This window comes from Ambystoma mexicanum, chromosome 5p (genome assembly GCF_040938575.1).
Source record: "Ambystoma mexicanum isolate Mex_15411 chromosome 5p, UKY_AmexF1_1, whole genome shotgun sequence".
NCBI classification, from domain to species: domain Eukaryota; kingdom Metazoa; phylum Chordata; class Amphibia; order Caudata; family Ambystomatidae; genus Ambystoma; species Ambystoma mexicanum.
Window position 1 is genome coordinate 557,710,165 of NC_090930.1, and position 72,089 is coordinate 557,782,253.

The window sequence follows — 72,089 nt, forward strand, 5'->3', positions numbered from 1 at the left end:
CATGATATCACACTGGAAAAGTGGTCTTTAAACTGTGGGGCAGAGACCTCTAGGGGGGACTGAAGGATGGCCAGGGAGCGACAGGCTCTTCAAAGAGAGAGTTCAGTGACTGCTTTCAATTGAAAATATAAGCAGATAAGCATCTGAGGGGTGCAACACTATTTATACTCAAGGGGGGGCTCGACAACAATCTTTTTACTCAAGGGGGTGGGGGGCTCAGTATACAAAGGATGAATACCAATGCATTTGATGATAGTGTGTCACAAATACACTATTACATTTGTGATTCTGTGTCAACATGAGCCCAGGATTCTATTCGATGATACTTCATCTTACAGATACATTCTGCTTCTAATTTTCCCACAAATGCATTCACTTTTAAATTGTACCTCTCTATTGAGAAATGCATTGAATTTTAAGGGATAGATATCTCACATTATATTTAATGTAAATGGGAGACATAGGGCACCATATCTCATTGCACCTTGGTCTTTGTCATATTAGGGTTCCACTTTAGATCCCAGCCTCTTTGATTCCATGTATTATACCATGGATAATATAGGGACAATTTGGAGTTACATAGTGGTTTTATTTATCTTTTTAAATGTGGCTTTCCATTTGGGGAAAACCAGCTTGGGCTCTTTCTCTGGAGCTGTTGCACACAGCAGAGTCCTTGCTCTGCTGGTTGCCTGTAACCCAGGCCAGCTCATCTCTCCAGCCTACCTTATAATCACCCTCCAGGTCTAAATTCTCAGAGCCATCTCTCCCCAGTTGTATCCAGAAAATGTTATTTGTTCATCTAAACATATTAAGTACTCCCTCTATACCAGTATCATAACTGCAAAGGGAGGGGTGAAACACATCCCTTATGCAAAATGACAATTTTGTTCTCATCACATAACTTTGGATGTGCATGTGTGAGATTAATAATATCTATATCACCATATTCTGCAGATCAGTGCACACAATCACATGCATGGCTGTCCCTGTGTGATGTGTATTTTCAGGGATAAGAGATTTTTCCATTTATCTCCAAAACATTTCATGGCACCCCTTGAGGATTGTATATGGGGTACAAAAATGTGTTTATCTATGATTTGCGACTGCTCCCACATTGATAGGGGCTTGATTTCAAAAGATATGATTTTCTTTTAATAATTACATTTTTGATTTCAAGGGTATACCAATAACCTTTCCTTCTATTTGCAAGTGAATAGATGCTGACCTTGTCCTGCAAGTGGCACTGGCATACATCCCTTTTACATTCTCCTTGCTAATATGAAAATATGTCAAGGTAAACTCTATCTTGATTGGGGATAATGGGCTTTAGAAGGGGCCTGTGCTTGATATATGTGACAGGTTTCTTCGAAGCTCATATGCCTGACCATATAGCAGTGTTTTTATTTGTATAATCTTCTGAGCCCCGTCATGAAAACTACTCCCGAGGAGCCAGGACTGGCCCAGCGCCCCCGGAAGCAGACCCTTCTTCCACATCTCTGGACCCAGCAGACCCCTACAGGGGCCCTTTGGACCGTGTCCTGGCGCCTTTGGCGCCAGGCTCATAAATGACTTCAGTCCCGGCGCCATAGGCGCCAGGCTCATATTGATAAACTGTGTGATAATGCTTGGGTGGACTTACCTGAGGCAGACCATGCTGCATACTTACCCAGAACAATCCAGTCTGGCTGAAGTCCCCAGCCATCAGGGCTGGGAGGAACTATTTCCTCTATTCAGGAACTCTTTTCTTACCTGGGTGGGGCCGGTGGAAGAACACACACCTGAAGCACTTCTCTGCTATTTAAACCACGCCCGATGGAATACACGTGCTTCGCGTTATTCTGCATCAGCAGCAGGACGCTCACCGAGTCGGCTCCTGCATCCTGGCTCCTGACATGCCCGCCAGCACCCGGAACACCTGCAAACAGACAAGAAAAGAGAAGGCGAGCATTAGAAATTACTTACCGGAATCCGGCCTCAGTAATCCTACCTCCGACGATCCTGCAAAGGAAAGGTACAAGATTAGCAGCGCTCTCAAACGCTCGCAGCCGCGCCGCCTTGCCTTACCCATCCGTGGCCTCGCTGAACTCCACCGCGGCCACGACGCCGGCAGCATCTCGGCACCTGAAAAACAGAAAAAGACAGTCATTAGAGGTGCCCGCTCTAAAGCGGCCACATTTCTTCCACTTACTTACGTGCCTCATCACGCGCGACAGCGGCTGTGTCGCCGGCAGCATCTCGGCACCTGTAAGCAGAAAAAGACAATCATTAGAAGTAAGCAGTCGCTTTTCTTTCACTTACCTTCCTCCACTGCGGCTACGACGCCAGCTACATCCCAGCACCTGCATAAGAGGAATACATGGTGAGCACTAATTAAGCACGGAGAACAAATACTCACCAAGAGACTTACCAGCTTTAGGTTTCTGGGCCCCGGCTCCTGTGGAGAAAAGACACTCATACTTACAGCTACCGTAGGAGAAACAAAGTCCGCAACTATTTCCCATCCAGTGACGTCATCTTTACAATACCTAAGGTGAGAGCTCGCAGAAACCAAGTTGGGGGTCAAGAAGAGTGAGAAACGGGAGATTGGTGGGAACACATATCCACCCCAGCTGGTAATCAATCCCTTTTCTTCCACCTGCAGAAAACTTACTCTACAAGCCAGGCAATCCAAATTCGGAGGCCCCGTCCAGAGCATCTTCCGGGCCCTGCGCCTCACGATAGAAGAAACGGTAGCAGTCCAGTTCGGGTCAGCGTCTCTGTGGGAATCAGGTGAGCGTTACAGAACGCAAAGCCTACCAATAATCTCCTACCCAGGCGCTATGGAAACTTCTGATACAGATCAACTGGCCCAGCTACTGGGGGAATTAAGGGCTGAAGTTCATGCTGCTCGCCAGGAGACGAACGCCCTCAAGAGAGAGTTAATAGTGTCAAAGGAACGAACTGATGACCTTGCCAGACAGTTATTACAGAGCCAAGCGGGGCAAACCCCTCTGCCCAATCCAGGGGGGAATTTTACCCCAGTTACTTCAACCAATCCCGTTCAAATCAACCTACCTGGAAATGTGCCACTGGCACCACCTGAACGTTTTGCTGGAGACCCTAAAAGATTTGCAGTGTTCATAAATCAATGCCGATTGCACTTTCTCTGCAGGCCCGCGGCCTTCCCGAATGACCAGACCAAGGTAGCATTTGTACTTTCGCATCTTAGCGGCAGTGCCGCCGATTGGTCAATTCCACTGGTTACACAAGATGATCCAATCCTTTGGAATTTCCAAGCCTTCCAGACGAGTATGGAAAGACTTTTTGCAAGGCATTCCCAGGGGCAGGCCCTGGACAATGAACTCCTTTCCCTACGACAGGGCAACCAGGATCTCTTAGCCTACATTGCATCTTCAATAGGTTAGTTGTGGAAACTGGATGGCCCGGGGAGAAAAGAATCTCGCTATTTCACCGAGGTCTACGCGGCGAACTCAAAGACGTCCTGGGCCAGGTTGTAAATCCACCTCAGGACTGTTCGGATTATATTGATTTGGTGGTCCAATTAGATCACAGGCTTCAAAACAGGAAGGCGGATCGATCCAGGTTTGAAACCCGAATCTTCACTAAGACTCAGAGCAACTCCAAAAGTGTCGATGGCACCGAACCTATGCAGGTTGGGGTTGTAAAGGGCCCCTTAACCAAGAAAGAGCGTGACAGAAGACGGCAAATGCAACTGTGTCTCTATTGTGGGAACTCGGGACATTTCCTTCGAGACTGCCCTGTAAAACCACCTAAGAAGACCGTAGGAGCTTCCGACAAGAATTCCGAAAAGTCTGAGCTGGGAAACGACCTTGCCCGACAAGCGTAGAGGTCTGCTTGCCGAGCTTAAAAACCAGTTCTTTGACCTCGCACTTCATTATGCCAATGGACCTCGTTAATCCGAAGCAGCCAGAAATATTGCATGCAATTAAGGCATACATGGACAGTGGAGCTATAGGAAATTACGTGGACCGCGAGTTGGCTTCCAGGATGAACCTACCTCTTTGCCCAAAAGCTGTTAAAGATGTCATCACCACTGTGGATGGGACTGAGATCGCCTCCGGGCCGGTAACCCATACCACTACTGAAGTGACATTACTAGGCCAAGACGGGCATCGGGAGGTAATAGTGTTCGACGTGATCAAGGCTCCGCAATTTCAAATAATTCTTGGAATCCCTTGGTTGGAAAAACACAATCCTCAGATTGATTGGCGAGCAAAGACGATAACGTTCCCAGAGTGTGCACAAACCTGCTACCTACGATCAGACATTGGCCTAGCGTCAGTAACGGCCGACAGTTTGCAATTACCGCTGGAGTATCGAGAGTTTCAAGATGTTTTCCAAAAGGAACAGGCTAACACCTTACCGCCCCACAGGTCATACGATTGCCAGATAGATCTACTACCCGGTGCAACTCCTCCTTGCAGCTGGATCTACGCCCTTACCGAGCCCGAGAACCTTCACCTGCGACAGTACCTGGACCAGTACTTGGCCAATGGTTTGATTCGTCCATCGAAGTCCACTGCATCCTCGGCTCTGTTCTTCGTGCCAAAAAAAGAAGGTGACCTCAGAACCTGTATAGACTACCGTGCTCTGAATCAGATAACGGTAAAAAACAGATACCCTTTACCTCTGATCCCGGAACTCCTTGACCAGGTGAAGGATGCTTGCATATATACAAAACTAGACCTACGGGGGGCTTATCACTTGGTACGGATAAAGGAAGGCGATGAATGGAAGACGGCGTTTCGCACTAAATATGGGTTATTTGAGTACCAAGTGATGCCTTTCGGACTATGTAATGCACCGGCCGCCTTCCAATATTTTATGAATGATGTCCTCAGGGAGCTCATTGATGTCTGTGTTGTCGTCTACATAGATGACATTCTTGTTTACTCCTCTTCGGAAGCAGATCACCGGAATCATGTTAGAACAGTACTTGAAAAACTTCGCCAACACAAGCTATTTGCCAAACTTGAAAAATGTGTTTTCCATGCCACTGAAGTCGAATTTCTGGGTTTTATCCTGACACCCAAAGGCGTCCACATGGACTCGCGAAAGGTGGACGCTATTCTCAAATGGCCATCACCTACTTCTGTAAAAGGCGTTCAGAGCATGTTAGGCTTTGCCAATTTTTATCGCAGATTCATTCCGGAGTTTTCACGAGTGGTACAAACCATCACAGCTCTCTTAAGAAAGAATAAACGTTTTCAGTGGTCTGAAGAAGCTGAACAAGCCTTCCAAGAGCTAGAAGCCAAGTTTACTTCTGCGCCAATACTGAAGCACCCACGCCCAGATCTCCCTTATATCGTCGAAACCGACGCATCCAGCTTAGCAATGGGAGCGGTCCTCTCACAAAGAGACCCAGAGACTAACCAATTACATCCCGTGGCGTTCTGGTCTCGAAAATTCGCGGCGCCTGAGATTAACTACGCCATCACAGGCAAGGAACTGTTAGCTATTAAATCTGCCTTTAAGGCCTGGCGTCATTATCTCCTTGGGGCCAGACACACCATCACAGTGATCACCGATCATCGGAATTTACAGTATCTGAAAACCGCCAAGGCTCAATCCTCTCGACAGCTCCGCTGGGCCCTGTTCTTTGCCGAATTTGACTTTGTGATCACTTACCGCCCCGGCAGCAAAAATGGCAAAGCAGATGCTCTTTCCCGGATTGGAATGGGATACACCATTGTCAACCCAGAGCCTGTACCAATAATTCCTGAACAAAGGATCTTGGGCCTGATTTCTTCACAATCCATCGAGGACATTGAGGCAAAAGTTAAACAATTTCTGAACCCAACAGACTTGCAGAACTGGCTACAAAAAGGAATGGATTTCACTTTTAACAATGACTTGCCTTATTTCCGAGGACGATTATTCCTACCACACGCCGATTTGCAAAGGCAAGTAATCTCCTGCTATCACGATTCATTGATAGAGGGCCACCCTGGCATTGCCAAAACAGAAGAGAAAGTGAGAAGACAATTCTGATGGCCTTCGTGGAGAAAAGACATAAAAGAATTTGTGATGTCCTGTGGTGTGTGCGCTCAAAACAAGGGTCAAAAGAAAAGACCGGCTGGTCTTCTCCAACCATTAGACATTCCACCGTCTCCCTGGCACACCCTTTCTATGGATTTTATCACAGACTTACCCTCCTGCTCCGGGTACAACACTATTCTCGTTATTGTGGATTTGTTTTCCAAGATGGCCCACTTCATTCCGTTAAAAGGCTTACCCTCAGCTTCGGTACTAGCCAGAGAATTCCTTGAAAACATTGTCCGGTTACACGGATTCCCATCGGTACTAATCTCAGATAGAGGAAGCCAGTTTATTTCCCATTTTTGGCGTAGTTGCTGTCAATTGGCTCAAATCGATGTAAGACTCTCAACCAGCCATCAACCCCAGACCGATGGTCAAACTGAAAGAACTAACCAGACTCTCGAACAATATTTACGATGCATGCTACAACAGTCAGAGAGCAACTGGAAGGACATCCTTTGGATAGCTGAGTATGCATACAATAATTCCGTTCACTCTGGAACCGGGCAAAGCCCCTTCTACACTTTGTATGGAATTCATCCTCGAACTTCCAACCTCGATCCACCTCAAGATCTTGGAACACCTGCCGTGGATCAGTTAAGCACTGCTATTACCAAAGCCTTCAAAGAAGCTGCTGCACATTTACAACAAGCTAAAGAAAGGTACAAGAGAGGAGCAGATCAACACCGAAGCGAGGCCCCTCAATACCAGATTGGGGACCAGGTCTGGTTGTCCACCAAACACTTATCACTCAAAGGACCTCGCACTTTTAATCCCAAATATCTGGGGCCATATCCAGTTACGGCCATAATAAACCCAGTGCCGTTAAACTAGGATTGTCAGCTCATATGCGAATACATCCTGTTTTTCACGTATCGCTTTTGAAACCCATGCAATCTGGAACCAGACTAACCAAACCTCCAGAACCAATTCAAGTGAGTGGGGAACCTGAATTTGAGATTAAAAACATTTTGGACTCTAAGATCATCAGATCAAAGCTGTTCTACCTGATTGACTGGAAGGGTTACGGGCCTCAAGAGAGGTCATGGGAACCCTATGACCACGTCCATGCTCCTCGTCTAATCAAGAAATTTCACCGAACCTTTCCGGATAAACCAAAACCCCCGGGGAAGACAATTTTGGGAGGGGCCTTGAAGGGGGGTGCTGTCATGAGCACTACTCCCGAGGAGCCAGGACTGGCCCAGCGCCCCCGGAAGCAGACCCTTATCCACATCTCCGGACCCAGCAGACCCCTACAGGGGCCCTTTGGACCGTGTCCTGGCGCCTTTGGCGCCAGGCTCATAAAGGACTTCAGTCCCGGCGCCATAGGCGCCAGGCTCATATTGATAAACTGTGTAATAATGCTTGGGTGGACTTACCTGAGGCAGACCATGCTGCATACTTACCCAGAACAATCCAGTCTGGCTGAAGTCCCCAGCCATCAGGGCTGGGAGGAACTATTTCCTCTATTCAGGAACTCTTTTCTTACCTGGGTGGAGCCGGTGGAAGAACACACACCTGAAGCACTTCTCTGCTATTTAAACCACGCCCGATGGAATACACGTGCATCGCGTTATTCTGCATCAGCAGCAGGACGCTCACCGAGTCGGCTCCTGCATCCTGGCTCCTGACACGCCCGCCAGCACCCATAAGACCTGCAAACAGACAAGAAAAGAGAAGGCGAGCATTAGAAATTACTTACCGGAATCCGGCCTCAGCAATCCTACCTCCGACGATCCTGCAAAGGAAAGGTACAAGATTAGCAGCGCTCTCAAACGCTCGCAGCCGCGCCGCCTTGCCTTACCCATCCGTGGCCTCGCCGAACTCCACCGCGGCCACGACGCCGGCAGCATCTCGGCACCTGAAAAACAGAAAAAGACAGTCATTAGACGTGCCTGTTCTAAAGCGGCCACATTTCTTCCACTTACTTACGTGCCTCATCACGCGCGACAGCATCTGTGTCGCCGGCAGCATCTCGGCACCTGTAAGCAGAAAAAGACAATCATTAGAAGTAAGCAGTCGCTTTTCTTTCACTTACCTTCCTTCACCGCGGCTACGACGCCAGCTACATCCCAGCACCTGCATAAGAGGAATACATGGTGAGCACTATGTAAGCACGGAGAACAAATACTCACCAAGAGACTTACCAGCTTTAGGTTTCTGGGCCCCGGCTCCTGTGGAGAAAAGACACTCATACTTACGGCTACCGTAGGAGAAACGAAGGACACAGTGTCCGCAACTATTTCCCATCCAGTGACGTAACTGGATTCTACGCACCCCTGCACCTGAAGCAGGATGGAGAGCTCATCTTTAAAATACCTAAGGTGAGAGCTCGCAGAAACCAAGTTGGGGGTCAAGAAGAGTGAGAAACGGGAGATTGGTGGGAACACATATCCACCCCAGCTGGTAATCAATCCCTTTTCTTCCACCTGCAGAAAACTTACTCTACAACCCAGGCAATCCAAATTCGGAGGCCCCGTCCAGAGCATCTTCCGGGCCCTGCGCCTCACGATAGAAGAAACGGTAGCAGTCCAATTCGGGTCAGCATCTCTGTGGGAATCAGGTGAGCGTTACAGAGCCAGTTTGAACTCAGTGAATGTATTAGTGCTATATGGCCTCTGCCTTGAGATGTACATTTCTGAAATGGGGCTTGGTTTGTGAAAGATTAATTTTCACTCAGTTTCAAGTTTCCCCAAGCTACATAAGCAATAAGTTCAAGCATGTTCATTTCGAGATTTAAATAAATCACAACATTATTTGAAGTTAATTGACAACAATGCAAAACAAAAATGGAATTTTAAATGTTGCTTTTTCTATAGTACATTTGACATTATTTTGATTAATCAACATAGATAACAAGTACTGTCATTGACATTGAATACAGTTTTCTATAATACACAGCCTGCTGAGTTGTTTTGCTGGCAAAAATTGGACTTGTCTTCAGCACTGATAAGTTGTTCTCTAAATTCAATGAAAAGGACCTTAGGCATTGGGGAAGTTGATAAGGTTCACTTTTACTTTGATGAAAAAATGTCTTGGGCACGTGCAGTGATTTCCATTTTGCATTTTACATGGGCATGCCATTCATCAATGCAGCGAGCAAAATGTGCAGTCCATTAGGAAATATAGTTCTGTGAATGGCGTCTCTCTCGCTCTGTCAGAGATGCTCGCTGTTCTCAATTTACTTTCAGAAAACTATGTGTCCTGCATTTTCTCTGAAAACCACTAGCCAGTATTTGTTTGCAAATGCCCATTCCTGTTTAGCTGGGCAAAGTAGAATGTCCTTTCAGCCACTGCATCCACCTCTTCTCACCTTCTTTCTCTCTGTCCATATTCACAATGCTGCTGTTCACCTCATGCTCACTTGTTGGTGATGGCCAGATGAAACACAACCTCACTCTTAGTCTCATTGCATGCCACAACCCTTGTGAGGAATTGCCATCTAGCAAAAGGTGTAAAACTCTGACTTTTTTTATTTTGTATTAACAAATACAGTGATGAGGGCAATTCCATCACCAGATTCCCCCTTTCTGTCAACTTCATGCCAAAGGCATAGTGCACTAGTACCCTGTCACATCAGTAGTCTGACCGCTCTCCCTGCTGTACCCGTGGCACACAGCAGGTTCACAGGTCACACGATACCCACTTGACATCCACAGAGACAGCCAGGTGCCTGCAGCGCAGACACAGCATTTAAGGACTGCCCCCTGTACCCAAAACTATGATGACCATAAGTAACCCATGCTGGTGAGAGGGTAAAACTCTAAAGAAACACTATGCCTGAGTTTAGGTATAGTTCATGCTATTACCTATGATTATGACTGCCAAATTCCTATTGATATGGCACATGTGCAAGCTCCTGTGAGTCAGCTCTGCTGTGGAAGGTGACACTCACAACACAGAATGGGGATTCGGACAAGCACTCCGCCATTCAGCACTCCACACTGCATTAATACCAGTTTCGGGCAAGGCTGTCTCAGTCATTGTGTCAAACACCAGATACTAGAAACCCATAACGGGGAAATGCACCCAGGTCCCAACCCCCTGGCATACCCACAACATACAGTCATTGGGAAGGCTCCAGCAAGTCTGGCCTGGATTTCCCCACACTACCATATATGGAACTTCCACCCAACAGCCAGTCATGGGAAAGGGACAGAGTTAGGGCTTCCCAGGACTTCAGGAATACAAGATAGCACGCAATAGAAAGCAAGAGGCCAGAGGGGACATTTTGTTTCCTATCAGGAATCAACTGATTCCAATGGCAGGGCCTGGGCATCCCAAAATGGAGGATACTCAGAGCAGCTGTCAAATTCAGCATGGAGCTGCCACCAGCCCATACCCTGCCCTGTGGGCCACACCCAGGTGCCCAAAAACATACACTAGGTGTACAGGGTTGTACCCCCACCCATGGGTGCCATAAGGGCATCCCAAGTGTCTGTTCGCCACAACCAAAAAGAGGAAGAGCTGCGCCGCCAGGAGTCCCACATGAACTCCTGCGTGGAAAACAAGACAGAACATACATGATAAGGCAATAAAGGACAAGGATACGGAGGCCATGTCCCTCCAATGCATTTCCAGCATTATACTCCTGCTCATCCTTGTACTCCTGCGGAGAGAAATTCAATTCGTCACACTGGTAGCATAGGCAGGATTTGAAACAGACTGTGACTACAGCTTGTACAGTCAAAATAATAGTGTGCAGTTAACGTTAGTTTTCACTCTCAGGGTACTTTTACAACCATGGAACTCAACATGAGCATGGTGCAGACCTTGACAGCAAGTGTCGTATGCAACCTCTGTTTAGAGAGGGATACCCTCATGGCAGTAAGGTTAAGAAAGCCAAACTGTTAAAAAGCCTCCAAGTTTTCGAGAAATCTAGGCAAATAGAGGGCTATATGGATACTAACACCAAGCTGGATTCCCTAGCTCTATGTGGCATGGAAACTGCTGAGGAGAGTGACAGGAGAGTGCTTCTCAGTACTCCTCTCATTGGGCGGACACAGCGGTTTCCCAAAGGTCACAAGCCTCTCACAAGTCACACTCATCCATAGGTTCAAGTGCTACGGCCAGGTCTTGAAGGACTCTCACTGGACTCTACTCTGATGTGCTCTACCTCCTGGAAGAAAGGAAAGTAGCCATAGCAGAGTGAAAACAGCTATCCACCGAGGCCCTGATGAAAAAAAGCAAAGGGACTATATGATGCTGCTGAAATGGAAATCAGGGCACAGAAAGAGGCCAGTAAAATTTCCAGTGGGGAAGGAAGTATCTCCACCAGTGGATTTCAATGAAAACCTAGGTGCCACCTCCCCAAGCACTCAGGATAGTCGTATGAGAAGGGTAAGGACGTTTTGGACTGGTTTGAAAAGCTGGACTTAGCTTTTCGCCTCCAGGAGGCGGAAGTGGAGTTATGGGGTGCAGCCCTTATGAGCCGTCTACCGATGGTTGGAATTGATGTGATTATTCGGTTGACTCCTGAAGAGAGGCCTATCTATTCCAAAATGAAGGCCGCCATCCTCAGGAAGTTCTGCCAACCCAGACAAATACCTCAAGTGCTATAGAGAGATTTGATGGAAAAGGGGAGTAAAACCTTTGAGGCGTTTATGTAGAAAACCCTGAAATATCAGAGTGGTTGGGTCACATCACAGATAACAAAGTTGATACATTCACTGCCATGTTTAATCTGATAGCAAGTGAGAGCATGCTTAATCTATGTGAGATGGAGTTACACCAGCATCTAGAGGACACAAACAGCATAGACCATCAGGGGTTTGCAAAGGCAGCCGGCCAGTTTGCATCCAAAGCAGATGACAAAAGGGTTGGGAAAAGTACATTTAAAGAGGCTAAGGACAAATGTCTACACCATCTTGCTAGGAAAGGGCTCCAAAAACGAGAGGGGAAATTCCAGGCACCTACATTGTGTGCTCCTTCAGAAAGGAGAAGTGGGGGCAGGATAGCTCAGCGGTAACATGCTCGCCTCGGAAGCAAGATGACACAAAGCAACACAGGTTCGATCCCCGGGTCCGCGCTTAGAAACCCTTGGGTATTAAGCACATTATGAATAACCTATCATATGATATCATATCACTAGCACTAGGACATCCACATTCACAGCCCCTCAGGGCTGCCTTGTCTGCCGCAATCAGAGGCAAAGAAAGGGAGATCTCACCTGCAAGGGTAGACCCAAGCCAGCCATGGGTAGCGCTATGATCATGGAGGAGAAGGAATAAGAGTACATAGTCAATGTGGGCATCTTAGACAATGAATTCCCACTCAGTGTGGGATTGGCTGACTATCCCCTAGTATATCTGAGTGGGTAAAGGTACTTGGTCTCACAATGAGACCCTGGTTCCTATGAATACAGAGATCTTTTAGGACCATGTCTTCATTAACAGGAGCAAAGTCCCATCACTTTGTGATACTGCAGCATCACTGCTATTTGTATTTGAATTTGTATTTATTAGTCTTATATAGCGCTTTATACCAAAGCGCTGTACAGTTGCAACAACAGGGTACATTTAACATAACAAAAACTGTAACAACAGAAGCAAATTACAATCATGAATCAGTCACCAAAAACAGTATGTAGAGCAATTATTCAGAGGGGGAAGGGGAGAGGAGGGGGAGGGCTAAGAGGAAGAAGGAGGGAAGGTAGGAGGTGGAGGGAAAGGAGGGGGTGGATAGAGGATGGGGAGGGGGAAAGTGGGGGGAGAGGTTAAGGGGGGAAGAGGGGAAAGGGGTAGGAGTGGGGAGTGAGAGGAGGGGGGTGTCATGGCGGGGAATGGAGAAGAAGAGATTTGAGGGACGTGCGGAAAGAGGAGAAAATAGGAGTAGAGCGGATAGAAAGAGGCAAGGAGTTCCAGTGGAGGGGGGCCAGGAGTTGGAAGGAGCGGAAACGGGAGGAGGCACAGAGGGACGGAGGAACAGTGAGGAGGAAGTGGTCAGCAGAACGAAGGGGACGAGAGGGAGTGTAGAAAGAGAGAAGGGAAGAGAGATCAGGGGGAGCAAGATCGTGGAGAGATATGAAGACCAGGCAGAGGAAGTGAAATTTAAGTTGAGAATGAAAGGGGAGCCAGCCAATGGAGGATAGGGAAGCAGAGATGGAGACACAGGGGGAGAGGAGACAGAGGGTATGGATGGCAGAGTGATAAATTGAATTGAGGGGGGCAAGATGCAAGTGGGAAGACCAAAAAGCAAGGAGAAGGAGTAGAAGAGGCGAGAGAAGATAAGGAAGGAGATTAAGAGTTTAGTAGCATGAAAAGTAAGTGAGGGGCGAACTTTGCAAATATTGTAGAGGTGGTAGCGACAGACACGAGAGGTGAGTGAGATATGGTGGGAAAAAGTGAGAGAAGAGTCAAAGTGAAAGCCTAGGTTACGAGCATGGGGGGGAGAAAGTAAGATTAGAGGGAGGAAAATTAATGAGAGGGGAGGGAGGGGGAAGGGAGTTGGAAGAGACAAAAACTACTTCAGTTTTGTCAGAGTTAAGGGAAAGAAAGCGAGAAGCCATCCAGTTTTTAATAGCAGTGCTGTCAAATGACAGTGGGTGAGAGATGACCAGATCATCCTTCTTGACTAGTTTGGGGATTTTATGGTCACATCCCATGTCTATTGGCCATTGTGGAGTTCAGTTAGAGGGGGGAGCTCTCAGTTATGTGTTACTATTAAAGATTGCCTTCCAGTTGACTCTGCTGGGAAACGATAAAACCAACGCTGAAATAATTGCTGTGGTCACACGACCTAGGGAAAATGAGGCAGCTCGGCAAGCAACCCTGAAAGCAATGGATCGAGGGGTTCTTCTAGCTGATGACAGCAAAATACCAGCTCTGCCAGTAGTATTTAGTCTGTAGAGCATCCACAGAGACACCTGCACCTGCCACAGAGGATCTAGCAATGAACTGACCTGAATGCTACAGCAAGGAGACGAGACACAGCAGAAAGCACAGCATTGATTCTCTTCCATATAGGATCACAGACAAACACACAGAGGAAGAGGATTGATGGTTGCAGCAAGCTACTTGAGGGAAAAGCGAGCTTGATAAAGATCAAGAGAAGCAATTTGGGGTGAATGCATTTCACTGAGAAGTGGCAACAGGCGCAGACAAACATCACCAGCAGGCGTGTTCTGCTGAATAATTTGAATATCTGAACACTGAGGCCAGACAATGTATGCCCAAAAGAGAAACAAGGAGATGTCAAACGTTATGCAAGGGTCAGGTGTTTACAATATTATTAGGCAGAATCATATGCAGTACCCTTTGGGAACACCACACACAATTAAGACTACAAGTGTAAGTACAATTTCACCTTTGGTACAATCCTGTACTACACAGTAAAGTGGTAGCGATGGCTGAGCAGCCAGACTTATCTCAAGAGTAAAGTGAGCAGTACAAGAGTTTACACAAAGGACAACAATTACTATGATTCAAACAAACACTGATTCAAGGTTTCTAAGTAAAATAATATATATTTATTTACACCGTCAGTTATAAAACAGTTCACTATCACAAAGCAGCAGAAAATCACAGTCTGAATATACTACAACAACCTCCAATCAATTCTGGACAAGTTAGGCTCAAACTGAAGTGTGAGCAAAATGGCACTCCAGCAATTTAAAAGGGAGGGAAGACACGGTTATTCAAAATCAACAGCACCAACAAGTTATAGGCAGGGCAATCTAGAAAAGTCTACTACAACTAGTATTCAAGTCAATAGGTCTGGGCCAATGTTAATGGTTCAGAGTCTTTGGAGAGGATCACATAGTTCAAAGTAGTTTGTGGTTAAGTCGTTGCCAAGAGTTCAAAACGAAGTTGGTTGGAGGAAAAATTATTTAAAGGAGAAGGGAGGGACAAGCCTTCAGAGAGGCGAAAGATTTCAAGCACTTTCACCACGGTCAGATGGAAAGAACGACCAAGTTTGCACAGTACCTTAAAAGAAGAAGAATGCTGTAGCTGAGACAGTTGTTCCTGGCATTTCCTGCAGGCTCGTGGTTCCTGAAGCATCAATCATGGTGACAAGAAGGAGGACGGTTGGAGGTTCCTGCACTGCCCAGGCAAGAATCCAGCAGCGGAGCAAAACAACAAATAAAAGGTGTGCTCCTTAAAACCCAAACTGGTTCTCTTCCCACTGGCTATCTGATCTACTGCAGCGATGCACAGCAAATTCGACCAGAATGAAGACTGGTGTCTGGTGTTTGGGGAGCTGGTTGTTCCCACCAAGCTCAAGGGGAGAAGATTCTTTGCAGATCTCCTCTGTCATCGAAGTTTCAGGCAATTCGGACCTGGAGCAGGACTTCACCGGGTGTCCAGTAGTTGCAGCAGTCGTCTTCCTTCAGCATCTCATTGGTTCTCTCGTTCCAGTGGCGACTCTGCCTTCCAGTCCCAGATACTGGCTTTTAATGCACCAAATCCCCCATTCACACAGCCTGGCTGTCAATCACACAGCAGGGAGGCCTGGTCAATCAAACAAGAGTGTGACTTGGGTCTCCAAGGAGACAGTGTGCAGGGTGCCTCAAACCCCTCCCTCACATCCTGGCCACCCAGATACTCAGGCACCTACGGAAGACTTCTGTGCAGAAGCCTGCCAAAGGACGGCAAAAAAAGGAATCAAACCTGGTTTGGCGCGTAGAGTAAAACACTAGATAGACCTTTACAAAAAGATATGGTGAAACAACTCAACCAGAACCAAGTAACATTAAAAGTGGATTACCCGGTTTCAGTTTGAGGCTACCACCATAGCCTCTAACGGTACTGAGGCTATTTTCATAGTCTGCGGTAGAATAAAAATGGTAGATACCACTGCCACCAGCCAAATCTTAGAGAAAGGGGAACATACTAATGTTCCATGAGAATCAGACAAAAGGGGATAACTATTAACCCCTCCAGTACTCTATTGGAAGATACGGTGTACTGGGTCTGTAAATTTAAAAACACTAGTAAAGTCAATGCAACCTTACATGTTCGGGGAGACAGTAGTCAGTCCCAGAAAATGGAGTTTAAAGTGGGAAGTCTAAAAAGACAACCCTGTGTCACTGCACTAAAGGTGCTGGGTGACACACAGTAAAAATATGATGCCTATGGGGTGGGTGAGACTCCATAGCCCATGAGCAAAAAATGTACCACACACAGCAAATGAAAAGTTCAAAGCCCAAAAATATAGCAAAAGAGCTGGAGGGCTCTAAGGTAGAGGGAATTTAGCATTTATGTGAGAAATATCCCTAACAAAAATGAGTTCCTGAAGAAGGCGGTTGACTTGCTACCCCACCGAAATGTCAGGCTAGTGCAGGCGGGTCAGTTGGAAGTCAGGCAGACTTTTGACAGGTACAGAGCGACTGCCCAATTTGGCAGATTTGCATGAACAGGCAGAGAAGCAGGCCCAGGGTGATGCCCCTAGGTATTTATTTATTTATTTATTTATTGGTCATTTATATAGCGCCTATACACCTAAACAAACATTTCAAAGTGCTCCAACTCAGAGAGGGAAACAGAAAAAAAAATGAAAAGAATCATTCATAGTAAGCACTGGGACATTCAGAATGGGCAAGAGCTATGTGTTAGGAGATACAACATATAACAAAAAGTAAGACAAATAATAAACAATATAAATCAGAATTGTTTGTGCCTGATGAGGTAAGAGGAAAACAAACTGTGAACAACAAAAAACATAACTATTGTTCGTGCCTGATGGTTGATTCAATATGCAAGAGCTAAACATAGAGAGAAGGGAGAGGGGCGGGGTGGAGAGGGAGAAGACAAACTATCGAAAATGATCATACTTGGCCTTGCGACATTTCAGAAAGTGAAGTGCTAAACAATCAAACGTTGAAAGGGAGGGACGAGGGAGAGTAGTGGAAGAGGGATAGTTAGAAGACAAGGATAGTGCAGAATAAGCATGAGTGTAGGGTCCTGGGCAAACAGATGCATGGAGGGGTGCAGGATGTTACAACAATCCACATTTCAGAGTCCAGGACACACAGATGCATGGAGGGGTGCAGGATGTTACAACAACCCATATTTGAGAGTCCAGGGCACACAGATGCATGGAGGTGGTGCAGGATGTTACACCAACCCAAATTTGAGAGGCCAGGGCACACAAATATATGGAGGGGGTGCTGGATGTTACAACAACCAGCATGTAAGAGTACAGGGCACACAGATGCTTGGATTGGTGCAGGATGTTACAACAACCCAAATCTGAGAGTCCAGGGCGCAGAGATGCATAGAGGGGTGCAGAATGTAACAACAACCTAAATTTGAGATGTTCAGTGTACAGGGTCTCCTGTACAGTGAGCCTAAGAATTCTGATGTGGGGGCCAGGTGGTGTTTGGTGGTTCTCTAGTGCCACATGACGATTCCCTCTGGACTTGGCTCAAGATATTCCATTGGCAGGTCATCTCGAAATGTCAAAGACAGTTGACAGCCTGGCTGCCTATTTCTATTGCCCACAGATTTGGTGAAAGATAAAATAATGTGACTGGTCCTGCCACAATTGCCAAGCATATGGTAAGGCTGGCAGTGCCACCAAGGCCCTCAGAATTCCACTAGCACTCTCAATTCCCGAAGCGCTCACTTGTGCACTCCATCCTTAAAAAGCCTGCTGCTGATCCTAACTGTTCGACAAACTATCGCCCAATCTCTATCCTTCCTTTCCTGGGAAAACTCCTGGAAAAGCTGGCCGTCTCCCAGGTTACTCACCACACTGAATCCGTAATATGTCTCCAGAGGCATGGAAACTGCTCTCCTAAACACCCGTGAAGATCTACTCACTAATATTGATTCAAGTCTTCCTTCTGTCCTCTTCCTCCTTGAGCTTTCCTTTGCTTTTGACATGGTCAATCATGGCATCCTGATCAATCAAATCCGTGAGAAACTGGGCATCATGGATCAGGCCCTGGGTTGGTTGACCTCCTACCTCCTGGACCGACCCTCTAAGGTCCAACTTGGGTCCTTTCTCACTACCACCTCTCTCTCCACATATGGTTTCCCTAGGGCCTAACCTCTCACTGTGGCTGTTCAATGTCTAATTGGCTTCTTTTCCTCTACCTTCTCCTCTAACTTTCAGTGTTATGCGGACGACACCCAGCTCTCTTTCAGACTCCCCTCAGCCTCCTCTCCTCTCTCACTCATTCCTCACTGTCTAGCCCCAATTCAGGATTGGTGCACACCAACAATCTCTGACTTAATGCCATTAATACTTAGATCCTTATCATCAGGACCCCTGCTCCCTTTTTCCCTCTCTCACTTTGGCCGCTCTCCATGGGCACTCTTCCATCACCTTCCTGTGAGGCAAAAAAACTTGGAGTCATCTTCAACTCCACTCTCTCTTTCTCTCCTCACATCAGAGACCTTGCCAAGAAGGCCCACTACCAGCTGCACCTTCTCAGAGGTATTCATCCTTTTCTCACGTTCCCCCAGATGCACACTGTCTCTAGAGCCCTGGTTCTCTCTAGGCTGGACTTTTGCAACAGGCTCTTTCTTAATCTGCCTTCCTCTATTCTTCTCCAACTGCAACTAATCCAGAACAGTTCTGCAAGACTTGTCCTTGGCCTTAAGCCCAGGGAACATATCTCTCCAGCCCTGAAATCTTTCCACTGGCTCCAGATTTCTGCAAGAATCAAGTTCAAGACCCTCTGCATCATCCACAAAGCTTTCTGGGGGTATCAGGAAATATTGTCCCCTTATATATTGTCACCATACATATAGTTGAAGGGAACCAGCATAGGCAACATTATATAAGGGGACAAAATATGGGGTAAATGGGAGCAGCCGTGTCCCTGCTCCCTTTTTTTAAAAAGTGGTGTTGTAAGGGTGTCCCCCGCAGGTTCCATATGATAATATCACCACAAACAAACTGTGCCATTCTTGCATGGAGACATTTTTGGGGGTACATTATCACATGGAACCTTTCTGGGGCCAGGGCCCACACTATATCCACTCTGTCTTCCAATAAACCTGCTTTCTCGAGCCCTTCATTTATTTCTTTATTGTTTTGCATTTGTTTCAGCACACAAAGCCCTCAGGCATCTAGGCACTGGTTATAGAAATTGCTTATGAAAGTTAGTTACAGGTAAATTGCATTAGCAACTCAAGGTTGCACAGGTCATAGAACGTTGTTACAGGTAAATTGCATGAGCACCACAAGGCTGCACTGGTCATAGAGGGTAGTTTCAGGTAGATTGCAAAGGCAACATAAGGCCGCACAAGTCAAGATAAGGATACGTAGCACAAAGCTGCACGAGTCAAAATAGTCAGTTACATGTACGTTGCGTGAAAATGCATAAAGTTGCAGACAGAGTTAGTGTGTGTAAACAACTTGGCAAAGCCACGACTCATGTTAAGGGGGGGGGGGGCTGCGCGAAGTATATAAACAGCTGATCATAGAAACAGTAATGGATAGATAAATAGTGCTAGATTTGGTTTTTAGTCAATACAGTTCAGATGGACAACTCAGCAAATCACAGCTCATGTTAAGGGTGGGGGGCTACATCAAGTATATGCACAGGTGAGCATAGAAACAGTAATGGAAAGATCAATGCAACTAGATTCAGTTTTCAGGCAATTCAGTTCAGATGCACAACTTGGTAAAGCCTTGCCTCGTGTTACAGACTGCTAGGTCAAGTATGATCATAGTCATCGTTGTAGTTTCAGGTGAGAGTGGGCAGAGCTGGAAAGGGGAGGTAGTAAGTTCAGCAGCATTGCAGGTAAGCAGGGGAAGAGTCGACACATGTGCCTCTAGATGGCACAGTGATGATGAGATGTGTGGTGGAAGGTTTTCAGATACTTCAACCAGGTCATTACAGTCTGATTGGCGAGAGCGAATAGAGATTAGGTAATGCCCCACATCCTAGGCCTGGTTCCAGGGAAAAAAGAGTCACGGCAGGAAATTGAGCGGGACACAGCAAGGAAAAAGAGGGAGCAAATGAGATTGGCACATGCTGAGCAAAGCCACATCTAACAGTTGTGCATCAGCCTCGCACACGCTGATAGCAGCAAAGTACCATAGCTGAGGTGGGGGGCTGCAGACGCATCAAGATGTGGACGGTGAGCAGGGAGTTGTGTAAGGCACCCTTATCTTGTGTGTTACAGAAACAGATGCAGGGGCAGCTAGGGATGGAGGAAGCAAAGTCTGACAGCCCCGGACAGCCCTCGCAGGCTACATGCTTTACTCAGTGGCATTCCCCAGCAAAAGTGACCCAGTTTCACCTGAATGCTGAGGAAAGCCCGGGATAAGGAGACAAGGGCCCAATCAGGTTGCATGTCAAGGGGTTCACTCCACCCAGCACATAGGTAGGGCTCGATTTAGCAGAAAAGGCGGAAGCCATCTTAACAAAGTAGGCGCTCTGATGTTTAATGCAGATGCAAGTGGTTGATGCCACGATAAGAAAGCTGCCCCCCACACTCCTAGATGGAATAGAGGAGGGGGACAGTCACAGACAGGCTAGAAGCCTTACCCTGCGGCCTTCCCCGACAAAAGTGAACCGGCTTTGCCTGCCGGCTGGGGAAAGCCCAGGATAAGAAGACAAGGGCCCAATCAGGTTGCAGGACGAGGGGTACTCCACCCAGCACACAGGCAGTGCTCGAGTTAGCAGAAAAAGAGGCGGCCATCTTAAGAAAGTAAGTGTTCTGATGTTAAATGCAGGATGCAAGTGGTTGATGCCAGGATGATAAGAAAGCTGCCCCCCTCACTCCTAGATGTAATGGAGGAGGAGGTCAGTCACAGACAGGCTAGAAGCCTTACCAAGAGGCCTTCCCTAGCAAAAGTGAACCAACTTCACCTGCCAGCTGGGGAAAGCCCTGTTCATCTCCTTCAAACTCTGAGGGTCAGATGCCTCTCCAGCCAGTGAGTGGAGGGTAGATCTCTCACCTCTGCAGGTGCCTCCCTCTGGAATGGCCTTCCTGCCTGTCTCAAACTTGAGCTAGACCACCTGAAGATCTGGAAGGAGCTCAAGACCTTCCTTTTCTCCTGTGCTTTCTCTCTCTCCCTTGACTGGCGCCGGTCTTGACTGGGTGAATGCCGTATCTTCAAAGGTGATGTGTAACACACGGTTGGCTCTTTGGGCTGGACCTCTGTGCACTGTATGTCTGACTCGAAGAGTAAGATGTCTGCAGATAGAAAATATGGGATTAATGAACTGGGGTTATTGGGTGCCTCTCTCCTCTTCCCTTTCTCTTCTCCTGTAAAACCCCAAAGGTTAGCACCCTCACCTTAGGTAAGTGAACGCCGACCTCTCCATCTGCCTCGGGGCAGGGTGCCGTAACCAGTTTCTTCACTGGATAAGGGTGCAGGCCTCTTGACCTCAGAGGACTGCTGTCCGTCGTTAACTGCACGAACGGTAAGTTCTGGGCACTTCAAATGTCTAAAAGTCTTTTGTAATGATATCTCTTGTTTTGCAGGGTTCCGGCGATGGCGGATGGCGGGCTGATGAGAGTTGAGGATCGAACCCGCGTGAGGAATAGAAGCGCCTGGAAGCACGTAAGTAAGCGCTTGTAGCCTGCTTCACGATGCGCACTAACTGTCCCTTTTATCTTGCACGTACAAGTTCGGAGCTTTAGAGAAGCTGAAGGGTGCTGGAATACCCACTGGATTCGGCGTGGGAAGGAGTAATGGCACGTGAGTAATAAAGTTGCCCAATGTCTTTAAACGCACCTTCTTTTGTCTTTCAGATGCGGGATGCAGCGCCGAAGGCCTCCGGAGCGTGCGAAGAGCTGGTAAGCTTTTGTCTTTCAGATGTCGGAATGCAGTGCGAAGACCTCCGGAGCATGCGAAGAGTAGGTAAGCCTTTGTCTTTCAGATGCCGGAATGCAGCGCGAGGCGTTGGTGACAGCCGATGGACCAGGTAAGAGATGCGCTGCCACTGAAGACCGTAGTGCTAACCTGTTCTTTCTTTGTCTTTACAGGTGCTGCTGAAGACTGGATTCCAGGATGGTAAGCCTTTGTTCCCTTAGGCCCAGGATCAGAAGCAGAAGACACGATGAGCGTTCTGCTGCAGAGAATGCAGGATAACGCAAAGCAAGATTCATCCATCGGGTGTGGTTTAAATAGCCTCCTGTAGTGCTTAGGTGTCTCCTTCCACAGCCACGCCTAAGAAAAGAGTTCCTGCTTTCCAGAAGAGTTCCAGTGTTCTGAACCTAGGGAGTGGCTCCTGCCCCACCCAACAGGAAAAGTAGTCCCAAACAGAAGAGGATCAGGGGTTCAACTGGCAGGTAAGTAAGCAGCATGGTCTGCTGCAGGTAAGTCCACCCAAGCATTATGAGCCCGGCGCTTCCAGAGTTGGGACTGGGCATCTTTATGAGCCTGGTGCCACTGGCGCCAGGACAGGGTCCAAAAGGTCCCAATTGGGACTGGCTGGCACTCGGAACCGGGGTTATGGGTCTGCTTCCAAGGGAGTCGGGCAAGTCCTGATCTTTTGGAAGCAGAGATCATGACAGCACCCCCCCTCAAGGCCCCTCCCAAACCGGGCTTCTCCGGGGGTTTGGGCTTGTTAGGAAATGTTCGATGAAATCTTTTGATTAGACGAGGCGCGTGGACATATTCTGCAGGTTCCCAGGATCTTTCTTGGGGACCGTAGCCTTTCCAGTCAATCAGGTAAAATAGTTTAGATTTGGAGATCTTGGAATCCAGGATGCTTTTGACTTCAAACTCGAGTTCTCCATCAACTAGAATAGGTTTTGGAGATGTAGTTAGTCGGGTTTGAGGTTGCACGGGTTTTAATAGAGAGACGTGGAAGACCGGATGTATCTTCATGTGAGGGGGCAAGTCCAACTTGACCGCTACTGGATTTACTATGGTAGTGATGGAATAGGGACCAAGGTATCTTGGGTTGAATGTGCGTGGTCCTTTTAGAGGTAGATATTTGGTGGATAACCAGACTTGATCTCCTACTTGATATTGGGGGGCTTCCTTCCGATGTTGGTCTGCTCCTTTCTTGTATTGTTCTTTAGCCCTTTGAAGGTGAGAAACGGCTTCCTTAAAGGCTTGGGTGATTGTAGAATGCAGGTGGTCTACTGCTGGTGTTCCAAGATCTTGGAGTGGATCCAACTCCGAGGTTCGAGGGTGACTACCGTATAAAAGAAAAAACGGGGTCTTCCCAGTTCCCGAGTGGACAGAGTTATTGTAGGCATATTCGGCTATCCAAAGGATATCTTTCCAAGTTTTTTCAGTTTGTTGTAGCATGCAGCGCAAATACTGTTCCAGAGTTTGATTGGTCCTCTCGGTTTGTCCGTCGGTTTGAGGGTGGTGGCTGGTCGAAAGTCTCACATCAATTTGAGCCGACCGACAGCAACTTCGCCAAAAATGAGAAATAAATTGACTACCTCGATCCGAAATTAGAACTGAAGGAAAACCGTGCAGTCGGACGATGTTTTCGAGAAATTCTCGGGCCAGAGTTGCTGCTGTTGGTAAGCCTTTAAGTGGAATGAAATGCGCCAGCTTGGAGAATAGGTCCACGATTACTAGGATCGTATTGTATCCGGAGCATGGAGGTAGATCGGTGATGAAGTCCATAGAAAGCGTATGCCAAGGGCGAGGCGGGATGTCAATAGGGCGTAAGAGGCCGGCTGGTTTTTCCTTTTGACTCTTGTTTTGGGCGCATACTCCACAGGACATTATAAAATCTCTGATATCTTTTTTCCAAGACGGCCACCAGAAGTAGCGCTTGATCTTTTCCGAGGTCTTGGTCATACCGGGATGTCCTTCCATTAAAGAATCGTGATAACAAGAGATTACCTTTTTCTGTAAATCTGTGCTGGGCAGGTATAACCGTTCTTGGAAATATAATAGGTTGTCCTTCACCGTAAAGTCCTTTCCCTGCAGATGCCAATTCTGTATGTCTGCTGGAGTTACCAGTAGCCTGGCTTTATCCTTGACTTCCTCTATGGATTGTGTGGCGATTACACCTAGAATTCTTTGTTCGGGAATGATAGGTACAGGTTTAGGATTGATCAAATGTTCTTGCACTCCCATCCGAGAAAGGGCATCGGCTTTACCGTTTTTTGTACCAGGTCGATAGGTAATTATGAAGTCAAACTCGGCAAAGAATAGTGCCCAACGGAGTTGCCTAGAGGATTGAGCTTTTGCGGTTTTCAAATATTGCAGGTTTCGGTGATCTGTAATCACAGTAACGGTGTGTCGGGCCCCCAGAAGATAATGCCGCCAAGCCTTAAAGGCGGACTTGATAGCTAGAAGTTCCTTATCAGTAATAGTGTAATTGATTTCAGGAGGCGAGAATTTGCGGGACCAAAATGCCACGGGATGCAACTGATTGGTTACTGGGTCCTTTTGTGATAGAACTGCCCCCATGGCAAGGCTCGAAGCATCAGTTTCAACGATGTAGGGGAGTTCTGGGCGAGGATGTTTTAAGATCGGTGCAGAGATAAATCTAGTCTTCAAATTCTGGAAAGCTTGTTCCGCCTCGGTAGACCATTAAAAACGTTTGTTTTTCTTTAACAAGGCGGTGATGGGCTGGACTATTCGAGAGAATTCGGGGATAAACCTGCGGTAAAAGTTAGCGAAGCCTAACATGCTTTGAACACCTTTTACGGAGGATGGCGATGGCCATTTGAGAATTGCATCGACCTTCTTTGAATCCATACGCACTCCGCTAGGTGATAATATGAATCCCAAGAATTCAACTTCAGTCACGTTGAAAAAACACATTTTTCCAACTTAGCGAAAAGTTTGTGTTGACGCAATCTCTCGAGGACCATTTTCATGTGTTTCCGATGTTCAGTTTCCGATGAAGAATAACTGAGGATGTCGTCAATGTAAACAACAACACACACATCTATGAGCTCTCTGAGGACATCGTTCATAAAATATTGAAAGGCGGCCGGGGCATTGCAAAGTCCGAAGGGCATGACCTGATATTCAAATAGCCCATACTTGGTGCGGAAGGCCGTCTTCCATTCATCGCCCTCTTTTACTCGTACCAAGTGGTAGGCTCCTCTAAGATCCAGCTTTGTATATATGCATGCTTTTCTAACTTGGTCCAGGAGTTCAGGGATCAAAGGTAACGGATATCTATTCTTAACGGTGATCTGGTTCAGGGCGCGATAATCTATACAAGTTCTAAGGTCCCCTTCTTTTTTTGGAACGAAGAACAAAGCTGAGGAAGCAGGGGACTTGGAAGGACGAATAAACCCATTCGCTAGGTATTGATCCAGGTATTGTCGGAGGTGAAGATTCTCAGGCTCGGTGAGGGCATAAATTCTACTACAAGGAGGAGTAGATCCAGGTATCAGGTCTATCTGGCAGTCATAAGACCTATGAGGAGGTAGAGAGTTAGCCTGATCCTTCCGGAAAACATCTTGGAATTCTAGGTATTCAGGAGGTAACTGAGGAGCCTCCGAGGAAATTGCTGCCAGTGCAACACCAGGTCGAGGGTGACAAGTAGAGACACATTCTGGAAACTGAACCGTTCTTGCTCGCCAATCGATCTGAGGATTGTGCTTCTCTAACCAAGGAATTCCTAGAATAATCTGGAACTGGGGGGCCTTGATCACATCGAACACGATCTTCTCATGGTGTCCATCTTGACTTACTAGCGTCACTTCTTGGGTGGTATGCGTTACTGGTCCGGAGGCTATCTCCGTACCATCCACCGTAGTAATGACGTCCTTTACAGCCTTTGGACAAAGAGTCAGATTCATCCTCAAAACCATTTCATGATCCACATAATTGCCGATGGCACCGCTGTCGACGTAAGCTTCAATCGCATGTAATCGATCCGGATGTTCAGGGCTAATGAGGACCATAGGTATCACGAAATGCGAGGTCACAGAACTGGTTTTAACGCTCGGCAAGAGGTCCTCTATACTTGTCGGGCGAGGTCGTTTCCCTGCTCAGAGTTTGTGACCCTGGTAACTGCAGCTCCTACTGCCTTCTTGGCTGGTTTCACCGGACAGTCTCGAAGAAAGTGCCCCAAGTTTCCGCAATAGAGGCATAATTGCAGCTGTTTTCTCCTTTCCCGCTCCTTTTGTGTTAGTGGTCCTTTCAGGCCCCCTATTTGCATGGGTTCCCCGGAGTCTACTCCTTTGGTAGGAGTTGGTGGTTTGGAAAATACTCGAGCATCAAACTTGGAACGATCGGCCTTCCTGTTCTGCAGTCTGTGGTCAATTTGAACGACTAAGTCAATATAGTCCGAACAGTCTTGCGGGGGATTCACTACTTGGGCTAACACATCTTTGAGCTCTCCACGTAGACCTCTATAAAACAGCGTAATCCTTTTGTCCTCAGGCCATCGAGTTTCCACTATCAGTCTGTTGAAAGACGCAATATAAGCCAAAAGGTCTTGATTACCCTGTCGCAATGAAAGGAGCTCATTGTCCAAGGCCTGCCCCTGTGAATGTCTTGCAAACAGTTTTTCCATACTGAGCTGAAAAGCTCGAAAATCATGGAGAACCGGATCATCTTGATTAACTAGAGGGATCGACCAGTCTGCCGCATTGCCACTGAGGTACGAAAGCACGAAAGCTACCTTAGCTTGATCAGTTGGAAAGGCTGCTGGCCGGCATAAGAAGTGCAACCGGCACTGATTAATAAATACTGCAAACCTCTTTGGGTCACCAGAAAATCGTTCGGGCGGAGCCAGAGGTACATTCCCAGGTAGGTTGATCTGCACTGGGTTCGTAGAGGATGTTGAAGGAAGATTTGCCCCTAACGGAGTTTGTCCGGCTTGTGACTGTAGCAATTGTCTAGCGAGATCGTCTGTTCGCTCCTTGGAAATAATCAGTTCCCTTCTTAGAGCATTCGTTTCCTGACGGGCTGCATGCACTTCTGCTCTTAGTTCCCCAAGTAACTGGGCTAGCTGGTCGGAATCCGAGGTTTCCATAGCGCCTGGGTGGGAGTTTTGCGATAGGCTTTGCGTTCTGTAACGCTCACCTGATTCCCGCAGAGGCGCCGGTCTTGACTGGGTGAATGCCGTATCTTCAAAGGTGATGTGTAACACACGGTTGGCTCTTTGGGCTGGACCTCTGTGCACTGTATGTCTGACTCGAAGAGTAAGATGTCTGCAGATAGAAAATATGGGATTAATGAACTGGGGTTATTGGGTGCCTCTCTCCTCTTCCCTTTCTCTTCTCCTGTAGAACCCCAAAGGTTAGCACCCTCACCTTAGGTAAGTGAACGCCGAGCTCTCCATCTGCCTCGGGGCAGGGTGCCGTAACCAGTTTCTTCAGTGGATAAGGGTGCAGGCCTCTTGACCTCAGAGGACTGCTGTCCGTCGTTAACTGCACGAACGGTAAGTTCTGGGCACTTCAAATGTCTAAAAGTCTTTTGTAATGATATCTCTTGTTTTGCAGGGTTCCGGCGATGGCGGATGGCGGGCTGATGAGAGTTGAGGATCGAACCCGCGTGAGGAATAGAAGCGCCTGGAAGCACGTAAGTAAGCGCTTGTAGCCTGCTTCACGATGCGCACTAACTGTCCCTTTTATCTTGCAGGTACAAGTTCGGAGCTTTAGAGAAGCTGAAGGGTGCTGGAATACCCACTGGATTCGGCGTGGGAAGGAGTAATGGCACGTGAGTAATAAAGTTGCCCAATGTCTTTAAATGCACCTTCTTTTGTCTTTCAGATGCGGGATGCAGCGCCGAAGGCCTCCGGAGCGTGCGAAGAGCTGGTAAGCTTTTGTCTTTCAGATGCCGGAATGCAGTGCGAAGACCTCCGGAGCATGCGAAGAGTAGGTAAGCCTTTGTCTTTCAGATGCCGGAATGCAGCGCGAGGCGTTGGTGACAGCCGATGGACCAGGTAAGAGATGCGCTGCCACTGAAGACCGTAGTTCTAACCTGTTCTTTCTTTGTCTTTACAGGTGCTGCTGAAGACTGGATTCCAGGATGGTAAGCCTTTGTTCCCTTAGGCCCAGGATCAGAAGCAGAAGACACGATGAGCGTTCTGCTGAAGAGAATGCAGGATAACGCAAAGCAAGATTCATCCATCGGGTGTGGTTTAAATAGCCTCCTGTAGTGCTTAGGTGTCTCCTTCCACAGCCACGCCTAAGAAAAGAGTTCCTGCTTTCCAGAAGAGTTCCAGTGTTCTGAACCTAGGGAGTGGCTCCTGCCCCACCCAACAGGAAAAGTAGTCCCAAACAGAAGAGGATCAGGGGTTCAACTGGCAGGTAAGTAAGCAGCATGGTCTGCTGCAGGTAAGTCCACCCAAGCATTATGAGCCCGGCGCTTCCAGCGTTGGGACTGGGCATCTTTATGAGCCTGGTGCCACTTGCGCCAGGACAGGGTCCAAAAGGTCCCAATTTGGACTGGCTGGCACTCGGAACCAGGGTTATGGGTCTGCTTCCAAGGGAGTCGGGCAAGTCCTGATCTTTTGGAAGCAGAGATCATGACACCCTCCCCTGCTGACCTAACTGTCTGCCAAGCTAACTGGTTGCTTGGCTACCCTCAGAGCCTAACTGGGTACCAGGCTCCTACATGATAAGTCTCCCCTGCACTGCCTCTGGCCGTATCACGCACTGAGGGGTAGTAACTGTAACCCTACAATCCCTTGAATCCTTGCACTTACCCGGAGCCATGCTGCCCTGGCTGCACTTACTCAGAGCAATGCTGCCCTGATTGCACTTCCCCCTTCCCTCTCCGTGGCACTTCCCCTTTCGTTTTCCCCTGCACTTTGGGTTGTCACACTTGAACGATCTGAATGACACAAGGCCTAGTAAGATCGTTTGTCTTGTCCTCCCTCTGTCTTCCCTGCCTCATCTTGTCACACCTAGAAACACTTGTGTACATGTGCATTATAAATGACATATATCATATATCACTACCTGTGGTTGGGCAGCCTTCGAGAGGATAGATGTGGACTTTGTGGGTCCTTTGGATCCTCAAACCCCCTCGGGAAACTGGTATATATTGGTAAAGGTTGATCATGCCTCCCAGTACCCTGAGGCTGTCCCCCTGAGATACATCAGATCCCCTTTTGTCATGAAGGGTCTTATCTGGATATTCTCTTGTGTGGGATTCCCTAAAGAAGTAATTTCTGACAAGGTATCCAATTTGATATTGGCATATATAAAGGCAATGTGGGATGAATATGGTATAAACTACAAGTGTCGACAGCCTTTCACCCAGAAACCAACAGACTGGTTAAGTAGTTCAACAAGACCCTCAAGGGCATTGAGCGATTTGAGGACTGAGGACTCTGGGTAAACAGCGCTATATAAAAATAAATATCCATAGATAGATAGATAGATAGATAGATAGATATAAAGTGCAATATTCTCCTGCAATGCCACCTGCTATCCTACTGGGAGATGCCACAGAACGGTGTTGAGATTAGTCCCTTTGAGATCCCATTTGGCCATCCTGTTAGGGGTCCGCTAAGTCTGCTGCAGGAAGGATGGGAGGGCAATCCCCAAACTCCATCCCATAACATAGTGGACAATGTGCTTGGTCTTCGATCCAAGATGGCTAAGTTTAGGGAACATAGAACCCAGAATCCGAAGGCAAGCCAGGAGCTCATGAAGCAATGGCATAACCAGAAGGCCACAAAGATGGAATACACACCAAGCAAGATGGTCGATATCATGGAGACCATCAAGTCCAGTGCCTTCAATTACTAGTGGACTGGGACCTATTTAGTGCTGGAAACGATCAGTGAGATTAACTACCTCATTGATACGAAGACCCCGAAGCAGATGCATCATGGCTTCCATGTCAACTGGCTTAAATCCTATCACAGCCAGTGATGGCTCGGTCAAGGAGCATGAGACTGAGGAGGAGACGGATCACCTCCCAAACGTGTTGCACATAGAGCCCACTGATGGGACCTTCGAGGGACTCTAATTCTCTCCAAGCCTCACTGAACAGCAACAGCAGGACTGCCAGCAGCTGAAGTTTCAGTTCCCCAGACTGTTCTTGCTGACCCTCTGGAAGATTGATTGGTGTGTCAATGATATCAATACGGGGGACAGTAGGAGTCACCAGATGTCTGAGAAGCTCAAAGAAACCATCAAGGAGGAAGTCTCCAAGATTTTGACCTTGGGGGTGGTCGAGCTGTCCCACAGACCCTGGCCTAGCCAAGTGGTATTGGCCCCTAAAAAGTCCAGTCGGGAAACCCGAGGTCTGCTTTTGGGCTCAACTGTGTCATAAAGAAAGATGGACACCCCATAACTCAGGCAGATGAGCTCATTGACTGGCTAGGTGCTGCCAAGTTTATGAGTACCCTCAACCTCATGACAGGGTACTGGCAGGCTAGCCTGACCGATCACGCAAGAGAGAGGTCTGGATTCTCCTCCCCATATCGGCATTATCATTTTACAGTTACGTATTTCGGATTAAAGAATTTATTTTTATTTTATTTTTCATTTGTATAACACACAAACAGCCTGTGGGCATCGCAGCACTGTTACACAGGTATGTAAGTTACTTAGTTACAGACGTGAGAACATATAACGGTGTACAAGGTTCATGGGGTTACAGAAGAACCTGGTACATCTGGAACAAAACATAGAACAACAAGGTAAATAAAGGTCTTCAGGTTGCAGGCGGTTGTGTGGGTTAGTTGAACAGCCTGGTTTTGAGGGCTTTAAAGAATGCAGGGTGTGTTGGTTCATTTCTGAGGGTGGGTGACAGAGCATTCCATTGTCTAGCAGCAACAAAAGGGAAGCTGGTGCCGCCAGCTTTGGCGCGTTTCACAATGGGGATGATGAGTTGGGGACGTAGGGTGTTCTGGTGGGCCCAGATTTCAGAGAATGCCCCTGCCACCTTCCAGAGGATGGAGAACCAGGTCCAAAAAGGGTTGGAACACTTCAGCATCATTCATCTAGATGACCTGGCGGTATTCAGCAACTCCTGGGAAGAGCACCTGTCCTATCTGCTTAAAGCAATGCTGAAGGCTTGCCTGACTATCCAGGTGTCAAAGTGCCAAATAGCGTAGGGTACTGTGACTTACCTAGGTCACCAAGTAGGTAGCAGTATGAAACAGCCTCTCCAGGCCAAAGTCCAGGTGGTGAAGAATTGGGACATCCCCACCACCCAGACTCAAGTGAGGGCCTTCCTCTGCCTTACAGGTTATTAGCAACCTTTTATTAAGGTGTATGGGACCCTTGCCCTTCCCTTAAATGACATCACATCGAAGGAACTGCCGAAAAAGGTCACCTAGACCTCTGCCTGTCCGTTGTTCTTCTAGAGCTCGAAGAATGGACTGTTCCAGGCTTCAGCTCTAAATATCCTGGATTATGGGCAAGAGTTTATCATCCAGACAGACTCTTGTGAATGTGGCATTGGTGTAGTATTAGCCACCTGAATTCCGAAAGGGTAGAACAAGCTTTTGCATACTTAAGTAGGCAGTTGACCAAGCAAAAGTGCAACTGGGCCACCAGGCAATTGCAGTAGCTTGGGCAGTACGTAAGTTGAGACCCCAAATATTTGGGTCTCACTTCACTAAGCAGTAGACCGCAGACCTCTGAGGAGGCTTATGGCCAAGCAGAGAGAGAACTCCAAATTACTGCGTTAGGCCATATCCCTACAGGGACTGGACATCCAACACAAACCTGGGTGGCAGCACCCCAATGTAGATGGCCTCTGTCTGTACTTTCGCCAGGAGGATTTGAAGGGTGAGTCTCAACTTTTGTGGCTGTTGTGCATGTGAGGAATTTCTACCTGGATAGGGTGCAAAGCCCTGGCCTTTTTTATTTTTATTAACAAGTAGAATGATGAGAGTAATTGTATCTCCAGGAGGAGTCATCTGCCAAATAGAGTCCCTTTTTGCATTGACTCCATGCCAAAAGAATAATAAACCCATGCTCTGCTGCATCAGTAGCCTGATCAGCAGTGATTGCTCTACTCATGGCACTGGGGATGTTCACAGGTCATGAGATGCCCACTTTACATCACACAGACAACCATGTCCCTGCGGCGCAGAGGCAGCATTTAGGATTTGCCCCAGTGTACCCAAAATTATGATAATCATAAGTAACCCATGTGGGTGGCAGGGTAAACTCTAAATAAAATCTATGTCTGAGTTTAGGCATAGTGAATGATACTACTTAAGATCATGACCACCACACTCCAATTGATATGGCACATGTGTCAGCTCCTGTGAGTCAGCTCTGCTTTGGAAGGAGATGTGTATTCTGGTCAGCTGGGGCAGCCCGCCCAATGCAGGTGAAGAACCTGGAGGGCCGGGCCTCCTCTTTGATCTCTTTGTGAGGGCAGGTAACACCCTCTGCCCGAGAACGCTGCACAGCAGGCAGCTGGCCTGGGCACGGGCCTCAAAGGAGCACACGCATTCAAAAGGAGTAGCCTCACACCAGGGTGCTGCATCTCTAAAGGCCTTTGTCTCAGTGAGAAGGGAAGGGGCAGGATAATTATAGGCAGGACGGCTCTGGTCAATGGAAGGAGGCTTCCACCATCTTCATTCTCACTGTCCCTCTTTATCTTTCCTGTCCCCTCCACTTCCTCTGAAGCAAAGCACTTTGGGTGTGACATCAGAATGGCACAGTTCACTCCGATCAAGAGCCAGGATTGGACCACTAAGGCAGACTTGCTTTAGACCAATAGCCTGAGGACTTGTGCCATTAAAAGAACGGGTCTTCTACCCTTTTGATAGATTCACTCAGATTCTCTCAGATCCTTTAAGGCCACAGTTGTGTTCTGAAGGTCTCACTGGACTTCCTTTGGGAAAGTTGCACTCTCCAAAGCCCTCAGCTGGAGGTGAAGAAGGAATCATGCAAGACAGAAGAATGATCTGTTCTCTACCACTCCCAGGGCACATGAGGAGTAACCTCTCCTGTGGATCAGGACCTCCCACTCTGCACCAGAATCTCCTGAGCTGGGAGAGCAGGCCCTGAATGAAATTATCCTATTCTCAAGTCACTCTGAGAAACCGGAGGACCATACCAGCCGAAGCTCCCAGATTCTACCACACTGTCGCTCCATGTTCACTGCACCTGGAAAAAGAGGTAAGTCACTAGCGCTGATTGCTGTGCTCCACTGCCACATCGAAATTTGCTTGCAATTTCGACCAGCTTGGCACTGCAATGTGTCCTGGCTAAGCTCGTCGCCTGCTAAGAAAAAGCATCTGTTCAACGCTGGGACCTGAACCTAATCACTGGAAGATCACATAGTGATGCTAACTGGGACGTACTTCCATGGCTTGACTCAGCTAGCTCTTGAACTGCCACTTCATCGATCGCACATCGACACACCCAAGATCACCACTTCAACAACAGTCGTCCATTGACTTGAACCACTGGAACATCACTCATCAACCCCTCCCAGCCACTAAAGCCTGACTCAGCAAACTGCAAAGCTTCCCTGGGACCGCCCGGCCTGCATCCCTAAGAGCTGCACTTGTACCACACAGAGAACCTCTCTTTGCCCCTACTCGAAGCCCGCCTGCTGCTGGGGCCTCCACAATCTTACATGCCTGAACTAAGCATGATCAGCTCATATCTATGTTCGACACTGGGTCCAACCATGTCAGCCCAAGAACTGTTGACTCTGAATGGCCCCCTTGGTCCGCCCTAGAGGTTGGTTATGTCACATTTGTTCCAGTTTTCAACAAGATCCTTTTTGTAGTTAGTAATTTACCTACCACCCTCAGAACTATGCTCAGCGTGCTACTTTCCCCAGTGTGTTGCATCTTCTCTGTTCTTCCTCTGGAGTGGGTTTTTGTAGAGAGTTTTCATTCATTCTACGTGCAGGTGGTGTGTTTGAATAACGCATATATATTGTTATAGAACCTTTATTGGGCATTCCCTTCATTTAGGACTGTGATACTGTGTTGTTTTGTTCAACACTGTTCACCTTCACACTCCTTCCCTTGGCCCACATTACCATAAAGAGGTGAAAGAGGTGTATCTCTTAAAGGTCCCTGTTTTACCTTTATGACTGCTTTGTATTTTGGTTTGTAGAAGTGTGAGGTTGAGTGGGCCATTTTACCCCTGATCATCGTGCAGAGTGGAATTCACACACAACATCCTTCCATTGTGGCATTGTTGCCATGGATTTAAATTGATTGGGGGGGTTGCTCTGCGATCTGGACGTGGCATGCACAGAACACCACGAGTGCTAAACGACTTACCAAACAGGGACTTTGCTCTGGACATTACGCCGGGCTTCATCGTACCTAATTCTATGGAATTCCATCCACCAAAGAGTGCCAATATGTGTTAGAGGTGCACCGAACCTCAGCTTTTAGTAGCTATTCTGCCAAAGTTTGTCTAAAAATGGAACAATAGGATTTGGCTGAATCCGAGGACAACCGCTGCTGACTTTCTGCTCCCATTCAAAAGCAGCACTGACCAGAGTAATAAAGTGAAGACAACTGCATGGCAGAGTGTAAATAAACACTGTCTGACAGAATCATGTTGATTAAGTCTTTTGTTTGTAAAGAGAAAGAGAGGTAGGCATGGGTCAAGTCCTAAAAATTAAAGTGGGAGGACTCACAACAAGCGCAATGGGATGTGGCGGTTGGCAAAAATTAGCATATCAAGGTGAAATATGCACATTTCATTAAATTGGCTTTGCATAACCACCCAAATTGCACAGGACGAATGGCATTTTCCTTTCATAAAATCAACACACACACAAAACCAAGGGAGGATGTTTTCTTCTAATAGTGTTTTTGAAAACGTTAAAAGGTGTGCATTGTTCAAACTCCAAGAACCAATACAAATGTTTTCGCAGTACTGAAATGGGACATTTCACCTATAGTTGTTTGTTATTTTTCGTCAGGTTTATAGTGCAGTCGTGAAGTTTCCGGCCTGCAAACCTCTCGACTGTTGTTCTAGCCCCGAGCTCAGCTTTAATTCATAAATTCAAGGAGGATGTTCATTGTTTCTCATTTTAGCTGGGGGGGACTGAGTCCACCCTCTGAAAAAAGTGGGTGGACTCCGCCCACCCGCGTGTACCCTAGACTTAAGCTCTGGAGGTAGGTTGGAGTGATAATGCCCAAGGACCTTTGTTCACAGGGGTCGAAGGAAGGAGGAAACCAAAGGGTACATGAGGGACACAATGATGATTCACTGAAAAGTGCCCATTAAATGTATTTACTTTGTTCGAAAAAGTAGAACAATTGAAAACATAAAGAACATGTACACATCATGTTTCTGTTTTCTGTTCTGAGCATACGTAAATGTTTGTCATTTAACTCTGAATAATTTGCCTGTTCGCTGTCATTTATGCATTTACATACCACTTTAACTTTTGTCCATATTTCCAATGTGTTTTCTTTGGAGATTGTGTTTGAAGTCCTCAGTCAGGAAGCAAAGCTGTATCCTTTCACACTTCTGACATTGATGAGCTAGAACCCAGCAGGGTACCCTGAATCTCAGAATAACAAATACAGTATGTAATTTAATTTGTTGCCTCAGTGTACAAGATAGTTAAGAGATAGGACAATGTTGGGCTGCTGAGTTTAAGGGGGAAAAAAGAATTACCAGCAGGAGATTATAATTATTTTTATTGTTGTTTATTATTATTAGTATTTTCATTATCATCATTGTCATCATTATCATTATTATTATTATTGTATTTATTGACCACATACCTAGCTTTGAGAAACAAATGAGCCCTTTATGAGATATACAACAGTACAGATTCATAACAGAGCACTTTACAGAGGAATACATCAGTACAGATGCATAACATAGTGCTTTTCAGAGGTAAAAACAAAACAGATATTCAGCAGGGGGATAGGATATAGAGAGGCTCAGAGGAGGGGCACAACTGTACAGAGTGGCAGGGAGGAGAGTGGGGACGGTGTCTAGTGAGTCAGGTGGCGTTGGGGGATGTGATGGCCTAGGTTTTGAGGAGGAGCAGTGGCGGCTGTATATTTAGGGTGGGGGGGGTGCCACCCTCCCTCCCAACAGGAGTGCAGAGAGACATGTTTTCTTATGGGTGCATTCCTTTGTCCCAAGCAGCGAAGCAAAACTGCAATGTTTACTTTTAAATAAATAAATAATTATCTCACAGCATTAGCAGGGTCGCGTTATGGCTGGGCTTGACAGGTTAACACTGAGGGGCGCATCCCAGTTCGCACAGTTTTTATATTAGTAAACAGCATGGAGCTCGTAGGCTCACGCTATTTACGTAATGATTTTGTGACTGGAGGCTGCGGGACGACACTAGAGCTGCGGCCCGCCAGTAATAATTTGTGCGCAAACAGCGCTGTCAGTACATTCTGTCACAGCATAGCAACAGGATATCCATTGGCTGTTTTTCAGCCAATGAAAATCGTTTTCAAGAGAGTGTGGATGAATGCGCACACGCATCACCTCACTTCTCTTCATGTTGTTGCTGCCGAAGTCGGGGGAGCAAAGGTGTGGTCATGCAGTGCGGCCTTGCCAACGTTGCCTTTTACTTGTGGAGTGGACCCGAGTTTGACTACATCTGGCTGGTAAGTGCTAGGATAAGTACTGTAAAGTTGAAGAACAGTACGGACTCCAGTCCATAGTTAAGGTAGTGAACATGTAGCTTCCTGCTGCCAGGGCCTTAAATGCCTTGGCCCTGGAAGCAGCTAAGGTCCAGAGCTCACCACCCAGGCTGCTGTTACTGTTCTTGCTGCTGGCAGCCGCTGCCAGTCTTGCAGCAAGACTTGCATTGGGGCATCCCGCCCCGGCATGAGCTTGTATTTCATTTTGCCGAAATCCAAGCTCATGCCTTCTAGCCCATTTCACTCAAATAATGCTAATTATATATATTTTGCGCAGCAGAGTCTGGTCTGAGACGGGACCTCTGCTCTGCAAAACGTCTTCAAATGTTTTTTTATTTTCACAACAGCAAATAACAACAAAATATGGCATTAATCTTTAAATCACACTCCTTGTCAACCAAAGTCAAAACATATTAATCAGTTCATCATAAACTACCACTAAATATCCTATATAAGAAAAAGAATAGAGGTGCATACAGGGGAGAAAAGAAGAAGAAAAGGAAGAAAGGAAAAAGAAAGAGAACAACAAAGCCAAAGAGTGCAAATTACAAAAGCAGCAATCCATGCAGCAGATACAAGAATATCACAAAAACATTGTATAAAACCATAAGTAATGACACATAACAGCAATATACAATGCCAGAGATATATCAATCCTGAATGAAAGTTCAAGTTCATCCATAGACATCAAGAAAACTGCTCCAAATGTCCCAAAATTGTTCAATTTCATCCTTGTACTTTTTTTTCATACGTTTAGACAGTATGAAGCTCCTCCACCCATTCATCAATATTGAAAGAAAGGGTTGACTTCCAGGACCTCAATATTATTTTTTTAGCAACCATGCATGCTCGCAGCAACCACATTTTCTTGCCAAAGTCAATTTCATCCAGTAAAGAAATATCACCTAGAATGAATAAAGGCGCATTCATGGGAATTGCAATGTTTAAGACTAGACTCAATTGTTCACAAACCTTTTCCCAGAACTGCATTGTTTTGGGACAAGACCAAATCAAATGACTGAAGGAACCTCTTGAGCAGTTACACTTCCAACAGAGGTCAATGTCCAAAAGTTGCCTCCTGAACAACCTTGGACTCCGGCAATAGGCCCTAAACAGCAATTTCGTTTGAGAAGCTCTGAGGCCCCAATCCAAACTCACCAGACGAGTGTTTTCACAGCACTTCCGCCAACATCTCAAGCCAACATCTTCTCCTAATTCCTCAGCCAAAATGGTTGGCAGCCGTGGATCTCCTTTTCTGATAGCCTTTATGATTCCATACATGATAGAAGCAAGGTGTGCTGCACTCAAGCATATCTCCACAGCTGCCCAGGCGGTACTTTGAATATTTAATTGTGGTACCTCAACACAAGCTGAAATTATAATCTTCAGTTTTCTATATTCAGCAAACGAGCAGCCTGTCATGTCAAGTAACTGTGCAAGTCGAGCGTACGGTATCCAATTGTCATCTAGAAACACATTTTTAAAGTATTTCATACCAGCCACAAACCATTCTATCCAAAAGAGGGACTTACCCTGGAATGTCAATGCTGGGTTATTCCAAATCGATGCATCTGGGTGTAAATAGGGATCAGTACCCATACGACTCGAGAGTTCACACCATCAGTCCTACAGAAATTAAGTGAGTGCGCTGGTCATTCTGGATTTACATCTTTTAGAAGACAGCAGGCCTTTAGGGTCCAGTTGGGAAACTGCACCACACTCCCATGACAACAGTTCAGACTGCTCATTGATAGAGTCAGCAACTTGCACAAGTGGAGAGCAGAGAATGATAAATGGTAGTCCAGGAAGTTAGGCAGGTTCATTCCCCCAATTATAACGGGAGTTGAAGTTTACAAATCACGAGCCTTGGAGGTTTGCCATTCCAAATAAAGTTTTGCAAAATTCTATCGATCTCCTTGAAAATGTTTCTTGGTACCCTAACAGGAAGCATACTTAAGATGTAATTTATCCGAGGTGTCAAATTCGTTTTTATACAGTTTATTTTGCCCCAGTTTGACAACTTCAAGAGACCCCATCTTTCCAAATCCGATTTGAGTCTCGGGAGGATCCATGCAAAATTTATGCCAGGTAGTTTTTCTATATCCGCTCCAATCCAGATGCCAAGATATTTCATCTTGTCTGCATACCATCTAAATTGAAACTGAGCACATGTATGCTGTAGACACAGATTATTGATCGGTAGGATCTCAGATTTGCTCCAGTTAATCTTATAGCCTGACAACATGGAGAAACAATTAACAGCTCGCATAAGGTGAGAAATACCAATAGCAGGGTCCTGAAGGCTGACCAACAAATCGTCCGCATACAACCAAAGCAAGTTATTTCTGCCATTCCCAATAATGGGTTGAAGATTTGCATCTGCTCTTAAGCATACCACAAGTGGCTCCGTAAACAAAATGGGTGTCCGGTCAAAGGGTCGACTACAAAAGGATCGAATGTAATAGGGTTGCCGCAATAGGGCCGAAAACAAAAGGATCGGATTTTCTTTTTTAATTATATATATTTTTTGGGGTTTTCTTATAGGTAAAAAAAGTGTTTTTTACCACTAAAACAGGGGTTGGAAGGGGACCCCCCAAAAAAAAAAAGATTTTTTTCGATCCTTTTCTTTTCGGTCCTTTTGAATCGATCCTTTGACCATTCGATCCTTTTGAATTGATCCTTTGACCTATAACCAACAAAATGAACAGGAGAGGTGAGAGCGGGCAGCCCTGTCTTGTACCTCGATGAAGTCTAAAAGCATCAGAAATAAGTCCATTCGTCAACACACTCGCAGAAGGATTGCTATATAATAGCTTGACCCAGTGTTGGAAATCCTGCCCAAAGTTCATTTTTTCAAGGCACGCAAACAGAAATTCCCACTCCACATGATCAAATGCCTTTTCAGCATCAAGTGAGATTACTGCATTGGTGATAGGCTGATTGCGTCCCTTCTCAATGGTCAACAGCAGGCGTCTCATGTTGTCCGCCACCGCCCTGCCAGAGACAAAACCTACTTGGTTTTCATGTATCAAAATTGAGACAACCTTTTCCAATCGGCCAGCCAGGATTTTAGCCAATATCTTGCAGTCACTGTTTATCAGACTGATCAGCCGGTAATTTTTGCACCTGGTAGCAGACCTATCCTTTTTTTTAAGTACTGTAATCAATGCATGTCTCATTGTGTTTGGTAGAGAACCAGACTCAAAAGCATCATTAAAAATTTCACACAAAAGTTGCAGTGCAGAATCGGGGAGGGCTTTATAGAATTCATTAGGTAGTCCATCTAAGCCAGGTGATCTCTTCCACATTCACCCTTCCCTCAAGGGCTGCCATCTCATCAGGTGTCAGACGAGAAGAAACATGTGAGTCAAGGATATTTTCAATGTCAACTTTTTCACAGGCTAATTCAGAGTCATAGAGTTTTTCATAGAAGCCACGAAATAAATTGTTGATACCTTTTTGCTGTGTTTCCAATGTGTTGTTCAAATCTCTGATTGCAGCAATAAAGCGATCGCTTTCAGCCATTTTCAGCCTACGTGCCAATAACTTCCCTGCTTTCTCACCATTCTCAAAGTAATTTAATATTTTGCCTGAACAGGGCATAATCGACCTGGCTGGAAACAAGTTTGTTCAGTTCATACTTAGCCCTTCTCAATTCAGACTTTGTGTTTTCATCTTTGCTTGCTGTAAATAGAACATCTAGGCGTTTAGCTTCAGAAGACAGTCTTTGAATTTCCTCCGCTCTCAATTTTCTCTCCTTACCAGTTTTTTAAATCAGCACTCCCAGAGCAAAGCATTTCAGTGCCTCCCAGACTATTGATATTTGGACATCGGCAGTTCTATTAATTTGGCTGAAGCTGTCAATTTCCTCTGCCACCTCCTGCCTGATCCGGTCATTTTTCAGTATATAAGAGTTCATTCTCCACCTCGATGATTTAACCAGAGAGGGCTCGCAAGGACAATCGCAATGAAACAGGTGCGTGATCAGACAGGGCAATGAGTCCAATATCTGAATCATAGCAACTTGGAGTCACCCATCCAGCTGTCAAGAAGAAGTCAATTCTAGAATACGTGTCATGACACTGAGAATGAAAGCTGTAATCCCTGTCCGACGGGTGCTCCAGCCTCCAGATGTCAGCCAAGTTGAACTCCCTAATTAAACTCTCCATGGATCGTTTGCATTTATTCGGGTTCCTGGTACAATCCCCATTTGATCGATCTAAAGCTGGGTCCATGACCTGATTGAAATCACCTCCAACTATAATTGAGTCATATTAAAACTTTGCAGTAATTGAGCCACTTCATGAAAGAAGATTGGATCATCTAAATGTGGTCCATATATGTTGCATAGGAAAATGCCCACACCTTGAATCCTCACCAATACACACATAATTCTTCCTTCTTTATCTCCTCTGCTTTTAATGACTGATACAGACAGATTATTCTTAATAAGTATTGAAACACCTCTTTTTCTAGATGAGTGATTAGAGAAGTAAGTATCCCCTACCCATCCTCTTTTCAATTTTTCAGCCTCAGGGTCTTCCAAATGTGTCTCCTAGAGGAATGCAATGTCACAAGAGTTTGAACGTAGATGAGACAGAATTTTAGTCCTTTTCACCACATTGTTGAGTCCATTAACGTTCCACGAGATAATATTCAGATGATCCACAATTTTAGCACCCATGGTACAGTTCAAATTTTGAGTCATTTATAACATATGCAATCACAGTAAAAGAACAGGACAGGGAGAGAGAACAGGAAAAAGAAAAGAAAGGAAAGATCGAAGAAAAAGCACATGCCCCAAAAAGGCAGTAGACCACTAGGATATACTAGTAACGGTAACAAGTAGATGGCACACTGTACAGATACAGCAGCAAGGCAACTAAAAGTTATGGCTGAGGCCTTTTGTGGGGGCCTAAGGGTGATATTGATACAATTCAGCAGAGTTAGTCATAATGCAGTATGTGCCCAGTTGTGTCCATGGGGGTATTACTGCTGGGTCTCTTGTGTGGTTCAGAAGCGCAAATGTGTTTTCTGGTGCCAATGTACTGTGGCATGCGGTGTGTCCTCCTGGGCATCTGATGTGCATTCCTGGGGCAATAGGTAATAGTGGTCTTTCTGTCTTTGTCTTGCAGGTTAGCATGTGAGACTGGGCCTTTGATGCCAAAATGAAGGGGAATGTTGTGGGTGACTGGCACGAATTGACTCAATTGTAGTGTTGCAAAGCAATGCCTGCTTAATCTTGCTAACATCCGTCAAAGGATGTCAATACTTGAGCTTATCACATCAATAACTGATGAGCCGGAGCTATTATTTTTCCTGGGCATTGGCAGGCCTGTGTTGTGTGCTATGTATGACAGAGTGGGCACATGTCACTTCTTTTCTTTGGTGATGGCAGGCATTGCTCGAGTGGTCTTGGGATAAGTTCTTGTTGCAGTGCTAACTATGGTTTTTTTTTGGTTCTACGCTCTATGTCTCTCTGCCTACCATTGCCTACCTTGTCCTTCAACTGGATTGGTTCATTTGGGTGCATATTTTAAATTGTGCCCCTGATTTGTCATTTTTGTTTGGGTAACCAGGTGAGGGTGTAGAATGAAATCACCCCTTCTCCAGCCTTTGACTTCGGCCCTTATGCAAACATTGGCACCTGCATCCCAGAAGTACCTATGTTTGATACTCCGTGTGCGTGGGGCTCTCTTTGTGATTTTGACCATTGCAACAATCTGGTTCTGGCTGCTACTGCTGCTGCTGCTAGAAGTCCAACTTCCAAAAAGTGCTTGTTACTATGCTTTTGATCCTCAATCGGCGGCGATTGGTCACTAGCTTTGAATGTTATTGTATGTGCTGGGGCTTTTATCACTATACTATGAGACTCAGCAGGTTCTTTGTTGGAGGAGGGGTGTGTTTTGCTATGCTATGCTCCCAATCGATATGTTCCTTTTTTGACAGTTGGACCAGAATATTGGACTCATGACTTGTTGTCATTGCAACAATTATGGGTTGTGTACTGTTCTAGGCTATATGTGGTAATGTGGTAGGGTTTAGGATTAATAATCTGGGTTCATTGCTTATGCCCATGAATGGGTTGTCCTTGTTGTATGCGGAAGTTATAGAGTTATGTCTTAAGTTAGGCATTGTGAGTAAATTTAGGGTGGGGATGAGAGATTTGGGATTCGTGTTTATTGGAAGTTTGGTGTTTTTGTGACATTATACTTTTAGTTGCTCTGCAAAACGTACATCATATAACGGTCTACATTTCAAGGGTTTAATGTTCAAAATAGTAACCAGGATGACTGTAAATTGCAGATACCCCTTAGAATGTACTAGAGAGTTTTGAACTGGCTCATGGTCATTTGTAAACGTGATTCTTGCGTTGCATGCTAAACTTTCCCTATAAACAAGTATGGCACAGATTGCTAAATTAATCACAATCAGTTGTACATTGTGAGCAACTCTCCTGTACTTACTTCAGCAATCCTGAAAACTCTGGTTAAAAAAAAACACTGTTGAACAATGGGTTTATGTTCACAAGTGGCAGCAAGTGGCATTGAAGGCACGGCACGGCAGCAGGTTGCAGGTACATTTTGCTCTCTCTCCTTTTTGTAGGTTTTAGGTGGCAAAAGGTGTTTCCTGCAATATCCCAGACTATTCTTTTAACTGCAGCACTCTAGTACAAAACAGGCCATTTCAATGACCTGTCTGCATTTAGTATTCATTGTGTTGTTTAAAATTGCATTTTGCAAATTATGAAATTGTATGATGAAAACCATTTGACCTGAGTACATCCGTTATAATAAGATTCGAATATGTAATATTCTGCTAAATTGATGATTTTCAAAGTGGAGGCACCATTGTGTTTAATCTTTTTGAAATGTGGAACTTCTGAAATATTTCAACATCATGTAATAAAATGCATCATGTGCACAGAAAGTGTGAGAAACGAGGTCAACAGTATCGTTTGACATTAAGATTAATGTACATGAGGATTGAAAGACCACTTCAAACACTGTAATCATGTTTCTCTGAGCTGTAGCAGCTGTAGATGCAAGTAGCCCCACTCTGTCCTTCAATAAAAATAGTTACGAGCCAGTGCTGCATTTTAAGAATCTCGGCTTCAAGATGACCACAAATGTCAACCCCAGCATACCTAGGGTAGCCTCTTTTAGTGCAACGTTGACTGTGCGAGAAAAGAGTTTGTAATAGCCTGACATAAGTCTCAAAATCAATAATGTACACTATTGCCTCAATGTCACTGATTTACATGAGACGCTGCCAAACACAACCTTTTGTGCCTCGTACTGTACTATTTTTATTCAATAAACTGTACATTTTCCTTTATTTTCTGCTCAATGTAAAAAAGGATTCTCTGCACAAAAGCCATAAATTAAAGTTGCGCAACTTGTTCAATGCGGCTACTGCAGAGTATTCTGAGAATACGTGTAGATGTCCATTAGCTTGAATTGTTGAATCCAAGGCCTTTTGTTAAGAAATGGCATTTCTCCTATTACAGCAAACAAAGACCAAATCACATTCCATGGACATAATTCTGCAAATTAGCACATAGTAACACCCTTTACTGTGACACACAAACACCAGGTCAACATGGAAGATTTTCTTCCACGTTTCAGACTGTAACTGCAGGAGTTAACATTGACGTAGCCCAGCGTACTCCACAAGAAGCAGGAGACACCAATATTTTTCAAACATAGCGCCATGTGATACGCCATTGTGAAAGTTGCCTCAGAGAGTAATTTAGTGAGCATAGTGACGTGTGTGTTGACTACTCACATTGTTTCAAGGACCTTCATAGCAATTTATATTTGTGAGGCTGGGAATAATCCTTTCAGGGCCAAGCTGCAATTTACCACCATTCGTAAAAGAGAGTGCACTGCCAGTAAGTCGCAAAGATTGAGGTAGAGATGAAAATCCATAGTGCAGAAGTGCATAGATTCTGCATTGCCAGGGAGCATTGCTTATTGGAATGACATGCAGAATGGTCTGTGCAGTTCACTCTGTCCCATATAATTAGATGGATTTTAAGGTTCATTTTATGTTTGAATCTTGAGAAATAAAGTATGATTTTTATTGGTCAACTAGTTGTGCATTTTTCCAGTTCTTGAAAATTAAGTATTGCTGTGTGTAATAGTCATTCAGATCAAGATTGAGTACCAGGTACTTCGTATTCCTTAAATATTGACCATATTTTCTAAAGCGACATGGTGAGAGGGACATATCATATGTCCCTATCATCATATTGCTCTAGAAAGCCAAACAAATCAAGAGGGTGCAGAACAGTGTGCAAATATAATGGCTTTCAATAGCACCCCCCTCCCCCAATTACAATATTGTTATACCAAAGTTTGTTCCTCTGAGATAGGATGTTATCTCCAATTCTCCGGGAAGGTACGATTATACAGCACAATAAGAACAGTTTACACACACCTGTTTCATCAAGGTGGCCACCAACCTTTTTAAGTTTTAAGTTGCAAGCCATGGTTAAAGTCTTAGACTTTCATCTCCATCTTAGTCTCATGGTAGCTGCAGAGTGCCAAATATATATATATATATATATATATATATATATATATATATATATATATATATATATATATATATATATATATATATATATATATATATAGGTATTTATAGGTAGAGTAATCCATTTGAGCCAAGTCACACATGCTACAGTGCCACCTAGACTAGTAACCATTGCTGGAAGTTTATCTCCAGTTCAGAGTTCATAAATTTTGAACTGTTCCAGTACCTAAAACCTAATGCTTTTTAAGCCATATGTGGGTGGGTTTGGACAGTAAATTGCAAATTTTGTAAGCCATTTTTCCGAAATGTTCCCAGGGAAAACCCCCCGCACCATCCATGATGTGGGTTGGGCTTGTGAGCTGCGCTCGCTCGCTTCAAAATTCAACCGGGCAAATGTACGCCCCATCATTCTTCAAAGTCAAAAGCCGCCACTGAGGAGGACAGAATCCTGAGGTGAGTTATTTTATGAATTGTCAGAGCATGGTCTGATGCTGATGTGGAGGAGGTTCCATAGTCTTTGTGCGCAGGGAGAGAAGGCTTTTTTCTGGTCCTTTCCTTTTTGAAGCAGGGGATTTCAACCTGCACATGTCCTGGCTTCTGGTGGTGTGCTGTCCGCCGGAGATATGACTGCCAGTAATTCTTGAAGGTGATTTGTGTATGCAGTGGGAACAAGTGAGGACTGGTGTCATGTGGTCGTATCTCCATAGACCCTTGATTAGACATGCAGCAGTGTGCACAATACTTCTCAGGGGCACAAGGGAGGACAATGGGAGTCCATTGCCACCTTGCACGAGGGATAGGACCAGTGCTTGAACAGTGGATCTAAACCTGACCGGAAGAAGGAAGGGCTTGACTTTCAGCAGGTGGGAGAGCTGATACCAAGCTGTCTGAGTTTTCTTAGCTATGCGTGTCTTTCAATGAGCGGTGTTTGTTGATGTGGAACCCAAGGAACTTGGTGCAGGAGGTGAGTTTGGGTGTGAAGCCACAAGAGTTCATGGTTGATTGTCAGATCTGAATGTCTCAGTTTTCAGTGTTGGTGGTGAGGAGTATGAATTCGGTCTTGGAGGGGTTGAGCTTCAAGTATGCACTTGACATCCCAGACTGGATCAGAGAGGGGCAGGTTTTGAGCCTGTGGATGTCCTTGATGGAGTGGATCTTGAGGCATACATGTGTGTCATCAGAGTATTGGTGGATGTGGATGTTGTGTGCAGCTAGAAGTGTTCCATGTAAAGATTGAATATCACTGTGGGAGAGGATGGAACCCTGAGGGACTTGTGGGAAACCAGAAGGTGTCTCACCCGCTAGTCACTGCAGATCTCTCTCAGGTGGCTAGGACATGGCCATTGCCTTTGAATCCGGACCCTGGGGGTGGACCAGTAGGGGAGGATCACCTGGGTGAGGGGTCTTCAGGGAGTGCGACACCAGATGGCAAGACACGGTATCCCTCCCCCTGCAACATCTTTACCCCATCCTACAAGAATGTGGGAACCTTACCGCCCCTTCTCCTTCTCTGGCACTGTCACACAGACAACCCCCTCTGGGAGAAAACAGACATACACAAGAGCAGTGTACCTGACATGTCCCTCTACTATGGTCAGGCAAGGTCAGGCAATTACTGACAATCACTGACACCTGACTTCCACTAAACCTCCCCACACGGATAAAAGGCAGAGCACAAGAGCGCACTCTGAGTGAGGGAAAGCACACAAATGAACAGCAGTTTCGAGTCAGCAGCTGAATGAGGGGCGAAAGATGGCAAACCCAGAAAGGCTTGTAGGAAAAGGAAATACCCTTTACCTTTTCAGCAGAACGCCATTACTTTCAAGAAACCTTCAAGGCAGAAAGCCTAAGATCAGGAAACCAGGCTAAATAATCCTGCATTGTGTGTTGAAGATACCAAGGGCCCTCTCTTGTAACTGACGAAGTTGGGGTGGTGCTTTGCAACTGCCGTGGTATCATCCTTGGCTCCGAGAACAAAGAAACGCAAAAGGGATCAACACAGCCGGTGAGTTGGGGAGACCGATGAAAGAACGTTCTGTGTTGAAGTCACGGTTGCAAGGGGCAACATGGTATGACGAGCGCTGTAATGAAAATTGTCAAACATATGGGATGAAAGACGTGACTAAAGCTAAATTGGTGATAAATGTTTGAACTTGAAAAGGCAAGATACGATACCGTTAACAGAGTGGTCCAGCACTGTGAATGTGCTCAATTGAAGGTCTCTGTAAGATATCCCACCAAGAGAAATGAAATTAGAATATTGAGGAAAACAATTGTGTGTGTGAATCGAAGTGGTCCTGTGACAGCTTAAGCAAAACCAATTGCACATTCAAAAGTCTTCGATTTTGGTAGAAAGATCATCCAAGCCCAAAAGAGGGAGGTCCATGGTCTGAGCCCGAATGAGGTAGGCCAAATGTAAACATTGAGATATCAAGAGGTTCTGAGCCCAAACTAGGGAGATCCATGGTGCGAGCCCAAACGAGGGAGAACAAGTGTGAACATTGTGATTATAGGGGGGTCTCAGCCAAAAGAGAGAGACTGTTACGCTCACCTGGTCTCTGCAGAGGCGTTGGGGCACGGTTGCAGCCCTCCCAGGAATTAGATCACCCTAGTCTGGCCTCTCCCTCTGCAGATAAGCTGTGAGAGGCGGCAATTGGTGACACTGCTCCTGCGTGGATATGAGAGAAGGTGAGTGCGCTGATCTGTGACTATTGCGCCTCTCAAACTCTTCTCCCGAAGGTGTGGTTTCTGTGAGCATATACTGGCCTATAAGGCTCAGCTGTTAATTATTGATAATAAGCTCTCTGTCCTGCTACTTCTGGCAGGGGCGCTTGTCGATGGGACATAATTCCTTCACTGATCCCCCGTAAGTAATAGTCCAGTCCAGCTGCGACTATCCTTCTCCTGGTTGGTAGTAAGTATCTCTCAATGTCACTTATCTCTTTCTTCTTCTATTTTCTCTTTGTCTCTTCTCGTTTTAATATCTTTGTATTATTGCTCCCAATATTGTTGTCAATTCCTGAATAATGTTTCTCTTCAGTTTTCTTCCCAATAGGTGGAAATGCGGCTCAGAAGCAGCTATGGGGCGCGGCACGCGGCCGGGTGGAAGATGGATGAACCCGCAATGTCCAACAACAGGTGATGCTTTAAGGAAAAGTGTGAGGTTCAGTGGTAGCGTGACCTTAAACTGAATGTCTTTTAAGTGTCTAACCTTGTCTTTCATTTTTCCTTGCAGGTGCTACTGTCGCAGACGGAGTGCGTCGTGCTGCGGTGCCAAGGTGAAGATTTTAGCGTTCCGCAAGATTTGAAGATGAGCTGCGGTGCCAAGATGAAGATTTCAGCGTTCCGGAAGATTTGAAGATGAGCTGCGGTGCCAAGATGAAGATGTTAGCATTCCAGAAGATTTGCCAGGATCAACGAAGACGCGCACAGGTGAGAGCAGATTTCCCCAGGTGGTAAGTATAATGGCAGGAAGCAGGTTTTCCAAAGGTAAGTCTGATCCCAGGCGGCGGTGAGCATTACACTGCATGGAAGTGCAGAATAATGCAAAGCATCTGCCTCGGGGATCGGAGCAGCTTATATAGCCGCGATCGTGGGCACACCCACTAGTCCTGGCTTGTCTGCCACACCCTGCCACTTCTTGAGAGTCAGCACATGCAAGGCAACCCAATAGTAGCAGCCACACCCAAGAGAACAAGTGGGGCTGCTTTAGTGAATGAAAGTTCCCATGTTAAATGCACTTTTCACCCAAAATAAGGTGCCATGTCCATGATAAAGCACTCTTTTCCCAAATAAATGTTCTTGCTTACTGTTATTCATGAGCCTGGCGCCAAAAGCACCAGGACTGTGTCCATCTGGGCCCTCTGTGTATGTGGCCCTTTAATGTTTGCGTTCTCGGCCCGATGACCATGACAGCGACCCATGATGAACATTGAAAGGGAGAACGTGTGCATGTGGAAATCCCAATAGGAATTGAACTTTGAAAAGGCCCTGATGTCTTTGCTTTGAACTGTATTCTTGTGGCCAAGAAGCCAAAGTGTGTGCGAAGCTCTAACGTGCCACCTTGCCCTGTGCTAAAAAAAGGTGGGGAAGGCGAGCCAACTCCTCAGCCGTTCTCACATATTAGTTCTTGAACATGTTTCATATTGCATACACCATTGTCCCACACCCTTTTGTATTTTGAAGAGGGATGATCGAATCCTATCCCTGCTCCCCCTCCCATAAGATACATGGCCTGGAAGAAGAACCTCAGATACCACAATCACCCATACCATTTTGAACCGAGTCTTAGCGCTCCTATGATAGACAAGTATGTCGAGAGGTACCCACTCAGCCAACCCTAATTCCGAGGAGCAGTGCAAACACTACCTAGAGTGGATAAGGAGCCTCAAACTGCAACTAAGGAGACTTCAATTGATAGTATCAACTAAAGTGCCATGAAGCCACACTACTGATGTCGTTAGAGACACCATGACATAGAAGAGTTAGACACAAAGCACACGTGCCATTCACACATCGGGACAAAATCACACACCCGAATACATGAAGAACACATGCAGAAAAGTTCTATAAGTTAGAGGACAGATACATATACATATTGCCTTTACTTTATTATTTTGTCATTATCTTAACCACAGAAACTCAGAAATAGCAAGAAGCAAGAGATCCTGAGCAAGCTTGCAGATGCTTACATGCAACTAACCTAACGGAACTGTAGGAGCACATATGGGACCTGAAAGAACCAATGCATTACTAAACATATGGAGAACTATAGAATAGCCCAGACATGTAAAATCACAGTATGCCACAAACGTCTCAGTAAAAGCTTAGCTAAGCTGAGTTCAGACTGAACAGGAGAGCAATCGTGTGGGACGAGGGCCTGCTGCCAAGGCCACCAAGATACGAGTGACATTCCATTCCCTGAACGGCAGTAACACCAGCTGCAATAAATACGAATAAATCCATATAAATCTGAGTAATTTGTAGCTCCAGAGACCCAAAACACGGTCGCTGAACACATGACTCGGCAACTTGGATGATGAATCGAAACTGGTGCTGGGAAAGAGGATAGGTCTCACGCCGCCAGACAGAAGTGTGCAACAAAGTCATTACAGCAAGAGACAAAGGTTGCTTTATGTGAACGAGCAGTCCCATAGACTTTGGTGATATAGACGAGTTACAATGGAGATACATAGTTATACTTATTACCTTAAAAAGGTACACCTCGAGCTGAGAACCATTTCAGATCCTAGGCATGGGGAAATCTGCTCTAGCCAATCACAGTTCAGGACCCTAGGGGTGGGTAGCAATGGGGAAGAACCAATGTTACGACCCTCACACTGCAACATTGTGTAGTTTTAGATACTTGGGGATGGGCCAGGCCAGCCACCTGACATGCGAGAGCCAGTGAACTAACATGTACAGAGTCCACTATAGTTGTACTACCACTCAACGCCCAATCCCAGGCTACGATAGGTTGTATGGAGAGGGTCCCTGGTTGTGACATTACTATGATGCCACTAGGATACGAATCTGACCTGCGAGCCAGAGATCTTTGAGATGTTCCAGGATTCCTATCTATCCTTGTACTGATCCCTGTTGGTTTTGACTGTACTAAACTGCAATTCCAACTTGCTGTCCATCTGGGTCTGCATTCCTTTTGGCAAGGGAATGTGTTGGGCCTTCCACGAGTTCTGAGTCCGCAAACTCCTAGTAGCCCTCGAACCTACCTGGGAGTTTGTCCCAACAATGTGGTAGCTAGAGGATGGTTGCCTGCGCCAGCCCGGCACTAAGCCAACCCCTTCGCCGCTGAACCTGAGAGACTGTGGGACCCTCACATGCATTTCAAGAAGAACAGGAAACACATACCCATTTTCAAAGGCCGTCAGGAGCCATTTTGGAAATCATCCTGCACTAGATTGGCGAATTGTCCAGGCAAACAAGGAGACGGGGAGGCAAGCGTCTTGACGGGGGAGTCGGCAGCCAAGCAGCCTCAGTGCAGCGCTGAATGTAACTATTGATATAGACTGACATCAATTGTGGGTGTAAGGGAGGATGTTGAGTATTGGGAGGTATTGTGTAGAATTATTGTGTAGTGTCAAAGTATTGTCTAGTATTGTTATAGTGAGTAGGGATAAGGAGCGAAGGTAGAAGTTCTTTTTCTGTTTCCAGGCAAATTCAGTCTTCAAGGTAAATGTTCTGATGAGCAGTATTGACTAAGTAGCTGAGGGAATTCGAATGACAAGAGTTTTGTAACAAAGTATTCCTGTGGCTTGGGCGTTTTAGCTCAGATCATAAATGATGATATTTCTATGAAGGTTAGCTGGAGCTATCCTAGATTTGTGGAAGGTGAGTCGACTGGCAAAGTCTCCTGAAGCGAGGCGTTTCACACGTTAGGTGATGCAAAGGGTGCAGTTCGATCACACGAGAATATTGGTATACTCTGCTCTGGAGAAGCAGGAAGACAGCTCTGGGGTTTGTGTGGGGTTGGAGTAACGGGTCATTGTTTTGTGTGCATGATCATAATCCAAACTGTATTGTGAATTTAGCTTGTTGATGTCACCCTTAGGTTGGTGCATAGGATGGAGAGTTTCGACAGTGACAAGCTAGTGTTTTGAACTTGGGAATGGCAGATGAGGTGAACCAGTAGCAGTGTGCTGAATGCGCATGCACAGGATTGTAGTGGTGTGCCAAAGGAGACAGTGATTCTGAAGGAGGGGCACAGCGCGGACCACGCCTGATAAGGTGCAGAGACAGAGGGGCTTGTAGAAATTGAAAAGTACAATTGGTGTCTTGTAACCCTGTTTTTTTTTAATAGCGGTCCATCGAAATCCTCAAATTGAGGTCAGGTAAAGGAGGTACTATCATGTATCAAGGGAACAGTGGGGGGTTACTCCCCTTCAGCATTTATGTAAGACACTTCCACCTTATAAGGAAAAAATATGCAAGCATAGCATAAATGGTCCACACATACATAAGGTAAATTAACAAAACCATGGAGGCCTTGTGGCTATTTCTCCAAAGACGTGCAGCAATCGCTATTAGCACACATACAGGGCACTTATAAGGGCAGACATTGGCCAAACGTATGGCTATATTTGAGTTATGGTGCATTTTTCAGGAGAAGAGAGAGGGAAACAGAGAAGCATCAGTGGATGCTAAGCGAGCACGAGGTGAAGGAAGAAGGGTCTCACCCTTCCGCACCTATCCCTGCCCCTCCAAGTATAGTATCTGATGACACAGAAGATGAAAAGGGGATGTACCCAATTAGGAAATTGAGAGCAGCAGAGGGGTGCTCAAATCTGACATACAAGCCACCACTAGACACTAAAGAGGATAAGCCAAAAGGCGCAGGGCAGCCAGCTGGTGGTGCAGGAGCGAGCGAGGAGGGGCTACAGCATGCAAAGGAAGAATTCAAGGGCATAAGCACAAGCAAGTGGATAGCAGCAAAGGTACCCCTAAAACTTAAAGGGAAAACACCAGAAGGGGCAACAGAGGCAATAGAAAGCCTGAAGAGGGACAGGGACATGGCAGACTGGGTAGAACTAATGGAAGAGGAAGATAGAAGGGAGAAGGACAGGTAGGTGAGGTTGGAACGGGAGGACAGAGAGAGGAGAAGAGAAATAGGAGCAGGAAGATGGAGCGGAGAAGGGAAGAGGAACAAGAGCATTTGGAGAGGGAATGTGAAGAAAGAATAGAGGGGGATCTGAAGGAGAGGAAGAGAAGAGGAAAGGGAGATAAAGGAGAAACAGGAGAGAGAGATGAGAAGGCAGAGAGGTGGAAGAAGATAGCAGAGCAAGGAAAACACAAGTTAGCAGAGAGGGATCAGAGAAAGTTATAGTTGAGTAGGCTAGCGAGAGGACGAGCGTGAAAGGAGGAAGATGAGCGGGCAATAAGGGCAGTAAAGACGCAAGTAGCAGTAGACTGGGAGAGGAACAAACATTAGGAAGAGAGATGAGTAGAGCCAGATATTACACATTCATTGGGCATGAGCACGGCAGACATTGATTTTAGCATGAAACCTAACACCAACTCAACATCAAGGAAATTAAATTTTTCTGAGGACTTTTGTAGCAACATGGACACGGGATCTGACAATGACGACAGACACAGCGATGACTAGAGGGGGGAGAAAAGCAGACCCCACTCCATGGTGTCGGACGAACTGGCATAATGGAAGTGTAGGTGCCATAGACAGGGAGAAGGCCAATGCAGACAAGCAAGCACAGCAAGCGAACGACACATACACCAAACATAACACATATGTCAACAGACTAAGTGACCTCCCAGAATGTAGGAGGGAAGACACAGTGCTATAACTTTCAAGGGGACGATTGTCTAGGGCTTATGACAAAGGCAAACGCATGCCTACCCTAGAACTATGATGAGGGTTGGTTTGCTCCCAAGAATTACGCACACAACCGAAAATTACAATGCTCAATTAGGTATAGTTTAGTTTAATGCAGTTCGAAGACAGCCAACACGTGTTTCGAGCAACAAGCTCTTCTTCCAAGGCTGTAAAGTTATGAACATATTTTATACATTTTTGACAATCAATTATTGGGATAAGTAACAGTTAGACATCAGTCAGGTCCAAAAAACATGGAGTTAACATAAGGGTGGCATATAATATAACCAATACAACATTTCTCAACAAGATATGCCAAATTCATTAGCATTGCAAAATATGTTAATATATCATTGCAGAATTAAAATAAACATGAAAGGATATGTGGCCCGTTGAACATTGAAGTTCATCTGGACCGTCGAGTCAGTGCCATGTTTAAGAAAGGAAGAACAAAATAATTGTGCGATAAGATGATGGGAACAGCCTCGTAATTACAAAACTCGTCACACTTATGTCCAAATACTTGAAAATATTATTAGACAGATACCTTTACCTGAATAGGCTTGGCACTAATTCTAATACATGGGGAAAGCAAAAAACACAAGGTGTTTGTTACTTGATGGGCAAATTAGATATTTGCGAAAGCCAAAATTAATTGGCTATCAAAATATTTGCCAGATTAAATTGCTGCTCCAAATTCCAGCAGGTTTGCAAAAAGTTATATGTATCTATTCTTACCTTTATATATGGTAGATAGATATCCAACAGAAATTTCAATTGCGGCTCTGTTGCAAGCGGGAGAATACTAAGTTAGCCGCATTATATAAACTGAGAATGAAGCCTAAGTAAGGAGTATGTATATATCGGAAAAAACATACCTATATAAACGCCTGTGCGTATTAAAACTGTAGCTGGCAGACAGGCCAAATGGGATGAGATGGGGTGAAATTGAATACAGGTACGTGGCGCCGGGTAGAGGGGGAGAGAGGAGAAGAACAATCTAATTAGTCAAGTAATTGGCAATCATTAGTGCTAGACTGTCACCTGCGTATACCCCCAGGCCAAGAGGTCCGTAGGGGTCTACGCGAAAGACCTTCACTTACCGGTGTTTCCACCCAAACTGATGAACTGGAGCCTCGCGCGTGGTGGCTGTGCTCGTATTTACAATGCGGCCAGCGCCATGTGAGCAACTAGAGCTCTGACACTAGCTCATGTCGGTCATGTTGGGTGAGGACCCAAAACATATTCAATGCACGTGTGTGTGCGAATAAAATAAAATCCAAGGAACAGTAATATCATTGGGGTTGAGATGAAGGTGAAGGTGCATGGGTGTGCAACCGAAATACAATTTAAAGCATGAAATTATATTGAATCGAAAGCAGTTTTCATACGGAGCGGATACAATCGTGCTTGATATATGTGTTAAAAATAATGTTGTTATCCAACTGAGAAATCTTATAGTTCAGGCCTAGAACTAGTAGAGATATGCACAAACATTGAAGATGAGAGAGGACCTATACAAATCATACAGTAGCGAAGGACACCAGAAGAGAGGGCAGCATACTCACAGATGCCATTACTAGAGAGGGGAGGAGCGAGACCACAGTATGTACCTTGGAAACACACAGATATGGAGAATGTGAAGTTCAGGTTACCAATATTGAGCACAGGAGTGGGGAAATGGATAAATGAGATGGTGAAACTGACAGCAGGTCACAGACTGTCAGTGGGCGATGTGAAGGGATTATTAGTTCGATACTGGGTGACACAGCTGATGACAGAACACAGTGCATGATGGGTCACGATTTGCCAATTGCAGAGCAGCCGTGTGACAAGCATTACAAACACAATATCTAGACAAGTCAGACATTGAGGCGATTACATCATGCAAAATGCGGGAAGAAAAACATCATGTTCGTTACATTCCAGATATTCAAGAGTTTTGGCACCTGGAAACTCGAGAGCCGTGAGGCAAAATGATAGCCACATTCTATCATATTTTAGTGCAGGAATTACCAGAGCAGTACAGAGGAGTCTGAACAAATTGGTGGGGATGGAAGCAAAGGGATGGCCAGAAATACAGCTCACAATAGTACAGCACTATAGACTATGGCAGGAAAGAGTTAGGCAAAAAGCAGAAAAGAAGTTAGTGCAAAAGAAGCTATCAAAGTATGCAATGGAAGGGGAGGTCATAACCATCCCCACCCCACAAGCATCAGCACCGCAGCAGCAGTATCAACAACCACAACCATATGCACCACCCATGGGAGGAGGATACATAGGGCAGGGCGGCCCAGAGCAGGGATTGCGAGGAAGGGGAGGATGCAAAGGGGGCGTGGCTTTGGGCTATTGACAGCAGATGCAGCCAGGGGATATGTCAGGGGGTTTCCAATGACGGGGAGGGAACCACCACAGTGCTGGACCTGTGGGCAGCTAGGACACATTTCTAGAGCGTGCCAATTCAGAGGGAAACAACAGAATTGGGGAGATCAGGGGCAGCAGAATTATCAAGGGGGGGGCAGGAAGATTATTATACTCTGGGCCAACCGCCGTAAGGACAGACGCAAGGCTTCTACCAGCAGATCCCACAAGCACAAACACAGACACCAGCACAAACACAGGTACAGACACAGGCACCACAAATGACAGCACCACTGCCAAGATACTTTCAATCACGGCAGATTAAGGGAACTACACAGCTGTTTGCACAGCTACAGGATGACCATGCAAAAGAGCCCATGGACACAATAGTGACGCTGCAAGTTGGACAAGTGGGAGGGATTACCATGGTGGGGAACAACTCCTTTACAGGGAAAAGACTATCTATATGCCCTTAAGAGGACAGCCGACAGGTGAACTTTATGTGTCCTATCCTGTCGTTGACACCCAGCCGTGTGGAGGACCCTCGCATAGGGGTGGCGATAGGTGACACCACTTTTTCCTTTCTTGTTGACACTGGGGCGACAAGGTCATGTATTAAGGAAGGAATATTTACTTTGTCAGGAGATGCCATGAACACTTAATGATTCTCTGTAGCTCGACAAGTGGTTTGTTTACTGATAACATCTCCTTATCTATAGGGGATCACGATTTATCACTACCTTTGCTTTACTCTTGACAGACACCTGTGGACATTTTGGGACAAGACATCATGAGCAGACTAAACATGACCATTTAATTCACAGACAAAGGCATACTGTGCTCAACACCAGGCATACACATGTTGAATGTGAGACAGATCGTTCAGGCATATTGTGGATGCACAGTACAGAGGGGGGTGCCAATGGACCTCAAGATATTTCAATATGGGACAGACATTGCCATTGCATGGATGCCAGGCATCGCAGGAAAGGTATGGTGAGCACCAAACGAGTATCTATTGAGGCCAGAGACACCCTTAGATGAGCCACAGGAAACAATAGTGTCCATCGGGATTGAGGTAGTGTTGGCCAGAGAGGATTGGATTGCAGTGCATGCTACAGATAACACAGGGAGGGCTTGGAGAGCAATTATTGCAATTGCAAAAGGGTGCAGGCTAACAACACTGACAGATGATGAACTTTTCAGAGAAGGGCGACTGGAACTGGAAATGATGTTTGAAATGAGTGTAACATTCTGGTTACAGATTCATTACAGAGAGGTACCACAGTGAATAGCAATGGTGCTGCAGGCACCACCCACATTCTGGGAGGAGGACATGGCCAGGGTCACCGACAGCTTATTGACCACTAGTCCTTCTGATGTGGGCTGCATAAAGAGCATAGGGGAGTGAAAATAAACTGAAACCAGGAGCAATTTTGCCAAGGGTAAAACAGTATCATCCCCTAACTAAAGAGGCAGATGAGGGCATCTATGAATAAATCAATGCCCTCATTCAGAGAGGCATACTGGTACCATCAGAATCTCCATGCAACATGATAGTGTACCCCGTACACAAGGCCAACAGGGAGTCATGTCATTTTATCCAGGAACTAAGACCTCTTAACTATATTTTAGGAGCAGAGTATCCAGTAGCAGCAAACCCGGCAAATATTTTGTGTGGCATTCCAGCCGAAGCCACTTGCTTCACAGTCACTGACCTGTGGAATGCATTTTTTTCAGTACCACTACACCCTGACTCACAAGACCTAACCAGCTTTATATACCCCAACCATAAGTCGAAACATACTTGTTTGCCACAAGGCAACTGTGAGTCAACATCCATCTTTAACAGGGTGATCCAGATCGATCTAAGCAACATACAGACAGAAAGCACTGTCCTACAGTATGTAGACAACATTTTGATTTGCAGCGAGACAGAAGATCAGTGCAGGCAGGACTCATACACATGCCCACGTATTAGCAGACACAGGGTACAAGGTGGACAAGGCCAAACTACAGTATTGCCAGAAGGAGGTACTTTACATTGGACAGGTGATATCTAAAGATGTCCGACTCTTGCCCCAAACAGAGCAGAGACTATACACAACACTCCTCAACCCAAGAGAGTAAGGGAAATGTAACCATTTCTGGGGTTGTGCAATCATTGAAAATCGTGGGTTTTTGATTACAGAACATACACAAGACCACTATTGACTGCACTAAAGGAGGCTCAGAAGAGAGCAAAGACACTGACATAAACCACAGATGGCTGAAGCCTTCGAGGGGCTGAAAGAAGCCATATGCACATCTCCAGTGTTAGGGACCCCAGACTACAAAAAGGAGTTTTTCCTGTTCTCCCACACTGATGGGGTAGAGATGAAGGTGGTACTGACTCAGAAAATAAGCATCGGCCATAAGCCAATTGCTTACTACAGTGGACAGCTTGACCCAGTGATGAGGGGACATTACCAATGTGAACAATCATTGGCTGCAGCGGTCTTCGCAGTGCAAAGGTCATCAACAGTGACAATGGGGTGCACCACCACTCTGTACATGGAGCATGCCCTGTTTGCGATCTTGCATAAGCCGAAGCGCACGCTGACCACACAGAGAGCATCAGGGTATGAGGTGATACTATCAAAGCCAGAACTGAACATAGTAAGATGCAGGACAGTTAACCCAGCACAATTTTCGCCAGATGACTGTACAAAGAACATAGAGTTGTTCAGTGACACACGCATGTGGAGGAGGATGCACTGAGGGGAGATACGTACTGTACATTGATGGTTCATCGGCAATTGACCAAACTGACGAGATCAGAAGGACTGGAACTGCAGTGGTAAGACTGAAGGAGAAACGGACAAGTGAGGTAGTTATGAGCGTATGATTACCATCCCATTATTCAGCACAAGCAGCAGTACCAGTGGCTCTCATACTGGCACTAGTACACAGTGTAGGGAAGAATGTGACAATATATGCTGACAGTGCTTATGTCAAATCAACAGTACATTCAGGTCTGGCACGATGGCTCAGGAGAGGGTTCAGGAGAGCGGATGGGACCCCAGTGCAGCATGCACTACTCTTGGGTAAGCTGATTGACGTGATTGCTTATCCACAGAAGGTGGCACTAGTAAAATGCCAGGTTCACATGACAGGGGAAGATCCTATCTCAAAAAGGAATGAAGCAGCAGACAATGAGGCAAAGTGTGCAGCATATTTTGGGAAACTGTGCGAACTGGAAGAAAGGCCAAAAGTCCAGGGAGAAGTGAGGAACATGTTGATGAGGGAAGGCTACAATGCATTAAAAGAGGCACAGATACATGGAGCTGCACCACAGGAAGGAAAGGAGCTATGGATAAAGAGAGGATGCTCAATGTCGCCAACAGACGCCTTATGGTGACAGAACAAAGTATGGAAGGTGGTCATGCCACTGGCATTGTTGAAAACAGCACTGGCACAATGCATCATCCAACACATACAGGGAAGGAGGTCATGGCTGCATGAATTGGAGAAACATGGTGTTGCCCAAATTTGAATGAACATGTAGCAAATGTTATCAGTAACTGCTTAATTTGTCAGCAGTTTACAGCAGGATATACACTGAGAGTTGTGAGAGGAGCCATACCAAGACTTGTAGGCCCATTTCTGCATCTCCACGTGGACTATGTGGACATGATCCAAGTCTGACACAGATACTGCTAAATAATAGTGGTGGTGGTTTGCCCATTCTCCAGATGGATAGAGTCTGGGCCATGCTCCCATGCTAATGCACTCAGAGCAGCAAAATGTCTGGTCCAGAAAGTTTTCCCAAGCTGGGGTGTATGTGAGGTCCTGCGGTCTGACAATGGCTCTCACTTTACCAATGAACTGTTTCAACGCATCACAACCCTGCTAGGCATCCAGCACAAATATGCCTCTGAATACCACCCGCAAGAAAATGTAATGTGTGAATGCCTGAATGGACTCCTAAAGGAGTGCATTGCCAAAACTCAGCAGAACACCAAGAAAAACTGGCTTCACTGTTTGCCTTTCACACTCTTTGAATTGTGTAACAAGCCAGGGTCTGTCCACCATTTAAGACCCCATGAGCTGGTGACTAGCCAGCACATGCATCTTCCCCTAGCTTCTCCCAATAGGGCATTGAAGGATTGTGAGAGCAGTGAGGATGTGTAAGGGCAAGAAATGTTTGAATATATTACTTCCCCCGTTTCTAGTGCATCTTTTATCTATAACCAGATACAGTGGATCCAGGGGGCAGGCCTAAAGACAAAAAAGAGAGTGACTGCGATAATACAGACTCTGATGACAAACGCGAACACTCAGTAAAGGTGGGAGACCTTGTGCTCCTCTGTAATTTCCTCAGGCACTAGAAAGTGGCCCACTTCACAGGCCCTCACACTGTTGAGACTGTGACAAATCGAGCAGTAAGGTTCGAAGGAAAGACTGCCTGTGACCACATCCAGGACATCAAGCCCTACAAAGCAGTGGCCGCACCTGGCAACGGAATTGCAGTGACCGAAAGGGTCAATGTTCAAGATCTCGACGAGCGACAATCACAAGCGGATCACACAGAGATAGAGAGGGCAGGACACCCAATGGTTTGACGATCCCAAGTAGCAGAAGTTGCAACTGGCATACTGGTCCAATATATAGCTAAAAGCACTATCTGTTGTTTTTCTTGCTGCACACACAGGTCCATCTGTAAGTAGTAACACACTGTTCATTTGTTAGTTTCCTTTTCACACACGCAGGTCTATGTGAATGTAGTGAGGGTTGTATAGGCTGTTCTCCTGATGTTACCTCCCATTGATAACCCTGAAGTGTTCTCCAACCAGTTTGTACATTATGTAAGGATACCCAGAAGATTGCAAGCCAGATCCCCTACAGTGTATTTCCTCATATTAATCGAATATCTGGGCCAAGCATACCCACAATTTGAACACCCTGCATACCCTCTTCTGCCCAAATTAAGAGACTCCTCAGTAAAACAGGTCTGGGAAGAGGTCTTTGCCTTCACCATTAGTGACTATTTAGTTCACGAAGCGGAGGGTACTGACAAGTATTAACAACATAATGCCTTCCTGTGCAATTTAAAGGCAGGCAACTTTATCACCTCATCAGGTGCAAGGATCCAGCAGCGTAAGTGGTCATGAAAGGACTAATAAAGGAAATTATCATCATGGTGTGTTTACAGATTCCCAGTGGCATACTGACCATCGTGTTCTGGTCCCTTTGTACTGCTATGAGTATTACTGCTGTACCCTTTACTTACATTACCCCAACCCTAGCAGGGAGGATAACCATGCCAGGTGGAAAAGAAGACACTGCTGATAAGGTAAGTAGAGGTAAGCGCAGTGTTGGAACAGACATGAAGGGAGTTGACATGTACTTCACAGACACAAGACGAGTCACAAACAACATCTGGTACAAGCACATGTCCAAAGAATGTGGAGAAACCACCGGGGAGAGCTGTTATATCTGCTCTTTATTCCCCTACAGCATGAGTGCTACTCGAACATTCATTGTAACTGAAATACCTGCAGCATGAGCACGGTGTCTGATGTATCTCGCAATGGTCCAGATGCAATGAAGATTTCAAGGGAGGAAAGCAACACTGAGATGGATGTCCAAGAAGATCTTCCCCAATGTAGGTAATTACATAAAGAATTTAGACATGATGAACAATTAGTGGCAGCTACATGAAGGATTGCAGTCCATCACTGATGGACCTGAGAAGGGAGAGACAAAGACTATCACACTGAAGGAGTTACTATGTCCTTGGCCAAGAGTAAAGGAGATAGGAGGAGAACTAGGATGCTGGGTAACACCAGAGATATTAGTGTATGGACGAGTGTACACTAATGACGGCTGGAAAGATGGAGTGGTGGGAAGTAAAGCACTGACACTAGCACAGTCAGCAGTGATTAAGGTGCAGGAAGAAAATGACAAGTGCCTGAAGGAATGGACACAAGCGCATATTGTGGGATGTATTGACCCACTTTTGCTCTGCTATGCTGCATCACTCTGTTATGATGGGGCCAGAAACAGCAAAATGCCCGCAAAACCCTTGTGCGCGCCAAAACCCCTGAATATCACACTATTCAATGTGCAAAAAAATGTCTGCCCAATCTGCCATGCATGTTGTCAGTGGTGGAACAGAGCACTCACGACTGAAATGTGTCACTGGGCTCCAAAACAATTGAAAGTGGAATGCAGAAGGAAAAAGCAGAGCTTTGCTAAATGAAACTCCAAGATTGCTTTAAATCACCTTTTCTTTGCTGCTGAAACTTCAGAATGCCGGTACAGAATACCTTCAAATAATCAAAATCCTCACTGGGTGCTACAATTCACTTAGTTTAAGGAATCACTGTGAACTTACAAGGTCCTGCAAGGCTAAGAGCATAAAGAGATCTCCACAGCAAAAGTGGCCTGTCCGTGGATCTGTAAAAAAAAATCTCTGTGCAACAGAAGGCTATCTGTAATGACAGCTGTCCGGGGCCTTCCTGATTAAACTTAAACATGTTATAAACTGAAAGTCAAATGTCTGCAATATATGAGGCCTGTTACTGATAGCAACCCATACTATAGTTGTTTTGACCCCACAGGTTTAAAATCTTGAATGAGAATTCTATTTGTTATTTGATGCAAGTTTGTTTTGTGCTAAGGAAAAGCCAAAAGAATTTAACAATTACATTAAACCTAGCTGAAGCTGCAAAACTGGAATAGCAGGTTTTCCTCACAGAAGCAAGGTCTTCCCTCAGCAGGAACTCACGGGGAGGCTCTAATTATAGGGTGGGACAGAATTTGGTCTACAGAGGGAAAAGGAACAAGGACAAGCTGCAGCAGGAAACTCGAAGTGTGAATAGGGTCTTAAATGGCCTTTGCAAGGAATAAACAAGGAGGAGACTGCTCCTGGACTGCAGGGAGACAAAAAGAGGCGGACCCAAGCAACCATCTGTGGCTGAACATTAACAAAGAACACTTTTTAAAAAACGTATAAATTGCTAGTCAAAATGGTGAAAAAAAATAAAAATGTCATTTAATTTCTGGCTGCACGTTTTAAGATGCGGCAAAACCGTGGGACATGTTCTGGAAAGGAATGGCAAGAAATGTGATTTTACATAAAATGCATGGTGAAAATGTACACACATGTCCCCATGTTAAACACGCATATTTGTGGAAAGTTGCAGAAAAATCGGAAAGTGTGTTCATAGTGAAAAGGGCAAAATCCTGTATAAAGGGGAGACATGATCCCACAGCTACAGGGTTTTGAGGAATAGCTGCTATGTAAAACATGGCATCTGTATGTGTGATTTGTATAAAGGTGACCAATGTAGAAGTGTACATTTAAGGTCAAATCCGATTTTGAGACCAGTGGCTAAAGGGAGGTCTCTGAGGATTGTAAAACAAATCATAAAACCTGACATCACCCAGCCTTGAGCCAATCACTCAAATTGCAAGACGTAGATGAAGTATTGATCCTATCCCAGCACAATGGGGCAAGCTTAGATAAGCCCGCCCACACACCCCCTGTATGATGTAATTTCATAGCATAAATAGAGACAGCTCACCAGACATAGGGACAGACAGATCCACTCACTCTCCTGATGCTGACGGAGCACCCTGATGCTGAAATCTACATCTTCCTTGTTCCAGAAACTTGGCAAAGCAAAGGCCAATTGCATAGCTGAACCATTTTCAGCTAGGCCTCAAATTCTAGAATAGAACCCCAAAAGCCTAGGGGAAGCAACATAATACAGCAGGGCTGTGCTGTTACTTCTTGCCTGCTGAATTCAAAATATCCTCAGAACCAAGGAGGGCAGATCCTGTCCAGTCCTGTGCCATGCTCTGACCAGAGCACCTTGCTGACCCTGTCCAGTCCTGTGCCGTGCTGTGACCAAAGCGCCTTGCTGACCTTGCCTAGTCCGATGTGCTCAGCTGTCAGTCCCTGATAGGTCCAGAATCCTGATGGTCCCATTTAAAACTTATCCAGTGAGTATAAATAGGAAGAACTGTGCCATATAGCATATGTACTTTGCATAGTCTTGTCCCTAGTTTATACCGATCCTATCTTTCATTTAGAACTAGTATTGTTAGAACTATCTTTACATGGACTCTTCTTTCACGTGTTCCTTAACTCTAACTTCCTAGTGATTGATTAAGAAAGTAATTCCCAAACCAAATAGAAAGCTGAGTATCACACCTGAACTGTTATGATCAGACGTAAATGACCTTCCTGTGTGGCATTCTACTTTTTGGTAGTCTTTAAAATAGTATGAGCAAACCCATTTGTCATTTTTAAAGTGCATTTCTGTTTTCAATTCTCGCGCCTATCTCGCAAAAACGACCTTCACTAAAACCTCTTTAACTCCCTCAGTTTTTGAGATAGAAACAAAATTTCAACTCCTACTTGTAGCTAACATCTGTACCTAGCCATAATTCTAATTTTGAGAAATAGCTCTAAACTGCTTCCAACTTGGATTTTAAGATTTCACTCCAGAATAGATATGTTCTGGATCTCCTCACAGGAATGGAAGTAGGAGTTAGTGCAAAAATAGGGAGTTTCTGTTGCCCATTTCTACCAGCTAATGATGAAGATAATGTAACTCTCTCAGATGCAGTTGTACAATTGGCACAAATGAACGCGAAGATGGAAGATGACGGATGCGGGACAGGAAAGGTCAAGAGCTGGCTAGCATATCTATGGTTATGGATGCTATCATGGCTGTCTGATAGCCTGAAGGTGATAGCTAGAGCACTCATATCTGGAGCAGCATCAGTATGCACGATAAAGATATGTGTTGAGAGGTGTAAGAAAACAGGAGAAGAGGTGATTGGAATGCAGGAACTTAGTGTGATTCTCCCATTATCGCGAATATCGCGCATGGAAAAGTTTGCCACAAATTTTCAATTTGAGAAATGTTTACAAGTGTAAAATAGCTCTAAACTGCTTCCAACTTGGATTTTAAGATTTCAAATGTTTTCTTTGCATTAAATCATTGCTTGTGTTAGTGTGCAACTATTCAAAGCAGCTCCCATAGGAATTTACAACAATTTAGTCATTTGTCCATACATTTAGAGTTCTTGCTCAGCCACTTTAAAAGTCATGCTGACAGTTGAAAAGCCCAGTTTGTTTTTCTCTTTCTGTGTATGGGGGGAAGGGGGAAGTGACACAGTGTTTGACCTGCACTTTCCTTAATACCTGCTCTCTCCTCCTATCTCTTTACATGGCCTATGGGGGGGTTGTAGGGGTTTTCAGGGGGAACTGCTAACCACAGTGCTATCTGATTTGAACCAACACAAAGCATTATTTTCTGTGCTGCATTTGTTTTGCTCATTCCTTAGTCCTAGTGTATTAAAGAAGATATTCTGAGTTCTGTCACCCCATTGGTGATTGTTGTTTAGTTGTTTACCTATCAAAATATATATATTGTGATTTTGATCTTAACTAAGTAAATAAATAATCCCTTTTACAAACCAGCCTGATTTCTGGTCCAGTGTGACCCAGGGTATTCTTAAATAAGGGGTGTGACACGAGTGGTACATCTTTCAAATAATTGAATCTATATCTTATATACGTTTTTCCATTGCGCTGTGCACTAGGTCAGGAACAGAGTGTATAGCCTGATTGAAATCCTCAACAATATTTGCTAATATGGGTGGAGAATGAAGCTGGGCCAATGCCAATAATTCCCCAGAAGACCCCCAACCCTGTGCTACCAGAACAATGGTGATGTTGAAGTTGGTGAAAATGTAGAATACAGGGCGATTGAACAACTTCCAGCAATGAACGTAGGAATGACAGTAATAATGGATCACTATTGGATGTGTGGATCAAAGACGTATGAAAAACTGCCACCTTATTGGGGAAGGGTATACTCCCTGGTACACATCAACATGCCTTTATTGGTGGTACCCAAGAAAGATGTGAAGGTTGAAGAGTACCCAAAGATGGAGAATAACAGACGAAGGAAGCGGTCGGTTGAGAAAGCACCAACAACTAAACCCAGGGAAACAGAGAAACCTGCCAGGGTGAGAAGAGTGAAAAGAGTGAAAAGAGGGAGGAATTACTTCTCAGACAAATCAGAAGCAGCTCTGGATGAGATCCCAGTGGAACACAGACTGTTCAGCAGAACAGAAATGTTCTTCGCATCACTAATACCAGGAATACAGACATATATGAATGCCAAATGGTAACAGTCACTCAACAGTAAATGGGTTCAACACCATAAAGGAAGCCGTCAGAGCAATTAGGTTGGTGGCACTCCAGAATAGATATGTTCTGGATCTCCTTACAGGAATGGATGAAGATAATGGAACTCTCTCAGATGCAGTTGTACAATTGGCACAAATGAATGCGAAGATGGAAGTTGAAGCATGCAGGACTGCAGTAGAGGCCATTAGAATGCAGGAACTCAGTGCGATTCTCCCATTATCGCCAATATCGCACACAGAAAAGTTTTCCGCAAATTTTCATTTTGAGAAATGTTTACATGTGTAAAATAGCTCTAAACTGCTTCCAACATGGATTTTAAGATTTCAAATGTTTTCGTTGCATTAAATCATTGCTTGTGTTTGTGTGCAACTATTCAAAGCGGCTCCCCTCAGAATTTACAAACATGTAGGCATTTGTCCATACATTTAGAGTTCTTGCTCAGCCACTTTAAAAGTCATCCTGACAGTTGAAAAGCCCACTTCGTTTTTCTCTTTCTGTGTAAGGGGGGAAGGGGGAAGTGAGGCACTGTTTGACCTGTACATTCCTGAATACCTGCTCTCCCCTCATATGTCTTTACATTGCCTATTTGGGGGTTGAGGGGGATTGCAGGGGGAACGGCTAACCACAGTGCTATCTGATTTGAACCAACACAAAAGCATTATTTTCCATGCTGCATTTGTTTTGCTCATCACTTTGTCCTAGTGTATTAAAGACATCATTCTGTGTTCTGTCACCCCATTGGTGATTGTTGTTTACCTATTAAAATATATATATTGTGATTTTGATCTTAACTAAGTAAATAAATAATCCCTTTTACAAAACAGCCTGATTTCTGGGCCAGCATGACCCTGAGTATTCTTAAATAAGGGGGTGATACGAGTGGTACATCTTTCAAATAATTGAATCTATATGTTAAATACGTTTTTCCATTGCGCTGTACACTAGGCCAGGAACAGAGTGTATCGCCTCATTGAAATCCTTAACAATATTTACTAATATGGGTAGAGAGTGTAGCTGGGCCAATGCCAATAATTCCCCAGAAGACCCCAACCCTGTGCTACCAGAACAATGGTGATGTTGAAGTTGGTGAAAACGCAGGATGCAGGGCGATTGAACAACTTCCAGCAATGAACGTAGGAATGACAGTACTAATGGATCACTATTGGACGTGTGGATCAAAGGCATACGAAAAACTGCCACATGATTGGGGAGGGGTATACTCCCTAGTACACATCAACATGCCTTTATTGGTGTTACCCAGGAAAGATGTGAAGCTCGAAGAGTTCCCAAAGATGGACAATAACAGATGAAGGAAGCGGTCGGTTGAGAAAGCACCAACAACTGAACCCAGGGAAACAGAGAAACCTGCCAGGGTGAGAAGAGTGAAAAGAGTGAAAAGATGGGGGAATTACTTCTCAGACAAATCAGAAGCAGCTCTGGGTGAGATCCCAGTGGAGCACAGACTGTTCAGCAGAACGGAAATGTTCTTCGCATCACTGATTCCAGGAATACAGACATATACGAATGCCAAATGGTAACAGATCACTCAACAGTAAATGGGTTCAACACCATAAAGGAAGAGCTCAGAGCAATTAGGTTGGTGGCACTCCAGAATAGGTATGTTCTGAATCTCCTCACAGGAATGGAAGGAGGAGTTTGCGCAAAAATAGGGAGTTGCTGTTGCACTTTTTCACCAGCTAACGATGAAGCTAATGGAACTATCTCAGATGCAGTTGTACAATTTCCACAAATGAACGCGAAGATGGAAGATGAACCATGCGAGACAGGAAAGGACAAGAGCTGGCTAGCCTATCTATGGTCATGGATGCCATCATGGCTGTCTGATGGCCTGAAGGTGATAGCTAGAGCACTCCTATCTGGAGCAGCATCAGTATGCGGGATAAAGATATGCGTTGGAAGGTGTAAGAAAACAGCAGAAGAGGTGATTGGAATGCAGATACTAATGGATGTGAACATAGAGGGAACAAAGGATGACATTGTGAGAGAAAGAGACAGGCTGAGAGAGAAGATTGCACAATGAGACTTATTTCTGGCAGGAACAATAAAGCTGGAGAATCCCTGTATTCCAAGAACCTAAGAAGGGAACTGAGTGTGCTGCAACCCTGGAGGAGTATGCTGTTACATGTACTGGTCTTTTGATAATCACATAAACTATTAAGGACAGCTTGGAAGAATAATGAAGATATGTCAGCCCAGAGAAAAGGGGTGGACCTATCCAGATTTTGTCGACAAGTCGACCACAGGGGGGACTGAAGAGAGATGGTTGAATCCTACTTCTACTCCCCCTCCCACAAGATACATGGCCCAGAAGAAGAACCACAGATACCACAATCGCTGACACCATTTTGGACCAATTCCTAGTGCTCCTATGATAGACAGGTATGTGGAGAGGTACCCACTCAGCTAACCCTATAGCCCAGGAGCAGTGCAAACGCTACCTAGAGTGGATGATGAGCCTCAAACTGTGACTAACAGACTTCAATTGATAGTATTGACTAAAGCGCCATAAAGCCACGCTACTGACATCATTTATTATTATTATTATTTATTGATATTTTTAAAGTGCACATCAGACCAAGGGCACCGTGGCGCTGTTACATATATAAATTGCTGGTTACACAGGAAGGCTTGGTAGTTACATTGATATTTGCATTTACGGTTCATCTTGGGTTTACATAGTTCATGGAAGATAGCATATATAATGCAGCTAATGGGTTTGCTGGGCAAAGAGTGTTAGGGCGCCAGGGTTTGGTGAGGGTTATATGAATAGTGTGGTTTTGAGGGATTTGCGAAAGGCAAGTAAGGAATGTTTTGATCTGAGTGTGTTGGGGAGGGCATTCCAGAGTTTCGGTGATACGTGGGGAAGCCAATGCCGCCGGCATTGGCTCTTTTTATGGATGGTATGCAGAGTTGGTTTGCATGATGGTTTTTTGGGGCGGGCAGAGATTTTTTGGGATATCTTTTCTGATAGGTAGGATGGGGCGGAGAGATTAGATGCATTTATGCATAAGGGTGAGAATTTTGAGTTTGATCCTTTCCTTGACTGGAAGCCAATAGACTTCCCGTCTGGACTGGGATATATCGTCACTTTTTGGAATGTGTAGGGCTGTGTGGGGTGCGTTGATTTGTGTTATTTGGATCCTGTTGATGTTTATTCTAGAGGTGCCTGCCAGAAGGGCATTGCAGTAATTGAGTCTGGCTCCTATTGTGGCTCTGGTTATGCATAGGCAGTTTTGAGTGGTTAGGTAGGGTTCTATGGCAGTTATACATTTTGTGGTTTGGGCAGAGGCAGAAGAGATGGTGCTGACCAGTCTTGTCATGCGAGAGTGTGGAGTCTAAGTATACTCCAAGGGTCTTTACAGATGTAGAGACTGATATATTTGTGTGGTCAATGGTAAAGTGAGTGTATTTAGTGTTGAGTTTGGGGCCCAGGATGATGATCTCAGTTTTATCCCTATTTAAGCAGAGACAATTGATTGCCATCCAAGTTTGAATGGTGGAATATATCTGGAGGAGAGCTTCTGCATCATGGTCATATTCTCCAGTAAGGGGGAGGAGGATGTGGGTGTCATCCGCCTAGTTTGTGTATGCTATGCTGAGCGCATCCAACATGTCAAAGAGAGGTTTGGTTAACAGGTTGTAAAGGGTAGGTGCAGTACATGAGCCCTGGGGGACTCCACAGTTGATGGTGTTGGGGGCTGCGTTGGCTTGGTCAGAGTAGACCTTCATGGCTCTTCCTTCTAGGAAGAAGGTTATCTAGGAGGTGGCTTTGTCAGAGAAGTGAGTGGTGTTGGGCAGGTAGGAGGTGAGGATATCGTGGTCCACAAGATCAAACACGGCAGAGAGATCGAGGAGGAGCAGGAGGGCAGGTTTTGCCAGTATCCATTATTTTGGTGATTTAGTTCTTAAGATCTAGGAGGGCGGTTTCTGTGCCATGGCGTTTGCAGAAGCCTAATTGTCTTCTGCCTAGGATGGCATTGGATTCCAGATATTGATGGATTTGGATGTGGGCGGCTTTATCCAGGATTTTGAGGAGGAAGGGAACAGTAGAGATGGAGCGGTAGTTGTTGGGGCAAGTGGGGTCTAAGGTATTTTGTTATGAGTGGGCGAACCCAGGCTTCTTTTAGGTTTTGTGTTACGATTCCAGAGGAGAAGGATGCATTAATGAATGCTGTGATGATGGGGGTGAGTGAGTCTGTTCATTCTTTGATGATAGTAGGGGGACAGATGTCCCCCTTACAAGTAGAGGGTTTGATATGTTTGAGGAGATTAGCAACTTCTGTCTCAGTGACGTCTCTGAAGACAAAGAGGGGTATTTGAGAGAGAGGTTTGGGGGGCGGAAGTGGAATGTCCTGATTGGGAAGGGCTTTGCGCTGTGCTATTATTTTTTCTTGGAGCACTTTAAGTTTGTTGATGAGGGCGTCCTGAATGCTCGAACACCAAGCTTTGTCTTTGGTGATTTCATCCGGGATAGTAGCAGGGGAGGTGAGATCTTTGAAGATAGAGAAAATGTCCCTAGATTTTGAGTTAGCTTTGGAGATTCTTTGGTTGAATGATTCTGATTTGGTTCAGAATATGGCTCTTCTATATGTGGATGAGATCTCTTTAAATTCATTTAGTGAGGATTGATTGGGCGAGGATTGCCATTTGGCTAGAGCTCGACATTTATTGGTGCGTAGGGCAGATAGTTCTTCGGTAAACCATGAATTAGAGTGCATTGATTTTTTCTCTTTGTTGTTTTCTAGGGGAGCTATGGATTCAATAGCTTGGATGAGCATGTGTGCATAGGTGTTGGCCAGGGAGATGGGGTTGTTGTTAAATGGAGGTTTAAGTTCAGGGATATCGAGAAGCGGTGCAAGGCTAATTAGAGACACCATGACATAGCAGCGTTAGACACAAAGCACACGTGCCATCCGCACATCGGGACACACTCACGCACCCAAATACATGAAAAATGCATGCAGAAAGTTCTATAAATTAGAGGACGGATAAATATACATACTGCCTTTGCTTTATTATTTTGTCATTAGCTTATCCACAGCAAAGCAGAAACCGCAAGAAGCAAGAGATCCTGAACAAGCTTGAAAATGCTTACATGCAACTAACCTAATGGAACTGCAGCAGCAGCTATAGGACCTGACAAAACCAATGCATTACTAAACATATGGAGAACTATAGAATAGCCCAGATATGTAGAAGCCACACCATGGCTTAGGAAAATCACAGTATGCCACAAACGTCTCAGTAAAAGCTTAGCTAAACTGAGTTCAGACTGAACAGGAGAGCAACCGTGTGGGACGAGGGCCTGCTGCCAAGGCCACCAAGATACGAGTGACATTCCATTCCCTGAACGGCAGTAACACCAGCTGCAATAAATACGAATAAATCCATATAAATCTGAGTAATTTGTAGCTCCAGAGACCCAAAACACAGTCGCTGAACACATGACTCGGCAACTTGGATGATGAATCGAAACTGGTGCTGGGAAAGAGGATAGGTCTCACGCCGCCAGACAGAAGTGTGCAACAAAGTCATTACAGCAAGAGACAAAGGTTACTTTATGTGAACGAGCAGTCCCATAGACTTTGGTGATATAGACGAGTTACAATGGAGATACATAGTTATACTTATTACCTTGAAAAGGTACACCTCGAGCTGAGAACCATTTCAGATCCTAGGCATGGGGAAATCTGCTCTAGCCAATCACAGTTCAGGACCCCCGGGGTGGGTAGCAATGGGTAAGAACCAATGGTAAGACTATCACACTGCAACATTGTGTAGTATTAGATGATCGGGTATGGGCCAGGCCAGCCACCTGACAAGTGACAGCCTGTGAACTAACATGTATGGAGTCCACTATAGGTGGACTACCACTCAACCCCCAATCCCAGGTGACCATAGGTTTTACAGAGAGGGGCCCAGGTTGTAACATCACTATGATGTGACCAGGATACAAAACTGACCTACAAGCCAGAGATATTTGAGATTTTCAGGATTCTCGACGATCCGTGTACTGATCCCTGCTGGTTTTGGCTTTAATAAACTGCAGTTTGAACTTGCTGTCCATTTGGGCCTCCGTTCCTTTTGGGAAGGGAAGATGTTGGGCCTTCCACGAGTTCTGAGTCTGCAAACTCCTAGTAGCCCTCAAACCTACCTGGGAGTTTTTCCCAAAA